This window comes from Hordeum vulgare, chromosome 1H (genome assembly GCF_904849725.1).
Source record: "Hordeum vulgare subsp. vulgare chromosome 1H, MorexV3_pseudomolecules_assembly, whole genome shotgun sequence".
NCBI lineage: Eukaryota > Viridiplantae > Streptophyta > Magnoliopsida > Poales > Poaceae > Hordeum > Hordeum vulgare.
In genome coordinates this window covers 483,737,472-483,809,560 of record NC_058518.1, presented here as the reverse complement: position 1 = coordinate 483,809,560, position 72,089 = coordinate 483,737,472, and the positions used below count along the sequence as shown (strand labels likewise).

Below are 72,089 nucleotides of genomic sequence, written 5' to 3'. Positions count from 1 at the left end.
GTGGGAGTTAATCTTCCAAATGAGATAGTGATGGTTCTCCAAAGTCACTGCCACCAAGCTGTGAGAGCTTCGTGATGAACTATAATATATCAAGGATAGATACAATGATCCTTGAGCGATTCGCGATGTTTGACACTGCGAAAGTAGAAATCAAGAAGGAGCATCAATAGTTGATGGTTTGTAAAACCACTAAGTTTCAAGAAAGGCAAGGGCTAGAAGGGATACTTCGTGAAACGGCAAAACAGTTGCTGCACTAATGAAGAGACCCAAGATTAAACCCAAACCCAAGACTAAGTGCTTCTGTAATGAGGGGAACAGTCACTGAGGCGGAGCAACTCTAGATACTTGGTAGATAAGAAGGCTGTCAAAAGTCGAAAGAAGTATATTTGATATACATGATGTTGATGTATACTTTACTGGTACTCCTAGTAGCATGAGGGTATTGGATACCGGTTCGGTTGCTAAGTGATTAGTAACACGAAATGAAAGCTACGGTATAAACGGAGACTAGCTAAAGGAGAGGTGATGATACGTGTTGGAAGTGTTTCCAAGGTTGATATGATCAAACGTCGCACGCTCGCTCTACCATCAGGATTGGTGTTAAACCTAAATAATTGTTATTTGGTGCTTGCGTTAAGCATGAACATGATTGGATCGTGTTTATTGCAATACGATTATTCATTTAAAGAGAATAATGGTTACTCTATTTTCTTGAATAATCACCTTCAATGGTTTATTGAATCTCGATCGTAGTGTTACACATGTTCATGATATTGGTGCCAAAAGATACGAGGTAATGTTGATAGTACCACTTACTTGTGGCACTGCCGCTTGAGTCATGTTGGTATAAATTGCATGAAGAGGCTCCATGCTGATGGATCTTTATAATCACTTGATTTTGAATCACTAGTGACATGCAAATCATACCACATGAGCAAGGCCTTGTTTTCATTGAGATGAAATAAGATAGTAACTTGTTGGAAGTGATACATTTTGATGTATGCAGTCCAATGGGTGCTGAGGCACGCAGTGGATATCATTATGTTCTTACTTCAATGACGATTTGAGTAGATACTAGAGTATTTTCTTAATGAATCACAAGTCTGAAATATTGAAAAGTTCAATTCTGTTTCGGAGTGAAGTTCGTCGTAACAAGAGGATAAACTGTCTACGATATGATCATAGAAGTGAATATCCGAGTTACGAGTTTTGGTACGCAGTTAAGACAATGTGGAAATTGTTTCGCAGTTCATGCCACCTAGAACATCATAGTGTGATGATGTGTCTGAACGTCATGGCCACACACTATTTGGTATGGTGCATGCTATGATGTCTCTTATCGAATTACCACTATCGTTTATGGGTTAAGCATTAGAGACAACCGCATTCACTTTAAATAGGGCACCACGTTTTTCCGTTGAGATGACACAGTATAGACTGAGGTTTAGAGAAATCTAAACTGTCGTTTCTTGAAGGTTTGGGGTTTTGACACTTATGTGAAAAAGTTTCAGTCTGATAAGCTCGAACCCAAAGCGGATAAATGCATCTACATAGGATATCCAAAACAGTTGGGTACATCTCCTATCTCAGATCCGAAAGCAAAGTGTTTGTTTCTAGAAACGGATCCTTTCTCGAGGAAAGGTTTCTCTCGAAAGAATTGAGTGGGAGGGTGGTAGAACTTGATGAGGTTATTGAACCATCACTTCGACCAGTGTGTAGCAGGGCACAGGAAGTTGTTCCTGTGGCGCCTACACCAATTGAAGTGAAAGCTGATGATGGTGATCATCGAGCATCGGATCAAGTTACTACAAGCCTCGTAGGTTGACAAGGTCGCGTACTACTACAGAGTGGTACGGTAACCCTGTCTTGGAGGTCATGTTGTTGAGCAACAGTGAACCTACGAGTTATGGAGAAAGCAATGGTGGGCCCAGATTCCGACAAATGGCTGGAAGCCATGAAATCCGAGAGAGGATCCATGTATGAAAACAAAGTGTAGACTTTGGAAGAACTACTTGATGGTCGTAGGACTATTGAGTAAAGATGGATCTTTAAAAGGAAGACAGACGATGATGGTGATAAGTCACTGTTAAGAAAAGCTCGACTTGTCGCAAAGATGTTTCTGACAAGATCAAACAGTTGACTATGATGAGACTTTCTCACTCGTAGCGATGCTAAAAGTCTGTTAGAATTATGTTAGTAGTTGATGCATTATTTATGAAATATTGCACATAGGATGTCAAAACATGGTTTCCTCGACGGTTTCCTTGAGAAAACATTGTATGTGATACAACCAGGAGGTTTTGTCGATCCTAAAGATACTAGCAAGTATGCAAGCTCCAGCGATCCTTCAATGGACTGGTGCAAGCATCTCGGAGTTGGAATATCCACTTTGATGAGATGATCAAGGATTTTGGGTTTGTACAAGGTTTATGAGAAACTTGTATTTCCAAAGAAGTGAGTGGGAGAACTATAGAATTTCTGATAAGTATATGTGGTTGACATATTGTGGATCAGAAGTAATGTAGAATTTTTGTAAAGCATACAAGGTTGTTTGAAAGGAGTTTTCAAAGGAATACCTGGATTGAGCTACTTGAACGTTGAGCATCAAAGATCTATGGAGATAGATCAAAAGCGCTTAATGGAAGTTTCAACAAGATGCATGCCTTGACAAGTTTTGAAGGAGTTCAAAATAGATCAGCAAAGAAGGAGTTCTTGGTTGCGTTGTAAGGTGTGAATTTGAGTAAGACTCAAAACCCGACCACGGCAGAATAAAGAGAATAGACGAAGGTCTTCTTCTATGCCTTAGCCGTAGACTCTAAAGTATGCCATGCTGAGTACCGCACCTGATGTGTGCCTTGCAGCAAGTCTGTTGAGAGGTACAGAGAGTGATCCATGATTGAATCACTAGCAGCGGTCAAAATTTATCCTTAGTAACTGATGGACTAAGGAATTTTTCTCGATTATGGAGGTGGTTAAAGAGTTCGTCGTAAAGGGTTACGTCGATGTAAGCTTTGACACTAACCCGAATAACTATGAGTAGTGAAACAGATTCGTATAGTAGAGTACATATTTGGAGTATTTACGAATAGCACATAGTAGCAGCATCTATAAGATGACATAAAGATTTGTAAAGAACACACGGATCTGAAAATTTCAGAACCGTTGACTAAAACCTCTCTCATGAGCAAGACGTGATCAGACCCCATAACTATATGGGTGTTGGATTCGTTGGAATCACATGGTGATGTGAACTAGATTATTGACTCTAGTGCAAGTGGGAGACTGTTGGAAATATGCCCTAGAGGCAATAATAAATTAGTTATTATTATATTTCTTTGTTCATGATAATCGTTTATTATCCATGCTATAATTGTATTGATTGGAAACACAATACTTGTGTGGATACATAGACAAAACACTGTCCCTAGTAAGCCTCTAGTTGACTAGCTCGTTTATCAAAGATGGCCAAGGTTTCCTGGCCATAGGCAAGTGTTGTTACTTGATAACGGGATCACATCATTAGGAGAATCATGTGATGGACTAGACCCAAACTAATAGACGTAGCATGTTGATCGTGTCATTTTGTTGCTACTGTTTTCTGCGTGTCAAGTATTTGTTCCTATGACCATAAGACCATATAACTCACTGACACCAGAGGAATACTTTGTGTGTATCAAACGTCGCAACGTAACTGGGTGACTATAAAGATGCTCTACAGGTATCTCCGAAGGTGTTAGTTGAGTTAGTATGGATCAAGACTGGGATTTGTCACTCCGTGTGACGTAGAGGTATCTCGGGGCCCACTCGGTAATACAACATCACACACAAGCCTTGCAAGCAAAGTGACTTAGTGTAAGTTGCGGGATCTTGTATTATGGAACGAGTAAAGAGACTTGCCGGTAAACGAGATTGAAATAGGTATGCGAATACTGATGATCGAATCTCGGGCAAGTAACATACCGAAGGACAAAGGGAATGATATACGGGATTATATGAATCCTTGGCACTGAGGTTCAAACGATAAGATCTTCGTAGAATATGTAGGATCCAATATGGGCATCCAGGTCCCGCTATTGGATATTGACCGAGGAGTCTCTCGGGTCATGTCTACATAGTTCTCGAACCCGCAGGGTCTGCAAACTTAAGGTTTAGCGTTGTTTTATGCGTATTTGAGTTGTATGGTTGGTTACGGAATGTTGTTCGGAGTCCCGGATGAGATCACGGACGTCACGAGGGTTTCCGGAATGGTCCGGAAACAAAGATTGATATATAGGATGACCACATTTGATTACCGGAAGGTTTTCGGAGTTACCGGGAATGACGAATGGGTTCCGGGTGTTCACCGGGGGGGGGGGGGGGGGGAACCCACCCCGGGGAAGCCCATAGGCCTTGGGGGTGGCGCACCAGCCCTTAGTGGGCTGGTGGGACAGCCCAAGAAGGCCCTATGCGCCATAGGAAGAAAATCAAAGAGAAAGGAAAAAAAGGAGGAGGTGGGAAAGGGAAGATGGACTACACCTTCCAAACCAAGTTGGGTTCGGTTTGGAAGGGGAGACCTTCCCCCCTTGGCTCGGCCGAAGCCCTTGAGGGTCCTTGGACCCCAAGGCAAGGCTTCCCCTCTTCCCCCTATATATACGGAGGTTTTAGGGCTGATTTGGGACGACTTTTCCACGGCAGCCCGACCACATACCTCCACGGTTTTTCCTCTAGATCGCGTTTCTGCGGAGCTCGGGCGGAGCCCTGCTGAGATAAGATCACCACCAACCTCCGGAGCGCCGTCATGCTGCCGGAGAACTCTTCTACCTCTACGTCTCTCTTGCTCGATCAAGAAGGCCGAGATCATCGTCGAGTTGTACGTGTGCTGAACGCGGAGGTGCCGTCCGTTCGGCACTAGATCATGGGACTGATCGCGGGACGGTTCGCGGGGCGGATCGAGGGACGTGATGACGCTCCACTACATCAACCGCGTTCACTAACGCTTCTGCTGTACGGTCTACAAGGGTACGTAGATCGAACATCCCCTCTCGTAGATGGACATCATCATGATAGGTTTTCGTGCGTGTAGGAAAATATTTGTTTCCCATGCGACGTTCCCCAACAGTTCTGGAAGTGCACAAGTTTAGTTGTAGCTTTTTTAAAGTCAAAGTATTGATCTCTGAGGAGCACATGAATCAGCCTTTGTCTCTTGCAGAGTTTAAATAGCAATGTGTGCAAGTTACATTAAATTTAAAGAAAAATGGAAACGGATACAAAATAATGAGTGGTTGTACGAGCAGATATATATGTAAGCTCGAAATATTAGAGAAGAGTAGCGTGAGACGTGAGTAGTGAATATTGGAATAAATATGACTAAAGCGTTCTCAAGGAGACCGGATTCCACACTAGTATGTATATAACGCGACCCATGCCTAGGTATAATTCCATGTGAGATTCCAAAGTCACATTATATGTTTCTATTTGTCGATGGAATCAAGTATACATACGTGCATACATGTAGCAGCCCTGTACACTCGACAAGAGTGATACTATGCTATTTTTGAATAAGTTCAATATCCTTAGTGTTTTTTTAATTTTTACTGAGAGAGGAGGGGAAAGCCCCTCAACCACCTGAATATACTCAATTGAATTTGCGTGGAAGTCACGCGGCTTCATACAAGATAGGTTCAAGTGAATCAGAGTACATAGAGAAAAGAAGAGAAGAGACATAACCGCGCATGCGCGCGCGCACACATCCAGCTGAACCTCTGGAACACCCGCCGAGGAAACGGAACAGAAAAAGCCATTTCAATGATCCAATGGCGGACCCTCCACTACCCACCGACCGCCATCACAAAGCTCATCAGCACAACCAGCAAGGAGGAGGACCTCAACTTACATCTTCATCTGACCAAGCAAGGAGAAGAGCCTTGAACGTTGGTCGTATGGTCGCCACCTGTCGTGGGTATAAGCCTGACAGTAGATGTGTAGGGTACGAATGAGATGGGCAGAGTCCTAGCTGCGGCGAGGTTGTATGAGTTCGGGCCCCTCTGCGGTGGAGGTAACAACCCTACGTCTCAGAGCTCTCGGAGCTGGTTGTCGAGTGTAATACGGAATACAATGATTTGCTAACCCCTTTACCAGTGGGGGAGGGCGGCTTATATAGAGTGCGCTGCCCTCTACAACGGTTCTGATTCAGGGGCGGAGTAGTGGCGATTGAATGCGTACGTTACAGGTAACGTAGGCTCTAAATGCTAATAAATGCACCCGGAAACGTACGACAGTTTCCCTCCAGAGAGGTTACGATGTACCGAGTGTATCCAACCGGTTAGCCCGGCGCCCTCCGAATGCTAGTCTCCGACTGGATGATTCAGGGCCTGTTGCCGACTGGATCATGGGGACTCCTTAATTCAGTCGGGGCAGACTTAGGGTCCTGTCCTTTGTGTGGGGTAGTCCTTGGGTAGGACCTGTACGGCAGGCCTATGACCCTACCCTAGGACTATGACCCCATCATTAGTCCCCGAATGGATTGGGGTTGAAACGACGAAGCGGTGCTTGAAGTTCGGATCCGACTGGATTAGATTCGGCTTGGGCGTTACTTGCCTCTATCCATTTTACCTTTTCTGACCAACGATCCGAGTGGAAGTGCTTGCGAAACCGACTATCAGGAGCCGAGTTTTCCGCGGCATCTTTTGACGCGACCGGTCAACTGAAAGTGGCGGATTTTCCGGGATCTCAAATTTGGGGTTCCACGCGCTCAACGGGGACGACGTCAGCGCACTCGAGTAGCGCCCGACGCCTCGATTCTCGCGCCTTCAAGTCCTCCACTGATATCGCCGCGGCCGGTCGGGCGGATAAGGTTTCGGGGCCACCCGCCAGTGACCCAGTCGGAACCCTATTTAAATTTGAGCGGCGAGGCTTCTTCGTTACGCTCGCCGAATCTTTCGCTCTCGCCTGCTCCGTCTTCCTCGCCACCCCCTGCGCTCCTACGCTCCTTCCTTCTCCTCCCTCTCGAGGGTTCGCCATCGCCTCCATGACCAAGGGTCAGACCAGCAAGATGGAGGCGAGGAAGAAGAAGAACAAGGTGGCGGCGCCTGCTCAGCGGTGGCAACGGCCGCTGCCGGCGGGGTGGATCCAGGGAGACTTCCTTCCCTCTACGGTGACGGAGGGAGATCTGCTGGAGATGGTGGAGCACGGAATGCTCGTGCATAAGTCCTGGAGACTGCCGGTGGACGACGAGGTCGAGCCAGCGCCTCGGGAGGGGGAGTGCGTCCTGCTCCTCAGCCATGTTCACAGAGGTTTTTCTTTGCCCCCGCATCCCTTCTTTAAAGGCATCATGAATCACTTCGGGGCTCAACTTCACCACTTTCCTTCGAATGCCATCGCCCATCTTTCTGCCTTTATTGTTTTGTGCGAGTGTTTCATCGGTTGTTCCCCCCATTGGGGTTTCTTCAAACACATCTTCTCCGCCCGATCCCAGACTATCAAATGACTTAGCCAGTCGGATGATAAGACTCACCTCCTCCAGCTCTGCGGAGGTTTAGGATTCCAGAAGAAGAGTCAGAGTAGCTATCCTGCTCTCCAGTTGAGTGAGTCGGTTAGGAACTGGCAGTCGACGTGGTTCTACTGCCAGGACATCGCCTGTCCGAATGCGTCGACTGGGCTGCCTCCTTTTAGTCTAGACCGGCCCGCCCCGCCTAAGCAGCTCGCGCTCTCGAAGGCCGAGAAGAACGGCATCCAGCCTTTGGTTGAGGCACTCGTGGATGTCGTCAGGAGGGGGGTCACCGGTATAGACCTGCTGGAAGTCTTCCTTGGTCGGCGGATCCAGCCTCTGCAGGCTCGCGACCATGCTATGTGGCATTACACGGGGCCCGAAGATTCCACTCGGACCAACGTGGTGGGCGTGACCGAGGAGAGGGTAACCTCATGGGTGCTCCAAATCACGGGTCCCTATGAGAATCCCAAAGGAGCTCGCCGAGTGAAGCCTTACATCGCGGATCATCCCCCACCGAATCAGGTGAGTGGCACTAGTCGAGTGCATTGAACTGTCTTAATTCCAGTCGTTTGCTTATATCTCCGTGTGATGCCTAATGTTTCCGACTGAACTTTATGCAGGCGTGGACCAACTGGTTCTCCCCCGTCTCGAATGGGAATCCGGAGGAGGAAGAGGAGGAAGGCAGCCAGGAGGGCAACGTGGAGAGCGCCGAATACGTCTCCAACAGCAAGGAATCGGAGGAGGAGGTCAGCGAGGAAGAGGAAGAAGATGAGGAGAAAGACTCGCCACCTCCACGACCAGAGCATCGGACCAAGTGCCGACACGAGCCCGCCGTCCCTTCAGCTCCTCTGTGTCGTCGAGTGCTCCGCCTACTGCTCCGGTGGTCCCGAGTGTTCGAGGCACCAAGAGGGCCAGGGACGCCGCCGCTGAGCCCGCGGGCCAGTCTTCCAGGGCGCCCAAGCCGAGTGGGCCTAAGCCTCGGAAGGCTCTGCCGCGAATGAGGGTTGCTATCCCTGTCACCTCCACGTAAGTGTATCTAGCTTTCGGCTCTTTCTGTTATCCGAGTGAGCTCCTGATTACAGGTCGAATGGGTTTCACTCGACAGGGTCGCTACCTCTGCCACCTCTCCGGCCCGCCAAGGGGACGACCCCATGGACACGGACAACGTCGTTTCGTCCCAGCCAGGTGTGTTGTAGGAGAGTCGGGGATTTTATCCCATCGCGTCTCCAGTTCTATCATAGGGCTTGTTTCTTTCTTTTTCTGAGACGTCATGTCATTCGACTTGTCAGGGGCGATTTGCCTGGACGAGGACGACCAGGGGAGAGCCGACCCCGCCGTGGAGCCTGTTCTTGAGGCTGCTCCTCCTGCTGTCGCTCCCGCCGCCGACGTCCCGCCGACTGAAATGCCGCCACCGACGTCCCACCGACTGAAATGCCGCCACCGACTGAACCAGTGCTGGTGGGGGAGGAGCCGACTGGGGCGGACCTTGGGATGCCTCAGGAACCTCCGACGATTCCAGGTTCGTCGAGTGCTGAATTCAGCATCCGGCGTCTTCCGGAGGAGCAGGTGGGAGCGGCCAAGGGGGCCATGGTGCAGGCAGAGCTGATGGCTGGAGAAGCCAAGAGGGCTTATGACTCCGTTGTGGCCTTGTACCATCGGAGCTTGGAGCTGCGCGATGATATCCGAGTAAGTGGTCTAGTAAGTATTTACTTTTCCCCTCTAGCCCACTGAGTGTTATTGAATATCAGCTGTTGTTTGCAATGGGTTCACTCTGAGTGAACCCAGTGGGTGTAGTCCCCGAGACTTCTGTCGAGTGCTTGCACCGACAGTTGTCTTTATACACTTTTCCTTGAGTTTGGTTGTGTCTGTAAATAGGATTACCGAGTGCGAGTAATTGTTGCAGTCGGAGTGCACTTACGGTAAGAGTCCCCGAGAGTAAGTTGTACTCAGGTCGGGTAGTATTGGCCTCGGAGGCGTAGGTGATAACATGCATTTCAATAGGGCAGGCCTGCTTGAGGTGCATGCCAGTGGGGTCACTCTTAGTGAACCCACTGGGTGTAGTCCCCAAGACCACTGTCGACTGCTTGCGTCGGCAGGGGTCTGAAGAACTTAGACTCTTAACTGTTGAACTTTCTGATTGTCCCTTGTTTCTTGTTGGCCGAAAACTTGTGAAATGGGGACGGCCTATGAGGCTCTCAAGGCGGAGAGGAATCAGTTCGCTGGTGAACTTGATGCGGCCATGCTTGCAATGGTCGGCATGAAGGAAGCTCTGGCGGAACGGGAGAAGTCATTGGAGCAGGCGCATGAAGTGAACAAGGTGTTGACTGAGGAGGTGGAAAGGATGGGGAAGCAGAGGACCGCGCTGATGAGTCAGATGGACGTGCTGAACAAACGATGCAGAGCACAAGAGAAATATGTGAGCGACTGGGCTCGGCAGATGATGACGCGTCTGGCTGGTAAGTCCTTATTTTTCCGAGTGGTTGTGCTATGCGCGTAGCACTCGGCGCTTATTGTCTGTTTGTCCTATTGTCGCAGATTTTTGCTTTGACGCCGAAGCTGAAGCGGCTGACGTGGAGCGTTCGATTCTTGAGAACGTTCCACTCGGCGACGACGCCAATCGGGATCTGCTCCGTGCGCACATCCGTGTGGGCAAAGTTGGTCCTTTCATCGGTCGACTGAGAGAAGTCGTCGGCTGAATCGACAAGGAGCTTTGGCCAGAAGATGAGTCGCGGCAGGAGATGGAGAACCTGATGAGTCGACTCGCGGAGATTCCCAACAGAGTGCAGTCGTGGAAGAAATCTGCAGCTCGTTGCGGTGCAGATGTTGCTCTGTCCCTGGTCCGAGTCCATTGCAAGGAGGCGCGTGAGGAAAAACTGAAGACGCTGAAGGTCGCCAACACGAAGAAGCTTCGATTCGAAGACTTCATGGAGACGTTCCTTGAGAGTGCTACCCGCATCGCCGACGGAATCGACTTGGACACTTTCGTGGAGCCCTCCAGTCCTGGTGCCGGCCCAGCTGACGCGTAAGAAACTTTATCCTCGGTATGCCGAGTGTTTATCTGTAAGGTACTTTGGCCACTTCTGTTGGCCGTCACACTTTTAAATCGGTGCGGGTAAACTTGATCCAGCATCCTTAAGCGATGTCCTATCTCTCGCAGGAGTCGGGGCTTCAATCCTTGCAAACTAAGCCCGTTTGCCCGCTCTGCTTGTCCATTGGACTGAGGATGTGCTACGGAAGCAAAATCCACTCGGATGCCCTGGCTGGTACAGAACCCTTTGAATCTGTCCGAGTCAAAGTTTGTCCCGTTGTCCGTAATTATGCTGTGAGGTACACCGAATCTGAAGATGATGTCCCTGACAAACTTCACGGCTGTCGAAGCGTCGAGCTTCTTGATGGGCTTTGCTTCGATCCATTCCGTGAACTTGTCGACTGCCACCAACAGATGTGTGTATCCACCTTGGCCTGTCTTGAACGGGCCGACTGTATGTAATCCCCACACTGCAAACGGCCACACAAGAGGGATCGTCTTCAACGCAGACGTTGGCTTGTGGGACTTGTTGGAGTAGAACTGGCAGCCCTCACATCGATCAACCATATCCTTAGCCATCTCGTTAGCCTGCAGCCAAAAGAAGCCAGCCCTGAATGCCTTGGCTACGATTGCTCTCGAAGAGGCGTGATGACCGCGGGTCCCCGAGTGAATATCCTCCAGAATCAGCTGCCCCTCCTCTGGGGAGATGCATCGTTGAAGAACGCCTGAGATACTCTCCTTGTACAATTGGCCTTCAATGACAGTGAATGACTTCGATCTGCGGACTATCTGCCTGGCTTGGACTTTGTCTTCTGGAAGTTCTTGCCTCAAGATATATGCCATGATCGGCACAGTCCAATCGGGAATGACAGCTAGAATCTCCATGACCAGATCAACCACAGCAGGTACATCGACTTCAGTCGGATCTGTTGTGCTCTTGGGTTGTATCGGTTCCTCTGTGAAAGGATCTTCTTTGACTGAGGGGAGGTGGAGGTGCTCGAGGCAGACGTCACTCGGGACTGGTCTCCGAGTGGATCCGAGTTTTGCTAACTCATCAGCTGCTTGGTTCTTCAGTCTTGGAACATGGTGGAGCTCTAAACCTTCAAACTTCTTCTCCAGCTTCCTCACTGCATTGCAGTATGTGGTCATGGTGGGGTTCCTGACGTCCCACTCTTTCATCACTTGATTGACCACCAAATCCGAATCGCCGTAGACCATCAAGCGACGAACGCCGAGTGAGATGGCCATGCGCAATCCGTAGAGGAGCTTCATATTCTGCCTCGTTGTTGGAGGAATCAAAGTGTATCTGCAACACATACTTGATCTTGTCGCCCTTTGGTGATAGGATCACAACACCAGCGTCGGAGCCATTCAACATCTTAGACCCATCGAAGAACATTGTCCAATGAGCCGAGTAGATGTGGGTCGGTTGTTGTTGTTCTACCCATTCTGCTATAAAGTCAGCCAGGGCTTGAGACTTAATAGCTTTCTTGGCCTCGAACTTGATGTCACAGTACAGCATCTCCATTGCCCACTTCGCCACTCGGCCTGATGCGTCTCGATTGTGGAGAATTTCCGACAACGGAGCATCAGAAATGACAGATACCGAGTGGTCTTGGAAATAATGAGCCACCTTCTTCGCAGTCATATAGATCCCATAGATAAGTTTTTGATAATGGGGATACCTCTGCTTGGAAGGGGTCAGGACTTCGGAGACGTAGTACACTGGCCGCTGAACTTTGTATGCTTTGCCTTCTTCTTCTCGCTCGACTGTAAGAACAGTACTGACAACTTGATTTGTAGCCGCGATATATGGAAGAAGGGGCTCTTTACTAAGCGGAGCAGTAAGAACCGGCTGGGTGGAAAGTAGGACTTTGAGGTCATCGAATGCGACTTGGGCTTCGTCTGTCCACTCGAAGGTATCTGATTTCTTCATGAGTCGGTACAGAGGAAGTGCTTTTTCGCCGAGTCGACTGATGAACCTGCTTAAAGCCGCTAGGCAATCTATGAGCCGTTGAACATCGTGTATTCCGACCGGCCTCTCCATTCGGACGATGGTCCCGATCTTTTCGGGGTTGACGTCGATCCCTCGTTCGGAAACGAAGAAACCGAGTAACTTTCCGCTGGGAACACCGAATGAACATTTGGCTGGGTTGAGCTTGATATCGTACCTACGAAGGTTGGCGAATGTTTCTGCCAAGTCAGTCAGCAGGTCGGAACCTTTGCGTGACTTGACTACGATATCATCCATATATGCCTCCACATTGCGACCGATTTGGTCGAGGAGACATTTTTGGATCATGCGCATAAAGGTAGCTCCTGCATTCTTCAGACCGAAAGGCATAGTGATGTAGCAGAAGCACCCGAATGGGGTGATGAAGGCTGTCTTTAACTCATCGGGACCATACAGACGGATCTGATGATAGCCCGAGTAGGCATCGAGAAACGACAGACGCTCGCAACCCGCAGTCGAATCGACAATTTGATCTATGCGGGGTAGCGGAAAATGGTCTTTCGGGCAGACCTTATTGAGATGCTTGAAGTCGATGCACATTCGGAGCGACTTGTCCTTCTTGGGCATCATGACGACATTGGCGAGCCACTCGGAGTGGTGAACCTCGCGAATGAAGTTGGCTGCCAGCAGCTTGGCCACCTCTTCCCCGATTGCCTTCCTCTTGTGCGCGGCGGACCGGCGCAGACGTTCTCGGACAGGCCGAGCCGCGGAATCCACGTGCAGTCGGTGCTCAGCCAACTCCCTGGGTACACCTGGCATGTCGGAGGGTTTCCATGCGAAGATGTCCCAGTTCTCACGGAGGAATTGGGTGAGCTCGGCTTCCTATGTAGGACCGAGGGTGGTGGAGATGTTCGTCGGGGCAGCAGTGGCGTCCGTCGGGTGGATGCTGACCTTCTTCGTCTCTCCCGCCGACTGAAATGCAGACTCTGAAGTCGGCTTTTTCGAGCGCATCAGGTCGGCGGGGTCGACTGTTTTCTTGTACTCGTCCAGCTCGAGGACGGCCATCTGCTGGTCGGCGATTCTTGATCCCTGCTGCAGACACTCTTCAGCCCGCTGCCGATTGCCTGTGATGGCGATCACGCCTTTTGGGCCTGGCATCTTCAGCTTCAGGTACATGTAACACGGACGGGCCATGAAGTGCGCATATGTGGGGCGACCCAGAATTGCATGATAAGCGCTCTGGAAGTCAACCACTTCGAACGTCAGCCTCTCCTTGCGGAAGTTCTTGTCGGATCCGAAAACGACGTCCAACGCGATCTGGCCGAGTGATTTGGCCTTCCGTCCAGGAACGACTCCGTGGAACTGCATGCTGCTCTCGCTGAGTCTGGACATCGGGATGCCCATCCCCTTGAGGGTGTCGGCGTACATGATGTTCAAGCCGCTGCCGCCATCCATGAGGACTTTGCGCAGTCGGACTCCTTCTACCACCGGGTCGACGACCAGGGCCTGTCTTCCCGGTGTGGGTACATGTGCCGGGTGATCCGACTGGTCGAAGGTGATCGCAGTCTGGGACCATTTGAGGAACTTGGGGTTGGAAGGGGTGGCCATGTTCACCTCTCTGTTCACCAGCTTCAGTCGGCTCTTGCTCTCGACGTCAGCAAAGATCATCAGGGTTGCATGGACTTGGGGGAACGGATCCTCCTTATCCCCCTCATCTTGTTCAGGATCCTTCTCACTCGGTCGTCCCTCGCTGAACCCCTGGATCAGGAGACGACACTGTCGAGTGGTATGCTTTGCGTATATGGGGTTGCCCTCTTCGTCCATCTTCGTGTGAACCGGACAAGGCTGGTCCAGGATGGGATTGTTGAATGGCTTCTTCTTGGGGGTAAACTGCGCCTTCCCTTTGCCCTTGAACTTGGCATTGGTCACGGCTGCAGCTTCTGCTTGCGGTGTGGGCAGAGCTTTCTGTTTCTGCTTCCGAGTGTTACCTCCGTCAACATCGCCGACTGTCTTGTGCTTGTCGCTCCGGGTGCGGTCTTCTTCTTCGCCGTTTGCATAGCGAGCCGCTATCTCCATCATCTTGCTCATGGAGATGTCGCCCGTTCGACCGAACTTTAGGTACAACTCTCTGTACCGTACGCCTGCCTTGAAAGCGCAGACTGCTTGATGCTCGGTGACGTTCTCCACCGTGTGGTAGAGAGTTGTCCAGCGCTGGATGAAGTCGCGCAGGGGCTCATTCGGCTTCTGGACACAGTGCTGGAGCTCCACCAGGCCTGCAAGGCGTTTGCACGTTCCTTCGAAGGTCCTGATGAATACTCGGGCCAGATCTGCCCAACTGTAAATGCTCGAGGGGGCCAACTGGTTTAGCCACGCTCGCGCCAAGCCATCGAGCATCAGAGGGAGGTGCTTCATAGCGACATGGTCGTCCCCTCCTCCAATCTAGACTGCCACTCGGTAGTCATCCACCATGTTTCCGGCTTGGACTCTCCTGTAAACTTACTGATTCCCGCCGCCAATCGGAAGTTGGGCGGGATGTCGGCCGAGCGGATGGCTCGACTATAACACTCGGGACCAGACACGATGGCCCTGCTTCCACTCGGACGGTCCATATGGCGACCATCGCGGTGGGCTTGACCTCTGTCGACTCTTCGCTGGGCGATACGTCCTCTTCGTCGGGTCTTGGGTCGTAAGTGTCGCCGACTGAACGCCGATCATCATGATGTCGGGACCCATAGGGCCCACCCCGCGGAGGGGTGTGTGAGCGGCGGCGATCCTCATGGATCACGGAACGGCTGCCTCCATTGTGGCGCTGATGGGATCCAAGGCTGTGAACCGACCGATGCGTGTTCGCGTCGACGGAGCTGTTATAGATCCGGTTGTGCGACTGGGAGACTGCCGAATTCTGCTGCTGCGCCGTATGCAACAGGGCTCGGATCTGCTCGATCCCTCTGCCAGCTTCTGAATCAGTCGGCTGGAGGGAATCGGCTATTTTGGCAGCTGCAGCCAAGTTGAGGAGAGGTGTGCGGAACAGCTCCACGTTGCTCCGCCGAGTGTGCCGACTAGCAGAACGGCGAGGTGGACGACGTGCGCCGGACGTTTCGCCAATCTCGCGCTCGTTCCGGCCAGCCTGACGGGGATCTTCGTGGGAGTTGGCCATGTGAACTTCTGCTGCAGGCCCGCGGCTCGCGTACTCGGAAGGAAACTCAGTCGGAACTGAGCCCGAGTGCTGGGAACGCGGGGCAACCACAACAGACTCCAGAACTGCCACTTGAGAAGACGCGATCTGACGCGCTCGGGCATGCTGCACCCAACGTTGGAGACACGGACGGCGGGACCGCTTGTTGCGGCGCATGATGGAGGTGCAGGTCGACAACGGAGCCGATTGTTGGAGAAGAAGAACGCCGCGGGCGCCGGCACGGAAGTGTGTGGCCCCGCGACGGGGAAGCGCCTCGACGTCGAGAGGTGCCTTCCGAAGCCACGCCGAATCGTCGACGGTGAAGGAGAGAGCGCCGAAGAAGATCTGGTGACCCATGCTCGAATCTCCACCGGACGACATGATGAAAGGAAGTAGACGCAAACTCGCCGAAAGTCGCTTAGACGCCTGCCCCACGGTGGGCGCCAACTGTCGTGGGTATAAGCCTGACAGTAGATGTGTAGGGTACGAATGAGATGGGCAGAGTCCTAGCTGCGGCGAGGTTGTATGAGTTCGGGCCCCTCTGCGGTGGAGGTAACAGCCCTACGTCTCAGAGCTCTCGGAGCTGGTTGTCGAGTGTAATACGGAATACAAGGATTTGCTAACCCCTTTACCAGTGGGGGAGGGCGGCTTATATAGAGTGCGCTGCCCTCCACAACGGTTCTGATTCAGGGGCGGAGTAGTGGCGATTGAATGCGTACGTTACAGGTAACGTAGGCTCTAAATGCTAATAAATGCACCCAGAAACGTACGTCAGTTTCCCTCCAGAGAGGTTACGATGTACCGAGTGTATCCAGCCGGTTAGCCCGGCGCCCTCCGAATGCTAGTCTCCGACTGGATGATTCAGGGCCTGTTGCCGACTGGATGATGGGGACTCCTTAATTCAGTCGGGGCAAACTTAGGGTCCTGTCCTTTGTGTGGGGTAGTCCTTGGGTAGGACCTGTACGGCAGGCCTATGACCTTACCCTAGGACTATGACCCCATCACCACCCAACAAAACCCCGCGGGGGTACAGGTGTTAGATCGGAACGAGGAGATCCATTGAGTAGGATAACACCCCCGCTAACCTGGCTTCAGATAAAAATTAGACCCATTCTGACGCCTGGCTAACCAAGATCTTGCACACAAAGCACCACTTCCCCACCAACAAAGCACACACCGCCATTGACCCCAAGTTGGTCGCACCACAACCCACCGGCCTCCATCACAAAACACATCAGGACAACGAGCAAGGAGGATGACCGCAACTTACATATTCATCTGACCAAGCAAGAAGAAGAGCCTTGAACATTGGTCGTCTGGTCGCTGATACGTCCCAAATGTATCTATAATTTCTGCTTGGTCCATGATCTTTTGGATGACATTGTTATATATTTTGCTACACTAACCTATTAATTCAGTGCACCCAGTGTCAGTTTCTGTTTGCTGATGTCTATTTTGCACGGGCTTTTACTCAATTTTCCGAAGCCCGAAAAATTCCAGGAAAAATATATAAAAAATCAGCGAAACACAAGCTTTCAGATCACCGAAGATGGGTCAGAGGAGGGGCAGGGGCCGTCCAGGCGACCTGCTGGCGCGACCATTCCCTAGGTCGCGCCAGGAGGCCGCCTGGGTGGGCCCCACCTCCTCCGGTGCCCTCATTTGGCCTCTATTTAGTCCTCCAGAGGAAACACTTCCACAACTTTCAGAATCGCGAATTTCTCCATCATTCCGCCGCCGCAGCGCTCCCGAGATCGGGAGCGTCAGGAGACCTCTTCCCGGCACCCTGTCGGAGGGAGGATTGACTTCCAGAAGCTTCTCCACCGCCATGGACGCTTCCCGGACGTGTCGTGAGTAGTCCTCCTTGGACCATGGGTCCATGGCCAGTAGCTATGCGATGTCTTCTCTCCAATCTTGTGTTTCAATGGTTAGTCATTGTGAGCTGCCCTACATGATCAAGGCATCTATGTAATTCTCTTGCTATTGCTATGCTCGGTTTGTTGGGATCCGATGGATTATGAGATTATGTTCAGACTGTTATGAGTTATATATTTGATTATCCTTTTATATTATGTTCCTTAGTGATTCATGCTTGTTCTCCGTTGTTATTTATTGCTTTGGCCGAGTAGTAGATTGTAACTTCAAGAGGGAACGTTATGCATGATTGTGGGTTCATGCCCCTCGATGTCTAGCTTGAGTGATAGAAACATGAGACTAGGGGATGTGTTGTTACCACTAGGGAGAAAACAACGGTGCTTGTGACCACGGTTGCAAGGACTGTTTACCTTACGCATAGTTCATTAATGCAGTTGTCCGTTGCTTTGAGTTTACACTTTGTGTGGGGCTCGCAACTTAATACCGGAAAGATGTTCTGGATAGATATCTCAAGGTGGATGATTAGTAAGTAGATGTTGATGAATAAACGGTCTACTTGTCTTGGCGTACTGCCCATTACTACTGAACCTCTAACTATCAAGTAGCATAATTAGCATTGTGGTGCGTTCATAATTCTGTCAATTGCCCAACTGTGATTTGTTTACCCAAGCATAGTTGTTTATCGTCTTTTGGGAGAGAGACATCACTAGTGAACATCATGTGACTCCGGTCCATATCATCATCATTGTTTACACCTCCACCATTTACCACATTTATTTACTTTTTCGTTGCAATCACTATCACTTTTCCCGCTTGTGTTTTGATCCTTTACAACCTACAAGGCCGGAGAGATTGACAACCTCTTTGTACTCGTTGGGAGCAAATTTCTTTGTGTGTGTAGGTCCACGTCTTCTCTAGCGCCAGGGTGGAATACACCTACTTGTTGATCTTAGGAGTCCTCCTGGTTCGATAAACCTCATAGTCTCCGTGTGAGGGAAAACTTGTCGCTGACTACATCTCAACCTTCCACTTGGGGCAACGAACGAGGTGCGAGAAGTATATACATCATCTCGTCATCAATCACCACCCAACAACACCCCGTAGACAGGCGGCGTCACATGGAAACGAGGTGATCCATTGAGTCGGATATAGCCCCGCTAACCCAGCTTCGGATGAAAATGAGATCCAAGTCTGACGCATGGCTGAGCCGAGATCTCGCAAAGATGGAACCACCTCCTCGAAAACAAAGCACACACCGCCATCGACCCAAGATGGCCACACCACCACCACCATCAAACCCGTAGCGAGCAGCCACCATAGAGACCAACCCGAGCCGAACCCAGATGATGCCTTCAAGAAGGGACGCAAAAAAAAATGCACCGCCATCATCCGTCCGAGACCAACTTGGAATATGGGATTCCTCGGAGTCTCGAAGGGGTAGCCACCATGACATTGCCGCCTCCAAGGAGGTTCGTGACGCCCGCAGGCGTCATCATCGCCGGCTCCGACAGGGCTAGGACTTTTGCCGAGTGAGCAGACCACCTCCAACATAGCATCGATTTTGATCCGTGAAGCACAGCTCACTGCACAACCACATAGAAGGGCCACTGCAGCCCTGCCGCCACACATGACCAAATCCGGGCCATCGCAGGCTAGATCAGGCAGGTTTCAATCTGTCGTGCCGCTCCCCACCGGATCCGAGCCAACACTAGGCCGGCAACCCGTGGGGGAAGGGCGAGCACGACCACCCAACGCCTCACAAGAGCAACCTCCATCGGACCCCACCGTGCCGAACCAGCAGCCACCACCGACGCCGCTAGGCGCCAATGCAGCAGGGAGACGTCATTTTGGCGGAAGGCTAGCGGGAGGGATCCGCAATCGCGTCCACCTCACCGTCCCTAACCACCACAGCAGAAACGACACACGCCGGAGAAACGCCGCGATGTACGCTACTGCACATAGCACCCTAGAATTGCGATTTCTCTGCATGGTGAATGACGGCCCGCCGCCGCCATATTTGCCGAGCTTTGCCCGGGCAGGAGCTGCTGATGATGGGGGGAGGGGGGTTTGCCGCCCTCGGGAGGACGACACAATGGCCTGTTCTGCTTCCCTCTAGGCAGGAATCTCCTCAGTGTGGTGTGACATAGTACTATGATAGGAAGGCCTTTGGTGAGGCTAGGCAGTCGCAGGCGTCGAGACATGTACGACACCTCGGGAGCCTCTCCTAAACTCCTGGTCGAGGTCGACCCGACTCGTACACAACTCCTCACACTTGACTCTAAAGTGGCTTGAGGCCATTGAAAGGCCCAAGAGCATTAGTTACATCCCTTGAGTTTATTCAAGTTAAAGGGAATGAGTTACATGTCCATGTGGGACTCATCTAGAGGGGAGTGTCTTGGCAAATGACCAAGGCTGACGAACATCAGTCGAAGTTGCTTCGCGAGAAAGAAACAAGTGATACAAACCTGCAAAAGTATATTGGCTACAAAATCAGAAACACAAAACATCACACAACATACTTTCCAAATAGAGGAAATGTTGTCTCGGTATTAAGTGATGCTCAACTAAAAGTATCTTCGAAGTATTTCTAATATTGCATTTCACAAGATTCATAAAAAAGGTGGGAGTATTAGTTTCCAGAATTGATTTTAAAAAGGCAGATGCTAAGGTTAATAAGTGTTGGTTTCTTTTAGACCCTCAGGACAAAAGGATTTTCACCTCTTTCTGGTGTAAGTGCATGGAATTATCTATATTATGCCGAAGTGCTTTGTATCATGATAACTTAGGAATATATTTATAAACAAAGAATGATCTCTGTAAGGGGATCCTCTATCCTATATTCTTTTAGAATTCAATAGGTCAACAACTTTGATTGAGAATTAGGGAGTCTAATTCATACGATGGTGCCTCATCTTGTGGATGACTGATTCATGTAGTCTGGAATAAGCTGATTAAATCATTTTATTTGTGGATAAAAAAAACAAAGAATATAGTGCTTATGAACTAAAACCAAGACAAGTAATTCGAAACGAAGGGAGTAGTGCTTATTTGAGCAACTAACGGTTTGAGAAAGTATATAAGAGTGATACTATATATTGTACCAACGGACAAGAATGATCGTTGGAGGTCAATCGACTAGAGGGGTGAATAGGGTATTATCAAGTTTCATTCATTTTTTTTTATATAATCATGCAAGAATGAAGCTTACAACTCTGCCAAGTACTCCCTCTGTTTTGATGAATAAGGCGTATTTCATTTCGCTAAGACAAGAGTTGGACCAACAATTTGTTTTTCAATACTTGATTTATGTGATACAAAATCACAATCATAACAAAGTACTTTTAAATATGAACCTAGTGACACAAATTTCATGCATACAACCTTATAATTTTGGAGTAATAATTTGTGATATGCATATCTTAACGAAACAAAATACATCTTAGTTTTACAAATGAAGGTAACACTAAAAGAAATTGTGCTAAGCTATAATCAAGTTGATTTTGTTTTTGCTTTTTTAATAAAGAAGTTCCCCTCGCCCCTTCATCTTATTATGATTTATGAGACAGACACAAAATAGAAAAGGTCATCCATAGCCTGAAGCAAAAAACTTGCTAGAAGTTTAGTACAGGATAAAAGTACCTTCACACGATCATAGTTCACAAAGCACAAAAGATGGAATGACTACTGAAACAAAAAGAGGCCGCACCTAGCGACACTACTCTACGGCAGAAGGCAAAATCATGTCCACGTGATGCGGAGAAGCTCTCCACGGTGCTTGTCCAACGCGATGATGAATTGCCGAAATACCGTATTCTGTGTGACGTCTCAGAGCACCACCCGTTGACGAAGAAAACATCAAAGTTTCACAAGAACTTTTCGAGTTGATTTATCATCGTGTGCTTTTTGTTGCATGACTTGTATGATCGTTGATTTTTGCATCAAGTTGACATATACTAGCACAACATATATAATAATATACCCCACCCCAATAAGATATAGTAGAATAATACTAGATTATTGAATATATATATTTTATAAATACCTGAACTAAATCCAAAGAACACAGAATATGGCATCCATCTGCCCATGTGAGCACCGGTTCTGGTGGCGCGTACGGCATGGTGTCGGGAAAGCCCGGTGGTCACCGGTCTTGACGCACCGACTCCACCGTCATGACGGTCGAACCGGCTGCTCATGTTACATGGTGTTTGGCCTTGTGCCGTGTGGACTGACTCAACAGAGAAACTGATAAGCACGAGCCTGGCAGTTCTCATCAGTCTAGAACTAGAACACATGCATCGCGGAGCATGGTGTGGGGGTAGGAAAGGTACGTGCCGACCTCGCCGACACGCCATCCAGAAGCGCACGACGAGCCCCAGTGCGCGGCGAGAGGACACCGGCCGGAGAGGAGTGGTGGCTCCATCTCCACCTGGCCAAGCAATCTCTCGACGGGACGCTTACTTGACTCGCTATCACTCGTCGGCCCTCGACTCCGCTGGACTTTTTGACGGTGCGGCAGCACTTTCTGTCGACGATCCATTGGACTAGTATACGTCTGCAGTGACGCCGCGCTTCCTTTCCGCGTCGACCAGAGCCTTTCCCCCGTCCGAGTCACGGCCACGCCACGCGCTCTTACTTACCGTTTGTGTCCCCTAATTTTCGGCCGGAATTGCCGACCCACCGGATTCGTAATTGTCCTTGGAATTCGTCGATCAATCCCGTCGTAATGGGGCGCAGAAATATGAGCGGAGGAACAGAGGAGCGGCGCGAAGCAGGACACTGTTTGTGCAAGGAACGAAGTCGATCGATTTATGTTGCAAAACACTAGTACTGTTTGTACTTAGTAACAATAACAATTTACATGACACCGGTTGGTGAGAAGCGAAACACTCCTCCAGTGACTCATGATCCCTAACTGAATCGTTAGAGGCTTCTGCCGCATTGAGGAAGCCGTTATCGCCGTTGTGCTCCACGTCTGAGGTACTGGCGAGAACGCGGGACCCTGCGCCGCTTCCTTCTTCATTTCTGATCGCCTCGTCGTCCAGGCCGGTGGTCGCCTCAACTGCCACGGGTGCTTCGGTTGGCGCGGAGAGGACGTCGATCCATCCCTCGTCGGAGTCCCAGTCCGGGAGCGCCGACGCAGGGCAGGCCAATGCCATGATCCTCATCTCGGCCGTGCTGTCGTGCTCTGCCTCCTCGGTGTCGGATTCCGACTCCCAGAATGCCGCGTCCAGGGTGCTCTTGGGCGACACCCACTTGCTCTCCACGGCTTGCGGCTTCCCGTCGACGACGGCGGAGGCCAAGAACGCGTGCTCCAGGAGCTGAGCCGCCGTGCACCGCTTGCCGGCCTGCCTGACCAAGCAACCACGCAGGAAGTCCTTGGCCTCGGCGGACAGCCATTGGGGCACCTCGGGAACGGCCTCCGTGTACCCGATCCGGTGCAGCGCGGCGAGCGCGTTGCCGTCCATGCCGGTCCACGGAGCGCGGCCGGTGGCCATCTCGACCACCGTGCATCCGAGCGCCCACACGTCGGCCGCGGGGCCCTGCTCCTCGCCGCGCGCCACCTCCGGCGCCATGAAGGCCGGCGTGCCGCCTATGATCGGTGCGCCCGCGGCGGCCTCCCTCGCGCACCCGAAATCCGCAAGCTTGGCGCGGCCGTCGGCGCCGATCACGACGTTCCTCGCCTTGACGTCCCCGTGCACCATCCCGGCGCTGTGGAGGTACGCGAGTCCGCTCGCGATGTCGGCCGCGTACCCACGGATGGCAAGTTCGTCGAGGCCCCCGTTGCTCGCCACTCGGTCCGCCAGCGAGCCGCCGGGGGCGAACTCGAGGAAGAGCTGGTAGGAACCATCGCGGTCGCCGCGCCCGCCGATGCAGGAGACAACGCGCGGGGACCGTAGGCCGGCCATCACGCGCTGCTCCCTCCTCAGCGCCGCCGCGCACGCCGTGCTCGCCGACTTGACCGCGAAGAGCTCGCCGGAGGCGTCGTCCGCGGCCAGGAACACCTCGGCCCCCGACGCGCCGCGGCCGAGCGTGCGCACGCGCGTCCATTGCTTGCTCACGGCCATCGTCGCCTTCTCCTCTGCGTTGGGGATTGGGATTTTCGTGGTTTGTTGGCTTGGCACTCTGATCTCGAGCTTGCTTGCGGGCAGCTGAATCGTCGATGGGTTATTTTTTGGCGGGTGGCGATGCATATATAGGAGGTGGAGGGAGGAAAAGTTTAGAACATGGAGGTGTTTGGCGTGTGCGGGATTGGTAAACGAATCCGGAAGCGAAAAGGCGTGGGAAGCAAGGTGTTTGGGTTCTCGGCACGCGCTCGCGGCGGCGGCGTCGTCCCGTGGCGAGTGGGAACGCGCGGTCTGTGCTGTACTCGACCTGACCAAGTTTCGCGCTCCGCCTCTTCTGGCCCGGCCCCGCGTGAAATACAATAATCCCGTGCCCGAGAAGGAAAGGCACTAAACCGTGTCAAATCTCTCGCGTCCTGGCCCGGGTCAAGACCTCCTCTCGGATTCGATCTAACCTAATGGCGCCAGTACTTTTATGTTTGAGGACATGTGTGAAACAGAGCATAGTGCTGGGTCGACCGACGTGTGTAAACGAACGGACGTTCAAAGTCAGCGGGTGCACCTGCCACTTCGGTCTCCACGGTAGGTCGTTTGCCACTGTGGCATGCCAAGTCCACGGCCGTAGCACTGTACATTTTTTACGGTGCGCCTGCCCCCAACATCCATGATCCATCCATCTAGAACCAAGACCGACGGAAATACTCCTGAACGCGGCAGCAACGGTCATCTCTAAAAGAATGTAAAGCGACGTCCAGACCCCATGTTCTCTTCAGCACGAAGGAAGAATTCACGGCCGGTCACAGGCGCGGTCCCTCGAATTACACAGCTGGTCACGATTCACCGGGAAACCGAGGGAAAGTTCCCTTCCATCACCGGGAAAGGAAGCTCGTCGCCGTCGTGGACGGACGGTCTTGAGCGCGGGCAGCTCATCGACGGTACCGGAGAGAAGATTCCGAGCAAAATATCACGCGCGCGTCTACTCGTCAACGGCATCATATGCGCCGTTCCCCACGTAGGGATACGAATGGCCTGAAATCGGAAGGATATTCGGTTCGCCGTGCGTATGGAGGCACGTCCTCGACGCCGGCCGGCTCGGCTGCTGCGCCGCACACGCGACGTCGAGGACGACGGCTGCTGCACGTACCGCTACGGGCGGCTGCGAAAATCGCATCGGCCATGCCGCGCGGTGTCCAGCCACGTCGAGACGGCTCGGCTTTGGACAAGTGGCGTTCGCGAGGATAGGGATTTGTGAGGAGTTTGCTCCTGGCCCATGCCCGATGCGGCGACCGAAAGCCGAGCGTGGCGTTGCGGACGCGCCTAATTTTGCCCTTTTGCGGCGCGGCAAGGCAGAAATGAGGAGAGTTTTTTTTGAAAAGGAGGTTAAACCTCCGGCCTCTGCATCAATCGATGCATGCAGCCATCTTTATTAATTATTCCATAAAGGTCTAACAAGAGTATACATCAATCTATCCAAAGCCATCACTCACATCTACAAACTCGATAACGTGGAGTGCTCTCACTCCACATATCTCACACCGTTGTTGTCGCCAATCCATCCATATAACGTATCGGGAGCAACAGCCGGTGCAGCACACCTAAAACGCACACCTTACGCACACGTTTTACAAGCCGCCATCATCATCGGACCACTGACCCATCTTCAGGAAAGAGATCTGCATCATCCATGCCAGTCCAAACATCCGTCGACGCCACCACGGCGTCCAACGGCGCCATCGCCCTGCGCTCATACGTCCACATGCGAAGACTCCGGTAGATCTGTCGTGTGTAGCACCTGCCAACCAGGCATGACTCAGCGTAGCACCTGTTGGCCAGGCATGACTTGACAGCTCCACCGAAATTCCGTGCAAGACGAAGCCGCTCCACCTCCTGCCTCAGTGTGCCAGCGCTGCTCCACAAACGATGCTCCCAAGAGAGAAACGGCACCGCAGTACCGCCATCGTCCGATCTGGAAGACCAGATCCTAGGGTTTCCCCCGAAGCAGTGCCCACCACCAGCAACTGTTCAGGACCCACACAGTGCCCACCACCACTCAGCCCTCTAGGCGACGCCTTCAGGAAGGTCACGACGTCAAGGACGCCGCCGCCGCCCACCGGAGTTAGGGTTTTCACCCGAGAGGCAAGGAAGGGGAGCAGAGGAGCAGATGTATACCGACGTCTTCAAAAAGAATAACGACGCCCTTGAGCGTCGTCGTCGGCGCGGCCGGCCTGGGCCAACCAAGGGGTTTCCCCCAATCCAAATCTCCTCCACCGGCTTCACCCGCAGGTAGGGCCCCGGCAACCACGCCGGCACCGCCAAGAATCTGCAGGAGAGAGGCCCATATCAGGGCCGGAGGACAGCGGCCAGATCTGGCGCCGCCGGCCACCATAGCAGCCACGTGACGGCTGACCAGGCAGCGGCCGACGAAGGGGAGCAGCACACCTCCACAACGACGCTTCCAAGAAAGATAGCGGCACCCGCGGGCGTCGCCGTCGCGGCTCCGATGATGACCAGAGCAAGGATTTCTCCCGGAGCTGTGCTGAACATCCACCGCCATCGACCCGCTGAGCATTGCCGCCACGCACCACCACGACCCCCAGGCAGGGTCACGGGTCACCGCACCGCACGCTCTAGCCACCGCAGTCGCGCCTAGCCGACGCTCTCTGCCACCGCAGCCGCGCCCGGCCGGTCCCTACCACCATGGTCGCGCGCCCCGCACAAGATCCAGCCATGGCAGCCCCGGATCCGTCGTCAGGCGCCGTCGGTGGGCGAGATCTTGCCGGATCCCGCAGCCGTAGACGCGGGGCGCCGCCGCCAGAGCCCGAGGGCCGACGCGAGTGGCCCCGCCGCCGCCATCTCCGGCGCGCGCGCGGCTTCGCCGGCGTCCCCTCTGGCAGCGGCGAAGCGGGGAGTGGACGGAGAGGGGGGCCGGTGGTGGCGCGGAAGGGTTGGCCGGTGACGACGCGGGGAGGGGGCGGAGATGGGGGCCGGTGGCAGCGCGAGACGACGCCCCCGAGTTGGTTTCTGTCGTCTGGACGGATCCTAAAAAATGGGAGAGATTTTCACTTCCCGGCCTCTGCACCAACAAGGGATGCATACGGCCATTTTAGTATGCATCACCTGTCAATTCTAGGAATTGAACTCGGGTCGTTGGGCTGCACAACCGCATGCCCAACCACTGAGCCAAGGCTCTCTTTGAGAGTACTACTCTCTTTGTTTCTAAATATAAGACCTTTTAAAAATTACACTATGAATTAGATACGGATGTACATAGACATATTTAAAAGTGCATGTTCACTCATTCTGCTCCATATGTAGTCTTCTAGTGGAATCTCTAAAAGCTTTTATATTTATGAACAAAGGGAGTACTACGCAAATGCACCAATTAATGCAGAGGCCCGGGATAATTTTTCCTTTTTTAAAAGAAAAATCATCCTCGCGCAATTCCGATGCGTTCCTTTGCTTCGTTGACAAGTCGGCGTCACCGATACCTCCTCCTCCGCCAGTCATCACTGCCAACGCCGGAGGCCTCAGGTCTAGTGCGTGGCGCCACCTGATTGTTTGGTTCCTCCTTACTACACTTCATTTGGACATTTTTTTTATTTTGACCTAAATGCCTAACAAAATTCAGATTTGTCCTAACTTTTTTCTCTTCCAATCTAGCCTTTTTACGTGTACACAGAAGACGCGAGGGACCATGTCGTCTGGTAGGGGTCCGCTCGTCCCTCACCCCTTCGTTGACCGGCTGACGTGGCAAAAGGCCAGACGCGAGGGACCCTGACGTCTGGTCGTCAGACCCAGACACCGCGCACCCTGGTGTTTAGCCCGGGTAACTTCCACAGCGCTCGGGTCCGTCCCACCCGACCATCTTCTTCCTCCAACTCCACCAGAACTCATCTCTCTCGCCCCCTCTTCCCTCTCACCCCCCTCCCCCCCCTCTTATCTACTCCCTCCTCCACCAAACTAATGAATTAAGCACATCAATAACAATTTTTGGTTGCCTAAAATCAATCCATTATGCCTACATCATATCAACGCCAAATTATTAAATAAAATCTACAACACATCATATACTAACATATTCAACAAAATGCCCCAAAGGCCAAAAAATATACCAACATATTGAACAAATCATCTATATAATCTAACAACTACACAAAAATTCCTAAATCTAAGAAATCATTTACTAATCTTACATCACCCATTCTTCACAAATACTCTCAAAATAAGATGTTAAAACAAAAAAAAAGTTAGAGGAATTGGGAGAGATTACGTCAAGGATGCTTGGGGGTTTTGGATCCACACACTTTGGTGAAGGAGGGAGTAGATCAGGGGAGGGTGTTTGAGGGGGAAGAGGGGCGAGAGAGGGCAAGATGCGTTTCTGGTGGCGGAGGAAGAAGATTGACCAGGTGAGGCGGGCCCGAGCGGCCGAGTCACTTAACTGGACAAGATGCCAGGGTGCGCGGCGTTTGGGTCTGGCGACCAGGCACCAGGTCCCTGGCGTCTGGCCCTTTACCACGTCAGTCGGTCAACGAAGGGGGAGGATCGAGAGGGCCCGTATCAGACGTCATGGTCCCCGACGTTTCCCGTACAACCCAGACGTCAGGGATGTCGGTGATGGGGTCATAGTCCTAGGGTAGGGTCATAGGCCTGTCCTACATGTCCTACCCAAGGACTACCCCACACAAGGGACAGGACCTTAAGTATGCCCGACTGAATTAAGGTGCCCCCATCATCGAGTCGGTAACAGGCCCAGAATCATCCAGTCGGAGACTAACATTCGGAGGACACCGGGCCTACCGACTGGATACACTCGGTGCGCCGTAACCTCTCTGGAGGGAAACTGCCGTACGTTTCCGGGTGCGTTTACTAGCATTTAGAGCAGACGTTACCTGTAACGTGCGCATTCAATCACCACTACTCCACCCTTGAATCAGAACCGTTGTGGAGGGCAGCGCACTCTATATAAAACCGCCCTCCCCCACTGGTAAAAGGGTTAGAAAAACATTGTACTCCATATTACACTCGGTAACAAGCTCCGAGAGCACTGAGACGTAGGGCTATTACCTCCACCGTAGAGGGGCCTGAACTCATACAACCTCGCCGTAGCTAGGACTCTGCCCATCTCATTCGTACCCTACACATCTACTGTCAGGCTTATACCCACGACAGTTGGCGCCCACCGTGGAGCAGGCGTCTAAGCAACTTCCGGCGAGTTTGCGACTACTTCCTTTCGTCATGTCGTCTAGTGGAGATTCAAGCATGGGTCGCCAGATCCTCTTCGGCGTTCTCTCCTTCACCATCGACGACTCGGCGTGGCTTCGGGAGGCACCTCTCGACGTCGAGGCGCTTCCCCGTCGCGGGGCCACGCACTTCCGTGCCGGCGCTCGCGGCGTTCTTCTTCTCCAACAATCGGCTCTATTGCCGGCTTGCACCTTCATCGCACGCCGCAACAAGCGATCTCGCAGTCCGCGTCTACAGCGTTGGGTGCAGCATGCCTGAGCGCGTCAGTTCGCGTCCTCTCAAGTAGCGGTTCTGGAGTCTGTTGTGGTTGCCCCGCGTTCCCAGTGCTCGGGCTCGGTTCCGACTGAGCTCCCTTCCGAGTACGCGGGTCATGGGCCTGCAGCAGAAGTATACATGGCCAATTCCCATGAAGATCCCCGTCAAGCTGGCCGGGGCGAGCACGAGATCGGCGAGGCATCTGGTGCACGTCGTCCACCTCGTCGTTCTACCAGTCGGCACACTCGGCGGAGCAACGTGGAGGTGTTCCGTACACCTCTCCTCAACTTGGCTGCGGCTGCTCAGATTGCCGACTCCCTCCAGCCGACTGATTCAGAGGCAGGAAGGGGAATCGAGCAGATCCGAGCTCTGTTGCGCACGGCGCAGCAACAGAATGCGGCAGTCTCCCAGTCACACAATCGGATCCACAACAGTTCCGTCCATGCAAACACGCATCGATCGGTTCACAGTCCTGGTTCTCATCAGTATCGCCGCCGTTCACGCACCCCTCCGCGGTGTGGGCCCTATGGGTCCCGACATCATGATGATCGGCATTCGGTCGGCGACACTTACGACCCAAGACCCGACGCAAGGGGGCGAATCGCCCAACGAAGAGTCGACAGGGGTCGAGCCTACCGCGATGGTCGCGATATGGACCGTCCGAGTGAAAGCAGGACCATCGTGTCCGGCCCCGAGTGTTTTAGTCGAGCCATCCGCTCGGCTGATATCCCGCCCAACTTCCGATTGGCAGCGGGAATCGGTAAATTCTCAGGAGAGTCCAAGCCCGAAACATGGCTAGACGCCTACCGAGGGGCGGTCCAGATCGGGGGAGGAGACGACCATGTCGCTATGAAGCACCTCCCTCTGATGCTCGACGGCTCGGCTCGAGCCTGGCTGAACCAGTTGGCCCCCTCAAACATTTACAGTTGGGCAGATCTAGCCCGAGTGTTCATCAGAACCTTAGAAGGGACGTGCAAGCGCCTTGCAGGCCTTATGGAGCTTCAGCACTGTGTCCAGAAACCGAATGAGCCCTTGCGCGACTTCATCCAGCGATGGAAAACTCTCTATCACACGGTGGAGAACGTCACCAGCATCAAGCAGTCTGGGCCTTCAAGGCAGGCGTGCGGTACAGAGAACTGTACTTGAAGTTCGGTCGAATGGGCGACATCTCCATGAGCAAGATGATGGAGATAGCAACTCGCTACGCAAATGGCGAAGAAGAGGACTGCATCCGGAGCGGCAAACACAAGACAGTCGGCGATGCCGACGGAGGTAACACTCGGAAGCAGAAACAAAAGGTTCCGCCCACACCGCAAGCAGAAGCTGCAGCTGTAACCAGCGCCAAGTTCAAGGGCAAAGGGAAAGCGCAGTTCACCCCCAAGAAGAAGCCTTTCAACAATCCCATCCTGGACCAGTCTTGTCCGATTCACACGAAGATGGACGAGGAAGGCAACCCCATATACACGAAGCACACCACTCGGCAGTGCCGTCTCCTGATCCAGGGGTTCAGCGAAGGGCAGCTGAGTGAGAAGAATCCCGAACAAGATGAGGAGGACAAGGAGGATCCGTTCCCCCAAGTCCATGCAACCCTCATGATTTTTGCTGACGTCGAAAGCAAGAGTCGACTGAAGTTGGTGAACAGAGAAGTCAACATGGCCGTTTCGACTGCCCCCAAGTTTCTCAAATGGTCTCAGACTGCGATCACCTTCGACCAGTCGGATCATCCAACACTTGTCCCCACCCCAGGAAGGCAGGCTCTGGTCGTCGACCCGGTGGTGGAAGGAGTCCGACTGCGCAAAGTCCTCATGGACGGCGGCAGCGGACTGAATATTATGTACCCGACACTCTCAAGGGGATGGGCATTCCGATGTCCAGACTCAGCGAGAGCAATATGCAGTTCCACGGAGTCGTCCCAGGACGGAAGGCCAAATCACTCGGCCAGATCGCATTGGAAGTCATCTTCGGCTCTGACAAGAACTTTCGCAAGGAGAAGCTCACGTTTGAGGTGGTGGATTTCCAGAGCGCTTACCATGCAATTCTGGGCCGCCCGGCATACGTGAGTTTCATGGCACGCCCGTGCTATGTGTACTTGAAGTTGAAAATGCCCGGTCCAAAAGGCGTTATCACCATCACCGGCAACCGCCAGCGAGCCGAGGAGTGTCTGCAAGAGGGATCAAGAATCGCCGACCAGCAGATGGCGGTACTCGAGCTCGAAGAGTACAAGAAGACAGTCGACCCTGCCGACTTAATGCGCTCAAAGAAGCCAGCTTCTGAGTCCGCGTTCCAGTCGGCGGGAGAGACTAAGAAGGTCAGCATCCACCCGACGGACGAGTCTGCCGCCCCGACGAACATCTCCACCACCCCAGATCCTAAATAGGAAGCCGAGCTCACCCAATTCCTCCGTGAGAACTGGGACATCTTCGCATGGAAGCCATCTGACATGCCGGGTGTACCTAGGGAGTTGGCTGAGCACCGACTGCATGTGGATCCTGCTGCTCGACCCGTCCGAGAGCGCTTGCGCCGGTCCGCCGCGCACAAGAGGAAGGCAATCGGAGAAGAGGTGGCTAAGCTGCTAGCTGCCAAATTCATTCGCGAGCTTCACCACTCCGAGTGGCTCGCCAATGTGGTCATGGTGCCCAAGAAGGACAAGTCACTCCGAATGTGCATTGACTTCAAGCACCTCAATAAGGTCTGCCCGAAAGACCATTTTCCGCTCCCCCGCATAGATCAAATTGTCGATTCGACTGCGGGGTGCGAGCGTTTGTCATTTCTTGATGCCTACTCGGGTTATCATCAGATCCGTCTGTATGGTCCCGATGAGTTGAAAACAGCTTTCATCACCCCGTTTGGGTGCTTCTGCTACATCACTATGCCTTTCGGTCTGAAGAATGCAGGAGCTACCTTTATGCGCATGATCCAAAAATGTCTCCTCGACCAGATCGGTCGCAATGTGGAGGCATACATGGATGATATCGTAGTCAAGTCACGCAAAGGTTCCGACCTGCTGACTGACTTGGCAGAAACATTCGCCAACCTTCGTAGGTACGATATCAAGCTAAACCCAGCCAAATGTTCATTCGGTGTTCCCAGCGGAAAGTTACTCGGTTTCTTCGTTTCCGAACGAGGGATCGATGTTAACCCCGAAAAGATCGGGACCATCGTCCGAATGGAGAGGCCGGTCAGAATACACGATGTTCAACGACTCACAGGTTGCCTAGCAGCTTTGAGCAGGTTCATCAGTCGACTCGGTGAAAAAGCACTTCCTCTGTACCGACTCATGAAGAAATCAGATACCTTCGAGTGGACAGACGAAGCCCAAGTCGCATTCGACGACCTCAAAGTCCTACTTTCCACCCAGCCGGTTCTTACTGCTCCGCTCAGTAAAGAGCCCCTTCTTCTATATATCGCGGCTACAAATCAAGTCGTCAGTACTGTTCTTACAGTCGAGCGAGAAGAAGAAGGCAAAGCATACAAAGTTCAGCGGCCAGTGTACTACGTCTCTGAAGTCCTGACACCTTCCAAGCAGAGGTATCCCCATTATCAAAAGCTTATCTATGGGATCTATATGACTGCAAAGAAGGTGGCTCATTATTTCCAAGACCACTCGGTATCTGTCGTCTCTGATGCTCCGTTGTCGGAAATTCTCCACAATCGGGACGCATCAGGCCGAGTGGCAAAGTGGGCGATGGAGATGCTGTACTGCGACATCAAGTTCGAGGCCAGGAAAGCTATTTAATCTCAAGCCCTGGCTGACTTTATAGCAGAATGGGTAGAACAGCAGCAACCGACTCACATCTACTCGGCTCATTGGACAATGTTCTTCGATGGGTCTAAGATGTTGAATGGATCCGGCGCTGGTGTTGTGATCATATTGCCAAAGGGTGACAAGCTCAAGTATGTGCTTCAGATACACTTCGATTCCTCTAACAATGAGGCAGAGTACGAAGCTCTTCTCTACGGATTGCGCATGACCATCTCACTCGGCGTCCGTCGCCTGATGGTCTACGGCGATTCAGACTTGGTGGTCAACCAAGTGATGAAAGAGTGGGACGTCAGGAACCCCACCATGACCACATACTACAATGCAGTGAGGAAGCTGGAGAAGAAGTTTGAAGGTCTAGAACTTCATCATGTTCAAAGACTGAAGAACCAAGCAGCGGACGAGTTGGCGAAACTCGGATCCACTCGGAGACCCGTCCCGAGTGATGTCTGCCTCGAGCACCTCCATCTTCCTTCAGTCAAAGAAGATCCCTTCACGGAAGAACCAGTACAACCCAAGAGCGCAACAGATCCGACTGAAGTCGATGTGCCTGCTGTGGTTGATCTGGTCACAGAGATTCTGGTAATCATTCCAGATTGGACTGTGCCGATTATGTCATATATCCTGAGACAAGAACTTCCAGAAGATGAAGTCCAAGCCCGGCAAATAGTTCGCAGGTCGAAGGCATTCACTGTCATTGACGGTAAATTGTACAAGGAGAGTGTTTCAGGCGTCCTCCAACGTTGCATTTCCCTAGAGGAAGGACAGTTGATCCTAGAGGATATCCACTCGGGAACCTGTGTCCATCACGCTTCTTCGAGGGCAATCGTCGCCAAGGCGTTCAGAGCTGGATTCTTCTGGTTGCAGGCTAACGAGATGGCCAAAGCTATGGTCGATCGATGCGAAGGCTGTCAGTTCTACTCCAATAAGTCCCACAAGCCAACATCTGCACTAAAGATAATCCCACTTGTGTGGCCATTTGCAGTTTGGGGATTAGAAACAGTCGGACCATTCAAGACAGGCCAAGGAGGCTACACACATCTGTTGGTGGCAGTCGACAAGTTTACAAAATGGATAGAAGTCAAACCCATCAAGAAACTCGACGCCTCCACAGCCGTGAAGTTTGTTAGAGACATCATCTCCAGATTCGGAGTGCCTCACAGCATAATCACGGACAATGGAACAAACTTCGACTCGGACAGATTCAAAGGTTTCTGTGCGAGTCAAGGTATGCGAGTGGATTTTGCTTCCGTAGCACATCCGCAATCCAATGGACAAGCTGAGCGTGCGAATGGACTTATCCTTCAAGGTTTGAAGCCTGGACTCTTGCGAGAGGTAGGACATGCTGCTGGTGCATGGGTAACCGAGTTACCTTCAGTACTTTGGGGTCTCCGCACCACTCCGAACAGATCAATAGGGCGATCACCGTTCTTCCTCGTCTATGGAGCAGAAGCGGTCCTTCCGAGTGACCTGCTTCACAATGCCCCGCGAGTCGAACTCTTCTTGGAAGCCGAAGCAGAACAAGCAAGGCAAGATGGAGTCGATCTTCTAGAGGAGGAGCGCGAGATGGCACTTACTCGCTCAACAATTTACTAGCAATATATGCGATGTTTTCATGCACGACATGTCAGGAGCCGCACGTTCCAAGCTGGCGATTTGGTGCTCCGAGTGGATCAGCAAAGACCACACAAGTTGGCTCCGGCCTGGGAAGGGCCTTTCATCATTTCCAAGGTGCTGAACAACGAGGCATACAGACTCTACAACATTCAGAAGGAGACCGACGAGCCACGCGCGTGGAACGGAGACCTCCTCAAGCGTTTTTATACGTGATCGCCGACTGAAGCAGTGTAACGAACAAGTTTTGACGAAATAATATACAGCAGATTCAGTTTCTTTTGCAGATTCAGAGTTCTTCCGCGGTTGCAGACTACGATCACACACACAAAAAAACTTAGCTGTGATCAAGAATCACCTAAGTAATGCCTTCCTCCGAGTGTGCACTTCACGTCGCACTCGGGGACTTAGCTGCGATCCTGAATCGCCTAAGTAATAACTTCCTCCGAGTGTGCATAACACGTCACACTCGGGGACTTAGCTGCGATCCTGAATCGCCTAAGTAATAACTTCCTCCGAGTGTGCACTATACGTTGCACTCGGGGACTTAGCTGCGATCCTGAATCGCAAGTAATAACTTCCTTCGAGTGTGCACTATACGTCGCACTCGGGGACTTAGCTGCGATCCTGCATCGCCTAAGTACTAATCTCTCCTTCGAGTGTGTACTATACGTCGCACTCGGGGACTTAGCTGCGATCCTGAATCGCGTAAGTAATAACTTCCTCCGAGTGTGCACTATACGTCGCACTCGGGGACTTAGCTGCGATCCTGAATTGCCTAAGTAATAACTTCCTTCGAGTGTGCACTATACGTCGCACTCGGAGACTTAGCTGCGATCCTGCATCGCCTAAGTACTAATCTCCTTCGAGTGTGTACTATACGTCGCACTCGGGGACTTAGCTGCGATCCTGAATCGCCTAAGTAATAACTTCGTCCAAGTGTGCACTATACGTCGCACTCGGGGACTTAGTTGTGATCACGAATCGCCTAAGTACTACCCTCCTCCGAGTGTGTACTATACGTCGCACTCGGAGACTTAGTTGCGATCCTGCATCGCCTAAGTACTAATCTCTCCTTCGAGTGTGTACTATACGTCGCACTCGGGGACTTAGCTGCGATCCTGAATCGCCTAAGTAATAACTTCCTCCAAGTGTGCACTATACGTCGCACTCGGGGACTTAGTTGCGATCCTGAATCACCTAAGTAATAACTTCCTTCGAGTGTGCACTATACGTCGCACTCGAGACTTAGCTGCGATCCTGCATCGCCTAAGTACTAATCTCCTTCGAGTGTGCACTATACGTCGCACTCGGGAACTTAGCTGCGATCCTGAATCACCTAAGTAATAACTTCCTCCGAGTGTGCACTATACGTCGCACTCGGGGACTTAGTTGTGATCACGAATCGCCTAAGTACTACCCTCCTCCGAGTGTGTACTATACGTCGCACTCGGAGACTTAGTTGCGATCCTGCATCGCCTAAGTACTAATCTCTCCTTCGAGTGTGTACTATACGTCGCACTCGGGGACTTAGGTGCGATCCTGAATCGCCTAAGTAATAACTTCCTCCGAGTGTGCACTATACGTCGCACTCGGGGACTTAGTTGTGATCACGAATCACCTAAGTACTACCCTCCTCCGAGTGTGTACTATACGTCACACTCGGAGACTTAGCTGCGATCCCGAATCGCCTAAGTAATAACTTCCTCCGAGTGTGCACTTCACGTCGCACTCGGGGACTTAGCTGCGATCCCGAATCGCCTAAGTAATAACCTCCTCCGAGTGTGCACTATACATCGCACTCGGAGACTTAGCTGCGACCCTGAATCGCCTAAGTAATAACTTCCTTCGAGTGTGTACTATCCATAGCACTCGGGGACTTAGTTGTGATCAAGAATCATCTAAGTACTAACCTCCTCCGAGTGTGCACTATACGTCATACTCGGGAACTTAGCTTTGATCATGAATCAACTAAACCTTAATATTCTCCGAGTACTCACTAAGTGTTGAACTCGAAACAACATTCAAGCAAAAGACTAAATGTTTTCATTGCGACTCCAACAGTCTAGAAACAATAATTGACTCGGTGCGGATCAAGCTTACCCGCACCGATTTAAAAGTATGATGACCAACAGAAGTGGCCAGAGTATCTTACAGGCAAACACTCGGCATACCGAGGATAAAATTTGATCATGCGTCAGCTGGGCCCGCGTCAGGACTGGAGGGCTCCACAAAAGTATCCAGGTCGATTCCATCAGCAATGCGGGTAGCAGTCTCCAGGAAGGTCTCCATGAAGTCTTCGAATTGAAGCTTCTTCATGTTGGCGACCTTCAATGCTTTCAGCTTATCTTCCCGCACCTCCTCGCAATAGACTCGGACCAAGGACAGCGCCACATCAGCACCGCAACGCGCTGCCGATTTCTTCCAAGATTGCACTTGGCTCGGAACCTCCTCCAGTCGGCCCGTCAGGGTCTCCATCCCCTCCCGCGACTCGTCTTCCGGTCAAAGTTCCTTGTTAATTCGGCCGACGACTTCTCTCAGTCGGCTGATGAACGGACCCACTTTGCTTACGCGGATATGAGCCCGGAGCAGATCCCGATTGGCGTCCTCGCCGAGTGGAATTTTGTCCTTAATAGACCGCTCCACAGCCGCCGCTTCAGCTTCAGGGTCTCTGCAAAAGTCTGCAACAAACAAGCAAGTACACAATGAAAACCGAGTGTATGGCACACGATACAGCCACTCGATAAAGCATAAGACTTACCAGCCAGACGAGTCATCATTTGCGCAGCCCAGTCGGTGACATACTTCTCTTGAGCTATGCATTGTTTGTTCAGGACGCCCATCTGATTGTGCAATTCGGTCCTCTGTTTCCCCATCCTCTGCACCTCTGCCGTCAACACCCTGTTTGCCTCCAGAGCCTCTTCCAAGGACTTTTCTCGCACTTCCAGAGCGTCCTTCATACCAGCCATGGCAAGCATTGCAGCTTCCAGTTCACCAGCATATTGGTTCCTCTACCCTCTCAGGGCTTCATAAGCAGTTCCCATTTCACAAGTTTTCTGCACCAAGCAACAAAGGGTAGTCAGCAAGTTTATCAGTTCACACACTAAGTTCTTCAGACCCCTGCCGACGCAAGCAGTCGACATCGGTCTCGGGGACTACACCCAGTGGGTTCACTGAGTGTGACCCCACTGGCATGCACCTCAAGCAGGTCTGCCCTATTGAGGTGCACGTTTTCACCTACGCCTCCGAGGCTAATACTACTCGACCTGCGTGCAGTTTACTCTAGGGGACTCTTACCGCAAGAGTGCTCCGACTATAGTAAGTACTCGCACTCGGAAATCTTGTCTACAGACATGACAAGACTAAAGACCAAATGTATAAAGACAACTGTCGGTGCAAGCACTCGACAGAAGTCTCGGGGACTACACCCACTGGGTTCACTCGGAGTGAACCCATTGCAAACAATAGACAACACCCAGTGGGTTACAGAAGAAAAGTAAGTACTTACTAGACTACTTACTCGGATGTCGTCGCACAGCTCCAAGCTCCGCTGGTACAAAGCCGCAGCGGAGTCATAAACCCTCTTGGCCTCTCCGGCCATCAGCTCCGCCTGGACCATGGCCCCCTTGGCCGCTCCCACCTGCTCCTCTGGGACACACGGAATGCTGAATCCAGCATTCGACGAACCGGGAATCATGGGAAGATCCTGGTTCATCCCAAGGTTCGCCCCAGTCGGTTCCTCACCCACCGGCACCGGTTCAGTCGGCGGAGGCACTTCGTTCGGTGGAGCGTCGGCGGCAGGGGCGGCAGCAGGAGGAGCAGCCTCAGGGACAGGCTCCACGACAGGCTCCACGGCCGGGTCGGCTCTCCCCCCTGACAAGCCGAGTAACACGGCGCCTCAGAAAAAGAAAGGGATGGCGCAGTCTGCAGGAATAAAATACCCGACTCTCCCACAACATACCTGGCTGAGACGAAACGACGTTGTCCGTGTCCATGGGGTCGTCCCCTTGGCGGGCCGGCAAGGTCGTAGAAGTGGCAACCCTGTCGAGTGAAGACCATTCGACTTGTAAAGCAGGAGTTCACTCAGTCAACAGAAAGAGCCGAAAACTAGATTCACTTACGTGGAGGTGACGGGGATGGCCATCCTCATCCGCGGCAGAGCCTTCCGAGGTTTGGGCCCACTCGGCTTGGGCACCCTAGAGGACTGGCCTGGAGGTTCAGCGGCTGCGTCGCTGGCTCTTTTGGTGCCTCGAACACTCGGTACCGCCGGGGCGGCAGGCGGAGCACTCGACGGCGCAGGGGGAGCTGAAGGAACGGCATGCTCTTGCCGACGCTTACTCCGATGCTCTGGCCGCGGAGGTGGCGAGTCTAGCTCTTCATCCTCTTCCTCTTCCTCGCTTTCTTCCTCCTCTGACTCCCCGCTGTCGGAGACGTATTCGGCGCTCTCCACGCTCCCCTCCTGGCTGCCTTCTTCCTCTTCCTCCTCCGGATTCCCGTTCGAGACGGGGGAGAACCAGTTGGTCCACGCCTGCATGAATTTCAGTCGGAAACGTTAAACATCACACGGAGATATAAATGAACTACTGAAATCAAGACAGTTCAACGCACTCGGCTAATGCTACTCACCTGATTCGGTGGAGGGTTGTCCGCGCTGTAAGGCGTCACTCGGCGGGCTCCTTTGGGATTCTCACAGGGATCCGTGATTTGGAGCACCCCTGAGGTCACCTTCTCCTCGAGAATGCCCTCCACGTTGGTCCGAGTGGAGTCCTCGGGCCCTGTGTAGTGCCACATAGCGTGGTGGCGGGCTTGCAGAGGCTGGATTCGCCGACCGATGAAGACTTCCAGTAGGTCAATCCCAGTGACCCCCCTCCTGACAACATCCATGAGTGCCTCGACCAAAGGCTGGATGTCGTTCTTCTCAGCTTTTGAGAGGGCGAGTTGCTTGGGCGGAGCAGGACAGTCTAGACTAAATGGAGGCAACCCAGTCGACGCGTTCGGACAGGCTATATCCTCGCAGTAGAACCACGTTGACTGCCAGTTCCTAACCGACTCGCTCAACTGCAGAGCAGGGTAGCTGCTCCGACTCTTCTTTTGGAACCCTAAACCCCCGCAGAGCTGGAGGAGATGCGTCTTGTCATCCGACTGACTAAGACGTTTTATGGTTTGGGAGCGGGCGGAGAAGATGTGTTTGAATAAACCCCAATGGGGAGGACAACCAATAAAGCACTCGCACAAAACAATGAAGGCAGAAAGGTGGGCGATGGCATTCGGAGGGAAGTGATGGAGTTGAGCACCAGAATGATTCATGATACCTTTGAAGAAAGGATGTGGGGGCAGAGAGAAACCTCGGTGAACATGGCTGAGGAGCAAGACGCGCTCCCCCTCCCGTGGCGCCGGCTCGACCTCGTCGTCCGCCGGCAGCCTCCAGGACTTATGCACGAGCTGGTCGTGCTCTACCAGCTCCAGCAGGTCCCCCTCCGTCACTGTGGAGGGGAGAAAGTCTCCCTGGATCCATCCCGCCGGCAATGGCCGCTGCCGCCGCTGAGCAACCGCCGCCTTGTTCTTCTTCTTCCTTGCCTCCATCTTGCTGGTCTGACCTTTGGTCATGGCGGCGAGGGCGAGCTCTCGAGAAGGAGGAGAAGAGAAGGGTGTATGAGCGCAGGAGGTGGCGAGGAAGACGGGGCAAGCAAGAGCAGAGGATTCGGCGAGCGTAACCGAAGGGTCTCGTCGACCAGAGTTAAATAGAGCACCGACTGGGTCGCTGGCGAGCGGGCCCGAAATCTTATCTGCCCAACCAGCCGCGGCGATATCGGCGGAGGAGTTGAAGGCGCGAGGATCGAGGAGTCAGGCGCTACTCGAGCGCGCTGCCGTCGCCCCCGCTAAGCGCGCGGAACCCGAAATTTGAGATCCCGGAAAATCCGCCACTGTCAGTTGACCGGTCGCGTCAAAAGATGCCGCGAAAGCACTCGGTTCCCGACAGTCTTTTTCGCAAAACACATCCACTCGGACCATTGGTCAGGAGAGATAAAATGGATAGAGGCAAGCAACGCCCAAGCCGAACCTAGTCCAGTCGAATCTGAACTTCGAGCACCGCTTTGACGTTTCAACCCCAATCCATTCGGGGACTAATGATGGGGTCATAGTCCTAGGGTAGGGTCATAGGCCTGTCCTACAGGTCCTACCCAAGGACTACCCCACACAAGGGACAGGACCTTAAGTATGCCCGACTGAATTAAGGTGCCCCTATCATCCAGTCGGTAACAGGTCCAGAATCATCTAGTCGGAGACTAACATTCGGAGGACACCGGGCCTACCGACTGGATACACTCAGTGCGCCGTAACCTCTCTGGAGGAAAACTGCCGTACGTTTCCGGGTGCATTTACTAGCATTTAGAGCAGACGTTACCTGTAACGTACGCATTCAATCGCCACTACTCCACCCTTGAATCAGAACCGTTGTGGAGGGCAGCGCACTCTATATAAGCCGCCCTCCCCCACTGGTAAAAGGGTTAGAAAAACATTATACTCTATATTACACTCGGTAACAAGCTCCGAGAGCACTGAGACGTAGGGCTATTACCTCCACCGTAGAGGGGCCTGAACTCATACAACCTCGCCGTAGCTAGGACTCTGCCCATCTCATTCGTACCCTACACATCTACTGTCAGGCTTATACCCACGACAGTCGGCGTCATGTAAATAGATTAGATTAAAAATAATAATTAAAGTTAGATCAGATCTGAATTTTGTTAGGCTTAATACTAAAAAATTGTCCACTCCACACCACGTCGCAGCCGAGTAACCCTAGATGCATGGCTTGGCTCCCCATTTTCCTCCATACGAAAGAAGAAAGAAGCCCACACCACACAGGTTATAATGGTGAACTCGAAATAATAGTAGATTGTTTCCTCAGTTCACAGATCTCGCTGACAAGAGAAAAGGAACAACAACGTTCTTCCGACGTAAGTCAACCTCCAAATGTGCTACACAAGTCACACAGCCACACAAGTCAGCCCTCACTGTCCTTTTACTTTACTCAACTCCATCGTCAACCAATGATTGCAGAAATACATTAGCACTACAATTACCTTACCTTACCTCCAAAAGAAAGGCCAATACCCCAAATTCCAGTGCCAAATCTTTTGCCTCTTCCTTAAAGAAAAGTGCACCGATTCCACTTCCAGTGCCGACCGTCAAGAGATGCACACAAGTCCGCCACATTCACTATTGTTTAACTCAACCCCTGCAGTGTTCCAGTGCCGACTGCAGTCCGCCACTATTTAACTCCAAATTCGATTTGTTGATGATAATCTTTCTTTCCGGCGCCTGTTGCTGTCAAGCCAAAAGGCAAAGGATTCTTGCTTTTTTCATGGAAAAGGCCCCAACTCTGAAGCAGGCGGCGGCCCTTTGACCTCGCCGAACGCCGGGAGCAGTGCGCGCGGTATGATGATACGGTCCGTGCCGATCGAAACGATATCCGGCGGCAGATATGAAAGCGACTTGGACATGATCACACGAACTCGATGTGCATCAGTGCATGAGCCGTCTGCTGTTGCCGATAAGTTTGAGCTACATGAGGCGGCCAAGCCAGCTTTTACTTGAAAGTGACGCCGCGTTGGATGCAACGCAACTATTGCCTGCGTGCGTGCAAAATGTATTCAGCTACTCCTAGTTTATTTGGAGCCAGGTACGTCGAACCTTCAGAATCAGAAGGAGAATTGTTCCGTCCTCTCCAGCAGTTCTATGAAGATGGACGTGAATCCTAACCGCTTGCAAAAGTGGAACGCTTTCAACTCAAACCTGTTGCTTGCCAATGGTGCGCAGTCGGGAGAAAAGGTCTGCGTGATTCGCTTTTCTTTGCTTTGTGTTCCAGCCAACATAGTCAACGTCCAAATTAATCTTCCGATAGGAAAGGGAGTCAGCGTCCTCTCAAAAAATGGGCAGGTACCGAAAAAGGGGGCCTGAACTTTGATCTCGAGGCAGCTAGCGTACAACGTTGACATTAAACTTGGAGCTCGGCGAGTAGTTTAACCCGGGAAGAGGTTGACCAACTGAAGAGAGGAGGCCTTTAAGGACTAGTTATTACTCCATCCGTTTTTAAATATTTGTCTTTATACAGATTTCACTACGTGCTACATACGAGATGTATGTAGACGTAATTTAAAATATAAATTCACTCTTTTTGTTTTGTATCTGGTCTATACTTAAAATTTTAGAAAAACAAATATTTAAAAACAAAGGGAGTAGTAGTATATTTAATTTCATGGAGTACCAGACATCTTTTGAGGAGTAGATCATCTGATGTGATAGAAATACACTAGAGGTATGGCCGGACGTGGAGTTTCTACACCCAGGAGCAAATGGTATTGATGTGAACAGTAAATTCAAATAAAAGTAAAAAAGACATTCAAAATATTCTAAAAAATGTAGCATACTTTGACAAATGTCTATAGTGCATCCAAAATTTCATCGCAAAATCACATTGGTGGACGGCGTGGTAAAACATATTGATGCTTTAAAAATGTTACTTACAAAAGCATTTTGGAGCTCTGATTTTTTTTTTTGCACAACTTTCACCAATGTGATTTCGTAATGAAATTTTGTATGCACAACCAATCCTTTATCAATAGGTACAACGGCAATCAGCGTCCTTCAATTCATGCTAGTCGTTGAGAACTCAGCATGTCGTCGTATTCTGGCGAACTCCGAACCGTTGTTCCGAGTCAAGTAGCAAAGCTAAGGGTAGGACGAATTATCAAAAATGGAGCATTGCCCTGCTTTCGTGTCGAGAAGCAGAGTAGCAGATGACTTTCCCGAGGTCACAGACGTCACCCAAAAAAGCTCATTCCTTTTGAATTAATTTTGAATAGTTCTTATCTTTAAATATTTATAAAAGTATGTCACACAAAAAATTTAGAATTTTTTAAATTTATTTCCTATTTTTTACATTTTTACTGTTCACACGATGAGCATTTGCTCCTGTGCATAGAAAGGTACTTTCTGGTATGGCCGGCCTTTTTTGGAAACAAATAGAGGATTGGCCTTTTGGCTGACTCCGCCAAAGCTCACCCAAATGTGAAATCTCTAGATGATTCTTTTCATTCACATTAGGAGGACGTTTGGCATCCCCGTTCAATCCTTCTAACACCCACCGTAGAATAGTGCGTGCCCGCTCTCTCGCCCCCACTTGTGGGTGTTCCTCTCTTTCCTTGCCGCATGATCGTTTCCTCCATCTCTCTTCCCTCGCCCATGTTAGCGCGACACACTAGTTGTCGTTAGTTCTCTCCTCACTTCATCGCCGACCAGTTGTCGATGTTTCTAAACTTCTATCATAATGTGTATCTCTCTTAAAGCTACAATGCAGGCCTGTCATGGGGCATGTGCGAGTGGTGCAATCGAACGGCCCCCAAAAATTGCCCCCCCCCCCCCCCCCCCCCACACACACACACATCGGGTGACAAAACTGCTAGAAAAACAATGTGCATACATCCCACGACCATGCGTGCTCATGTTCGTTTTAGATCCCAATATAGTGCTCGTAGCCTCCTAAGTTTCTTATCCCTCCATTCACGCCGCCATCAGGTGGACAAGGGCGCCTGGGGTTCCGCTTACCGCTCCCAGCCGTACCCCGTGTGGTTCCATCAACGATTGGTCAACGGCAGACATGACTGTTGTAGACGCAGGGCTACTATAGAGAGGCTACGAATAGACTCATAGCAGTTTACAACGACGTGAATCGATTTGTAGGAGCAAGTACAATAAGGTACAGTCAGCAGGCTGTAAGGATTAAAATACTATATTTTTACTGAGTTTGATGAGAGAGAAGAGGAGAGAAAAGAAAAGCGGGTTCTTCGTGAAGAGTCAGCTCTAGCACGTGCTCCTAGGTGTTTTGTGAGAATGAAATGTGGACCATATATGATAAAAATAGTACTCTTTTATAATCTATTGTACTTGTTAGCTATAAGATGAGCTATAAGATGGCTTATTGCCAGCAGTTGGCTATACTATTAACCATGCTCTAAGGCTGATCATATGGGAAGTATCATATACTAGTATCATGCATATGGTATTATTGTATGATACTACTTCCATAATGTATAGTACTCCTTTCATTTTTATATACAAGACCACAAGTCCATATCACACGTAGTAAGGCAAAAGTCAAGGTCGTCTAAGTCAATATTGCTAAGACAATTTGTCTTCTTGTTTGTCGTGTAAATTAATGTGTATTTTTTCTGCCATACACGTGCATGCAAGGGTAATTAATGTCTTACTCTTGCATGCATGCAAGGTAATTAATGTCCTTCTTTGTTAGAACTACGAGGCAAACGTCACCAATATTGCATCTGTTGGTGTAAGGACTTCATCAATTTAAAGCCAGACAATAGCCTCCTTTTTTTTAAAAAAAAGCAATAGAAAAGCTCCTAGCTACTGAGTTTCGTGTAAAAAGAAAATAAACAAATAGGCACGAGCCGTTAGATTTTTTTTTAAAAGATCCAGCAGCTGGCTAGCTTGTAATGATTCATAGCAGGATGCGGATGGGAATACAAAATGTGGCATTTGATCAGAAGATTAAGGAATTAAAAAGAAGACTAAAAGGAAGATAGAACAACCATGCAAAATTTTCACGACGGGTCTTCAAAGGGGTGCTCCAAAAAAACTGGTCCTGCTTGACGCCAAAACTCAAAAGTTCTTGTGATGGATGTGATGATGTTTGTTAGTGCTACTACCTTATTTCTGAAAATGCATTTATTTCTCTCCTTCTAAAACTCGGATTGAATCAGGATGATCATGGTTTTGATGGCCTTTTTATAAGTCTAGAAGCACGCTTGAAAGAACGAAGAGCATGGTGCACACATAAGAGTCAGATGCTCCGACACGCAGCACACACGCGATAGAGAAGTGCACGACGAGTCGGCGAGTGCGTCGGGCGGCGGCGAGGGGACGCGGGCGGAGGAGGGCGCTCGTGGCTGGCTGGATGGATCCCCACCTGGCGAAGCAATTTCTGGACGCGACGTTCACTTGTCCAAAAGGCCTCGCTTTCACCGGTCGGCCCGTCAGCTCTGGTGGACCCACGTAACCTAATATATAGTTTTTGACTTGTTGTGCGATGTAGCATAGCAAGGGGTACTTTCTTTCTTTGTCTAAAAAAAGAGTAATTTTTTTTTCTAGAGGTCGTTTCAATTTCTATTCTAGTGCGTGTGCTGCTGTGACGCTGCGCTTTCCGTGTCGTTACTACTTACTTTTCACGGTGGAAGCTCCTGTGTGCGGCGTGGCCGGCAAGCTTGCAAATTCACGCCAGATTTCCTCCATCAGAGTCGTCAGAGTCATGGCCACGCCACGTGGTACTGGTTTGCACCGGCGAAGTAGCATGTCAATTTCATCCGCGCCCGATCGAACGTGTCGCAATGAGGGTAGAGGTGGAAGCATGAGCGGACAAACAAACTACAGAGTGCTTGTGCAAGAACGAAATCTTTTGCATTGCTGATTCTGTTGCAAAAACACGATTTACACGATAATATTTGGTGAGAAGCTAAATCACCCAAACACCGATGCCTACGACTGTGCCTGACTGAATCAGAGTACCCTTCTACCGCACTGACGACACCGCTGCGCTCCTGGTCCACGATAATGCCGAGAACGCCGGGCTCTGCGCCGCTGGGTTCTTCATTTGTGATCGCCTCGTCGTCCATGTCTGTCGTCTCGTCGGCCGCTGCCTCGGGTGCCACGGTTGGCGCGGAGAGCACATCGATCCATCCCTCGTCGGAGTCCCAGTCCGGGAGCGCCGACGCAGGGCAGGCCAATGCCCTGATCCTCACCTCGGCCGTGCTGTCGTGCTCCGCCTCCTCACTGTCGGACTCTGACTCCCAAAATGCTGCGTCCAGGGTGCTCTTTGGCGACACCCACTTGCTCGCCACGGCTTGCGGCTTCGCCTCGACGATGGCGGAGGCCAAGAACGGGTGCTCCAGCAGCTGCGCCGCGGTGCACCGGCCGCTGGCCTGCCTGACAAGGCAGCTGGCCAAGAAGTCCTTCCCGTCGGCGGACAACCATTCGGGAACCTCGGGCATGGCCTCCGTATACCCGATCCGGTGCAGCGCCGCGAGCGCGTTGCCGTCCATGCCGCTCCACGGCGCGTGTCCAGTGGCCATCTCAACAACCATACAGCCGAGCGCCCAGACATCTGCCGCGGGGCCCTGCTCCTCGCCCCGCGCCACCTCCGGCGCCATGAACGCCGGGGTGCCGCCGATGATTGGCACGTCAGCGCCCGACTTCCTCGAGCACCCGAAATCCGCGAGCTTGGCGCGGCCGTCGGCGCCGATGACGACGTTCCTCGACTTGACGTCCCCGTGGACCATCCCGGCTGCGTGCAGGTACGCAAGCCCGGCCGCCACGTCGAGCGCGTAGCCACGGACGGAGCGCTCGTCGAGCCTCCCGTTGCTCGCCACCTGCTCAGCCAGCGAGCCGCCGGGGGCAAACTCGAGGAAGAGCTGGTAAGAGCCGTCGCCGGCGCCACGGCCGCCGATGCAAGATACGATGCGCGGGGAGCTGAGGGTAGCCATCACGCACCGCTCCTTCCTGAGCGCCGCCGCGCAGGCCGCCCCCGCGGCGGACTTGACCGCGAAGAGCTCCCCGGAGGCGTCGTCCGCGGCGAGGAAGACCTCGGCCCCCGACGCGCCGCGGCCGAGCGTGCGCACGCGCGTCCATTGCTTGCCCACGGTGGACATGGCCATCTTCTCTTCTTTCCTTTCTTCTGTGTTGCGAATTGGGACTCTGATGATCTCGAGCTTGCTTGTGGCCTGCTGAATTTCTGATGGGTTCTTTTTTTGGCAGGCGTGCGTATATATAGGAAGTGGAGGGAGGGGGAGAAAGGAAGGCTTTGTACTTTGTGGTGAAGAAAAGTTGGGGCGATTGCGAGTTTAGAACATGGAAGGCATTTGGCGTGTGCGTGCGGGGATTGGGAAATCCAGAGCCGAAAAGGCGTGGGAAGCAAGCTCCTTCGGGTCTCGGGAAAGGTTGACCTGACTAAGCTTAGCGCTCCGTCAATTCTGACTACCGGCGTCAAATAATCTTGTTTAGGAGCAGGGAAAAGGCAAAAACCGTGTCGAATCTCTCGCGTTTTGAGCTCAGCCGAGGATTCTTGGAAGGTACTACGTACTCGCCAGTATAGCACTTGTCAAAGCCTTGGTCGGTCGTTGCGAGACGAACTGTTTGAAATGGAGCATTCTGCTGGGTTGGTTGCCCACGTCCCTGGTGTAAACGAATCGGCCGTCGAGGTCAGCGGCTGCAGCAGAACGGAGTTGGCCACGGTTGGTACTTGGGCACTGTGGTTGGCCAAGTCCACCACCAGCATCCATCTAAAACCGATGCACTGCCGGAAACACTCCTCCTCAACGCGGCGGCAGCAGCAAATTCGTTTCTGAACTGAATACAAAGGAGAGAGAATTCACGGCTGGTACGTAGCCTGGTACGGTTCGCGAACGCTTCACTATCAATTACAGCGAAAGCTCAACACCGGAGAGAACATTCCCAGCAAGTAAATATCTCCCGGGCGTCTCCTCTGCTGGACATGTTCGCTGGCTCGCCGCAGCACACGCGATGCAATGCCCTCCGCACGCCGCCATGATCTATACGTAGTACCGGTACTCTACGTTGAGCAGCCGCCGAGAATCGCGTCGGCATGGTGATGCGGCGACCGAAAGCGTGGTCTTGCGGCGCGGGGCCGCCCGCCGAGACCGAAAGGCTGCATACGCCGGTACGCAGATCGATCGTCGCTTGACGTGAGCCGGACGGACGGGTTGCTTTGCTTCCTTCCTTGGCCACCACATTTGAAGCTGTGGGCACAGAAGAGCAGCAGCAGAGCACGTCGCCGCCGCTCGTTCCTCCTTGCCGTCGCCGTCGCCACCGCCGGGGGGCCCTCATCGTGCGTGCCGCCCTGGATTGATTGATGTATTCCATTTCACTTCACTTCACCGTCGAGCCAAGTAAAGCTTGCTGCCTTGGCCGTCCGTTTTTCCTCGGCTCAGCAAGAAAGCAGCGCACACCAGTGACACCACATGGGCTATGATGGTGCACTTGAAAATCAAGAATTCTTTCGCCACGGGCTGTGGCTGCGCTGTTGAGTCAGAAACAAACGCAGACGCGTCAGTTCAGATCTGGCTGACTGACTGGCGACGCGAAAAGGAGCGGCAGCGTTGTTCCGACGGCTGCTTGTGCATATGAACTCGACGTCCCAAAGTGCACCACAAGTAACACGTACGGCCACAGAAGTCAGCCTTCACTGTACGTGTACTGCTTTAACTTAACTCAGCCGTCAACCAATGATTACATAAACAGATTAGCGCTAATTACCTTGCCACCTACTCCTACTTAAAAAAACGCAATGCTCGCCCCGTCCTCCAAAATAAATACTAAATGGGGTAATAGACATGCATGTTTGATTGTTTCCCACTGCCGACCACCAAGAGATGCACACAAGTCAGCCTTCACCGTAGTAGTAGTAGGGCTCCTTTGAGCGGAGGATTTTCATAGGAATTCTATAAGATAAGATTTTTGTAGTATTTTATTTTCTTTGAAGCCTTCTGATTCATATGAGGCTGCGTTTGGATTGTCGGTGAAATCTTATAAATGTAAATAATTACAACTGTATATTATCGGTGTTCAGTAATATACAACCGGCAATATTTTCCGCTTGTAAAATTCCATGTATGGGCTCCCGCACCGGCCTCCACTCCTGCTTCGTCGCCTACCTCCAGCCCTTCTGCCCCCACCTGCCCTGCCCGTTGCGAACCCTGCCCAAGCCGCCGCAGAAAAGGGCGACCAAGCAGGCCAAGCAGATGCAGCACCGTCGAAGAGGGCACCGCACCGTGCAACCGCACCGAGCCGACCGCCGCGCGCTGCAAGGCGGGGAGGAGATCCATGGGGAGCAGCGGGGGCAGCAGCGACTACTTCATGCGCCAGCTGAGCTCCAACGACAGCGGTAGCGCGCCGGCGCCGATCCCGCGTCAGCTGGAGGAGTGGGAGTGCGGAGGCGGGGCACTGCCACCGGCAGGAGGGGGTTGAGGAGGTGGTCGAGGAAGAAGGCGCAGGCGAGAGGCCACCGACGCGGCGGCAGCGGCGGGTTCTGCGGCGCCGGAGGATGTCGCGGTGGCCGGGAGGAAGCGGGTGATGGTGGTGGTGGACCAGAGCTCCGGGGCCAAGCACGCCATGATGTGGGCGCTCACCCACGTCGCCAACCGGGGGGGGGGGGGTTCCTCACGCTGCTCCACGTCCTGTTGCGCGGCAGCGGCGGCCGCGGGAGGGACGCCCCCGCGCTCGTCAACTCCCTCGGCTCCCTCTGCGGGGCGTCGTTTTATTTGCGTGGCTTCTGTTGGTCCGTAAGTTGTACAGATATAAACGGGGCCAAAACCAGCAGAAAACCGATGGATGGAAATCGGGTGTAAAAATAATACGATGATCTAAGCACGCAATCGAAAAACGAAATAGGATCTTTATTTTACATCCGGATTCAGTGCAAATACGACGAACCAAGCGCGGCCTGAATGACTTTCTATTTCTACACGAGATTGGTTCCTATACTTCGCATTTTAAAAGAAAATAAACATGATAGTAGACTCGTAGTTTAAGTTGATCCCTTTGTCAACTAGTAATGATTTTATATTCATCGCAAAGAAAAAACTAACGGTTGTACATGTAAACTATCACTAATTACTTTACTACTACTCCAAGTGCCGACTGCCGGACGCCAAGTACTAACACTAATTAATTCAGCTTTTCGTTTCGTCAATGCTAATCTTCTTTCTGGCGACTCTTGCAGGCAAGCCAAAAGACGAGGAGACTTTGCTTTCCGTTGGAAAAGGCCCTGACTCTAGCTAGCTGAAGCAGGTGGCGGCCCTTTGACCTTCTCGAACACCGGTTGTTGTGCAGTGGACGAGCGACCAACGGTGTGATGCGCGAGATCGAGAGGATCTTAAGCAGATGTAAAAGCGACGGACACGAACTCAATCTTCAACAGATGCAAAAAATGGGGTAAGTTTGAGTTAGATGATGCTGTGAAGCCTACCCTTTGCTTCAAGTGGCATTGCATGCGTTGGGTGCAACATCCAGCAACTATTTTGCCTGCATGCGCACAGCTTTCAGTTAATCCATTTCGAGCTCGGTACATCGAATCTTCAGAAAGAGTAAGATAATTGTTCTGCGCACTTGAACAGCAGGGACGCAGACTCTAGGTCAAACCCATGTTGCTTGCCAATTGTGCGCATTTGAAAGAAAAGTTCTGGGCTTTGCTTTGCTTTGTGTTTCAGGAAATGTAGTCCACTCCAAACTAATAATCTTTAGGGATGGGAAGTCAACGGCCTCTCACAAAACGGGGAGATACAGAAAAAGGGGACGTGAACTTTGATCTCGAGGTAGCTAGCTAGCGGTTGACATTTAACTTGGGGAGTAGTTTCATCTGGAAAGAGATTGACCAATTGAAGACACGGGCCCTGTAGTAAGTAGTTGAATATATTTGATGGACTACCCAACTTCTTTCAGCTCAGATAGATATAACTGGGTAAGCGTCAGTGTGATTGGGTCGATCGTTTTTCTTTTTTTCGAAAAGAGATGGGTCTCCTCCCAGCCTCAACTTTTATCAAAGTCAAGGCAAAGCCATACCAGAGTTATGCAAAATAGTTCCTTGTGGACAACCTGGGTAGCAGCCACAGATCAAACCAAGGTCTTATCCAATCTAGCCCTATTATAACTTTTTTGAATCATTACATGACAAGAGAGGGGCATGCAGGATAAGGAGGACTAGCAACAAAATCACCTCCTCTTTGCCAAAATCTACCAACACTACTAGACAATCCTAAGCAACTCCCCTCTTTGATGATCCAAAAGTCTTAAACATTGGAGCAAAGCACCCTAAGCGTCTGAGCATAGTATTTTTCATTGCGTGATCAAGGAACCCATCAAATCCATGATACAACGCATGTTCCGCCACGTCCTTCCCTGAAAAACAAAATAATTCCGAAGCATCCAAAGCCCCACAAGTTTTTTTTCGATTGTATGCTAATTGCGTATCGTAGCTTTATAGAAGAGAGCAAGAAGTATACAAGAGTTTGGGTCTGCAACCCTGCCAACTGGAGGATCACAGAAGAACATCATTCGTAATCCTAGAAACAAACTTGACTACACACAAAATATGGCTACTCCTCTACTCCCTGCCAAGGTCCAGTCTCTAAGATCATCAGAAATCCGTAGGACCAACCCTGCAGATGATGTCACCTGTTGGCTCCGTCCGAAGATCCTCGCATTCCTCTGCTTCCAGAGACTCCAACACACCAGCGTCACAAGTGAAGTGAAGGCCTTCCTGTGTAAGCTCGGAATTCTCTTTCTCGATGAGCACCACCATTGTTCGAGGCGATCATGTTGAGAGGGCAGCAGCTCCGGCTGTAGCCTGGCTCTCAAAAAACACTCTCACCAAACTTGCCATGCGTACACGCACCAAAGAAAGATGTGGTCCACCGCATCCTCCTCTTGGTCGCAGAAATAGATGTGGTACTTTCCTCCTGGAGCCCATGCTGCAACCTACGGTTGGATGTCCATACCCTGTACTGGACATCGAGCCACATAGTTTAGATATAATGTTAGTAGAAGAAGATATACTGCTAGTAGCCTTTTGAGGCTTCTTTCTCTTCCAAAGTTTAGATAGGTCAGCAAAAGATCATGGTATAGTAATACCACACACCTCAAATATAACAAACCATATTTCTTTGGCAACAATGCAATCAATGAGCAAATGTTGAATGGATTCAAATTCATTGCAAAACACACAGGTCAAGTCATCTACATGTCTTTGTTTAGCTAGATTATCCTTAGTCAAGCATTTATTGTAATATCCTAGCGAGAGAAAGACATGGATGTTGGGAGGAAGTTTGATTTCCCAAATGCAGTCTTTAATATCAGAAGATATTCCATCAAAGTTGATCATTTTATAAAATGATCTTACAGTATATTTACCAGATCATTCTAGAGTCCAAACAGAAGCATCCATATCAGTGGAGGGATTAAAGGATTTAACCAAATCAGTTAGTTTGAACCAACTATCCATTAACCTCTTATCTACACATCTCCTAAAAGTCAAACAGAGTTGATCCCCATCGTAATCCTGAGCAAGAGAGGCCTCTTGTTGTTGATGTATCTCAAAAAGGCCCGCAAAAAGTGTTTTCAGAGAGCAATCTCCAATCCAAAAAAGTCGCTGGCTGGGTCGATCATTTTTGTTTTGATGGGATGAGAATGCAGTGGAGGTATGGCCTTTTGGCCGAGTCCACTAGAGACTCGTCCAAATCCGGACTCTTGAGATGATTCATATTCCTTCCATTGTCATAAGCTGCTCGCAAGTTGGGGTGTTGGATAAGCAGTTAGTTGACCACTAAGAACCTTAGCGTCAAGTAACCAACTAATAGAATTGTCAGATTAACACTTCTACATCTTATTTCTAATGATAGCAGTTTTACTTTCTCGTTTCAGATAACACTTTTCATCTGACTGTCGACAAGCCATACAACTAGAAAATTAGCAGCACACAGCTATTCAAAATTTTGGTAGGGGATAGTTCTTCGCTATTCAAAATATCCTTATTTTGGCGCGACGACCTCGACAAGGAAAGAAACACATCTCGTCATTTTGCAAGAATGAATATCGTTACAAGTACATGTACTGAAAAGATGAGTATAAGTAGTTGGCTTACACTCGCCATAAGCTACATCAAGATCACATCAACACAACAATATACAATCATCATGAAGAAGAGCAGGGTCCGACTACGTACAAAAACAAACGATAAAAAACGACGTCCATCCTTGCTATCCCAGGCTGCTGGCCTAGAGCCCAACCTAGACCGATGAAGAAGAAGAAGAAGAAAATTCCAAAAGCACAATCATCGCGCTCACATCTTAATATCACTTTACTTGTACCTGCAACTGGTGTTGTAGTAATCTGTGAGCCACAGGGACTCAGCAATCTCATTTCCAAAGGTATCAAGACTAGCAAAGCTTAATGGGTGAGGTATGGTTAAGTGGTGAGGCTGTAGCAAGCGACTAAGCATTTATTTGAGGTGGCTAACTTACGAGTACAAGAATAAGAGGGGGATGATCTACGCATAGCGAACATGAACTATTAATGTTCAAATGAATGTTCCTGAACACCTACTTACGTCATACATAACCCCACCATGTCCTCGATCGAAGAAGGAGCTAACGAAAGAGACAGTCACAGTACGTACTCAGTAGGCATATTTTAATTAAGCTTACTTCAAGTTATGTAGAACCGGATGTTAAACAAAGTTTCCAAGTTTGCCACATAACCACGGGCACGAATTTCTGAAAGATTTAACCTTACAAGGGTGCTCCAACTAGTCCATCACAAACTATCACACGCTGCGACGGAATAACCTCGATCAGGGAAAACCCGTGATCTCCTCGGGTTCCTGTTGGAAAACCTCAACCTTGAGATAGCCCAAAGTATCCTCGGAATCCCTCGCACAAGACGCTCGAGAAAGGTAAAAAAATTCGGGCAAGGCCGCCCGACGTGCCAACGACCATGATAGGGGCCGCGTATCTCGTTTTCAGGGCACAATTGGATGAGCGCAGCTTACAATGGCCTGATAGAAATCACCTGAGTTGCCCCGGGTTGGCCCCACACACGACTCTGTTTAGGACCAACACCATCAGCACTGGCCCTTCGTATATTATGTTGAATTACTCCTCGGGTTCATGACGCCCTATGTTTTTCAGTATTAACAGAAGTATTATGTTGGGAAAATATAGTACCAATGTTGGGCCTTGCCACACGAGTTTTATCCCAAAACAAGAATCTAGGGGGTCCCCATAACAACCCCAAGCATGTTAGGAGCGCTCATTTATGGAACATAACACCGGTAGCCGAAACTAAGGGCAGTAAAGGTGGAACAAAACACCAGGCTAGAAGGCCAAGCCTTCGACCTTTTACCAAGTATATAGGTGCATTAAATTAATTAGCAATAATATGGTGATATAACAAGGAATCCATGGTTTCACATGGAAACGACTGCACCTGCAATTAACAACGCTATCAAACGACTGAGCAAGCGGTAACCTAGCCAAACAAGGTTTGCTGGGTAGTGGAAAGATTAGAGGTTTCATGGCAATGTTGGGAGGCTGATATTTAACAGGTGGTAGGCAGTGAGACATAGCGATAGAAACGAAACAACTAGCATGGCAATGATAGTAATGGTATATAGGGAAATGATCATCTTGCCTGTGATCCCGCTTGGAAGAAGAACGACTCCGTGAAGCAGATGAACCGATATAGTCGAACGGATCCTCACATTCCGACAAGCTTACGGAACTCTATCGAGATGAGAAAACAAGAATCAACACACGATATTCACCACGGCACATGCACGATAGGATGCACCACCTAATATGATGCATGTCCATTTACATATAGAGTTCATTGCAAACGGAACTACGGTTTAAAAGATATGATTACCGCAAGATATGATGCCATGAATGCAATATGTATGCAAAAGGCAGCCACAAACATTCCAAACCAAGACGGCAACAACATAAAATGAAACTACATGAGAATCTAAGCAAGTTTCATATATGACACGTTCCAAACGGAGCAACGATTCAACAATTACAAGCAAAACAAGAAATAACTACATCTGCCAAAAACAGCAACATGTCATTTTATACAACTTAAAACAACAAGCTACATAATTCTAAAATGCTCAAACAAGGCATGAGGCAGTAGTGGTCAAGATGCACAATAACCCTCTACTAAATACAACTAGCATGGAAGCATATATCACTAGGAAAATAACTCACAAAATGACAAGTAGCACATAGTTTCAAACTTGGTGAAAATAGCAGTTTTGACAATGCAGTTTTCAACCAGAAGGCATATTGGCAGTAGTAAAACTATATGCTATAGGGCATAGAATGGCATGAAATTTTTATAGCATGATAGAGAATTTTAAGCACTACAAATAACTCCATTGCACCAACCCCAAAGGAGTTGTATATCACTAGAAAATATCATGTCAAGACAACAACAAAATATTACAGATTACAAGCATAAATATTTCAGCATCTCAAGTCAGCACTATTTTTTAGCATGTTGGCAACAAGCAAACAACACCTAAACATGAATTTCTACAACAACCAAAATTACCAGGAGCTAGCATACATGTCCAAGGGCATAACTCAAGTTGACAAGTCATTTATATCATGCACGGAATAATTCACACAAAAATAAAGAAAAGGGCAACATGGCCAAATATCATGCATGCTAACTTACTTAGTAAACAAAACTAAATGCACAGATAAATTCTACAGATTTTTCTAACCGAAAACATATATAATATATGGGGTTCTAAATAAAACTAGTGGCACCACATATATGCGAGAATATGTCTTAAACCGGTCTTTAGCAAACTATTTATGCCACCCACATGCAAACAACAAGAAACATATATATAATATGCATGGAAAGGTGTTACAAACAACATGAACATTTTACATATCGGGTTTGATCAATTCGGATGCACGCCTAAATATCTACGGAATAAATCACCTAAACATAACAACACACAAAGCTATGCAAATAGCAGGCCAATCAATTTTAAATATGCATGCAAGTTGGAAAATATTAATCTACGCAAAATTCTACATGACATGCATATATGACTTGTTGCGATCCGATGCATGGTTAAAAAGATACATGCGTTTTAAAATCATGCAATTTTCTGACAATGAATTAAATCGGAGGACCTAAAAAAAATACTAAACGGGCAGAATCTGCTACTGCGGGCGTAAACAGAGCACGAGTACAACAACACTAAATAGCGCCCATGGCGTGGAATAGGACAGGGGCGGTCACCGAGGGCCTTCGGGCCGACCTGGTGGGACGAGGTGGCTGGGCCCAGGTGGTGGGACGAGGCCGGCTAGTGTAGTCAACGGGGCCGCGTCGGCCCGGGATCTTGCACGGAAGCTGGTCCCAGAGCGAGGGCGTTCTCGGGCGTCGTCCTCCTGCTCGATCCGGCCTGGTTCGAGCGAGGCAGGGCTGGCCATGGCGAGGTGGGCAAGCGACGGATCCGACGAGGGCGGCCTCAGTTCCGACTAGCTTCGGCGGGGCTGAGGCTTCGGTGGCTGGTGGCCTCACCCGCAAGGCACAAGCGCCATGGAGTTAGATAGAGAAGCATGGAGAGTAAGAGGAGATGCGCGGGGGCGAGCTCTGGCCTGGGGTGTCCGGCGAGGTTGCTCCGACCGCGGCAGTCAGCGGCGCTCCGGCGACGCGGGGCTGCTGCAGGGTGCGTCGACGGGAGCTCGCGAGCTCTCGCATGTGAGGCAGGGCACGGACCGACGACGATTCCAGATGGACCCGGGAGGGCCATCTGCGGGCTTGGCGGCTGGGAGAAGAGAGGGGGTGGGAGATGACGGCTGGGTGCGGATTTCGAGGCAAAGCTAAGGTTAGGCCCAATTTAGGCAGGGGGAGGTCGTTAAATAGGATTGGGGGCTAGGTCAGGGGGATTTTTGCATCGATTTCAACCGCACGATCATGATCGAACGACCTCAGTTGCAAGCTTAGGCTAGGTGAGTTTAGTGTCTGTGTAGAGGGGGTGTTGGGCTAAGAAGAGAGTGAGATTTGCGGCCAGGCACAAAATTTTACAACATCGAAAAACGTCAGACGATAAACCGACACTACTGGAATCAGAGAATTTGCCATCTGCTGCTTCTTTGTCGTCTGCTGCCTGATGGCAAAGATACTCTTTGCCATCAGCTACCCAAAACCTGACGGCAAAGAGCACGCTGATGGCAAAGAGTGTCTTTGCCATCTGCTGCCTCTTTGCCGTCTGCCAGCTGACGACAAAGCACATGCAGGCAGACGGCAAAGAACCCACCCCACACCGCCCTCTAACCCATAACGGTCCACCTCTTTGCCGTCAGCCTGTTACCCCTTTGCAGTCGGGGGCAGACGGCAAAGCGCCCACTAGACCTAACGTCGTCAACCCCCACCCCACCCCCTCTCTCCCCCCCGTAACGGCTCACCACAGCCCCTGACTCTCTCCCTGCACCGCCGCCGGAGCTCGTCCTCCCTCCTCCCCGCGACCTGCCGCCGGAGCTCGCCCCTCCTCCTCCCTGCGACCCCCTCCTCCACCATCATGCCCCTGCTCCACCACCGCCCCCTCCTCTCCGTTCCCCTGCTCCACCACCGCCCCCGACTCTCTCCCTGCACCGCCGCCTGAGCTCGTCCTCCCTCCTCCCTCCTCCCCGCGACCCACCGCCGGAGCTCGCCCCTCCTCCTCCCTGCGACCCCCTCCTCCACCATCGTGCCCCTGCTCCACCAGCGCCCCTCCTCTCCGTTCCCCTGCTCCACCAGCGCCCCCTCTTCCTTGCGACTCCCTGCTCCACCGCCGCCCCCTCCTCTCCGTGCCCCTGGTCCACCTTGTCGCCGACATTTCCCCCGAGGTCCACCTCATCGCTGACGTTCCCCTAGCCCCTTGTAAGTCCTCCGACCCTCCTTTCCTCTCTTTGCCTCTTTGCTAAGGGTAATTTAGTTAAGTTAAGTTACTTAGGTTAATTTAGTTAGGTTATTGTTATTAGGTTCTTGTTGCTATTAGGTTCTTACTTTAAGTTGTTTAGATTAATTTAGTTAAGTTACTTAGGTTAATTTACTTAGGTTAATTTTTATTAGGTTCTTAGGTTAAGTTACTTAGGTTAATTTTTATTAGGTTGCAAATTTTTCTTCAAGTTTCATATAGGCTATTTAAAGAAAAAACAGAATTGATTAACACTAGTTCCAAATATTGCGAAGAAAAAAGACTCTTGCATTTTGCTTCAAGTTCTATATTGTTCTTCCTATTATATGAGAATTTGAAGTGGACATGTCATATGTGGACATGTGATTTGGACACGTGATATTTGGAATAGGGACATGTCATGCCGAAATTTCCCGTGAAAGAAGAAGAAGAGGAGAGGAGGAGGAGAAAAGGAGAGGAGGAGGAGGAGGAGGAGAAGAGGAGAGGAGGAGGAGGAGGATGAGAAGAAGAAGAAGAAGAAAAAAAATACCTTCTCCTTCTTCTCCTCCTTCTTCTCCCCATCCTCCTTCTCCTTCTTCTTGATTTCTTCTTCTTCTTCCCCTCCTCCTCTTTCTTCTCCTCTTTCTTCTCCTCTTTATTATTCTCCTTACCTTATTTTCCCCAACAATGAGATAATTATCCCATTTAGCTATAAAATGACATAATTAGAATATTTGTGTTGATCGGATGGATTTACATGTGATAGTTGTCTCGTCGCTGTGAGGTATGGTGTGCGAAGACCTGCCCGTGCGTTGTACGAGCTCCGCCCCTGCATTCGTGGGTCAGTACAAATTTCATCTCCTCCTCGCCCCTTCATTTACCGTGGCTCGTTTTCCGGATGAAACTTTCTAGATTTAGGTAATTCAATTAATTTATCAGTATATGTGACCAGTATGCGTCTCCCGTTCGAAAGGGCGACATCTATAAATATGCATGTCTTTGCATATTTATAACCGCCATCCTTTCGAATTGTCGAACATTATCCATGGACAGCCCGAGTATGTGTAGATTGGGTTCGTTTTCCCGTATGATGTGCTCTGGATCCGATGCGGAATTTCGTCAGTGCCTCCCCCGTTGTTCTCCGGATGCACATCCTCTGTGTTTATTGCGGAGACGTGTATCAGGAGAACAGCGGGGAGGTGCTGCCAAAATTTTGCGTTGGATCCGGAGCAGAGCATGGGAAAACGAACCCAATCTACACATACTCGAGTGAGATTAGGACCTATCTTTACCTATTAGCGTGTAGGTTGCATGGACGTAATAAAAATGGCGAACCTGATTAACCGATGAATATAAATGCTAAATTATATATAAATATATTTCTTCTGTCTTTAGTAGCTACGCAAGATGAGTGATCGTGCGTGGATGTATACCGGTCACCCTAGTCAGAAAGAGATGACGAAAGAATGGTTTGTAAAAACAAAGGAATTTGTGAAAGCCGCATTCGCAAATGGCCAGGAAAGAAACTATTGCCCCTGTCCTAGATGCGACAACTATAAAAAGACGACAGAGGCTGTAATGATTAAACACCTGCAGAGGAGGGGTTTTAAGCCTAATTATACGGTGTGGACATTTCATGGTGAGTCTATACAACGCACAAGAGCTGAGGTGGTCCGTCGTCGCACGGACGAGCATGGTACCGGGATCGAAGACATGGTGCAAGACTTTGATGGTGCTCGGGATTCGGAAAATGAGATGGAGGAATCTGCAAAGGCCTTTTATGAAATGTTGGAGTCTTCAAAACGTCCTCTCCATGAGCACACTGAGCTCTGTCAGCTGGATGCAATTGCACAAGTAATGGCTCTGAAGGCTTAGTTCAACTTGGGAAGAGAATGCTACGACGCGATGATGACACTATTTGGACGTTTCCTACCCAAAGGCCATGTCATGCCTGCAAACCTGTACCAGTCGGACAAAATACTTAGTGTACTTAAGATGCCCTATGAGAAGATAGATGCATGTGAGAAAGGATATGTCTTATTTAGGAAGGAGTATGCACACTTGGACTATTGTCCCAATTGCGAGTCTTGCAGGTATCTTGTGGTAGACAACGGTATGGGTGAGAAGAGGCACACCAAAATCGCAGTTAGTGTTCTTCGGTATATGCCAATCGTACCAAGACTTCAACGTCTTTTCATGGTCGAAGAGACAGCCAGACAGATGACATGGCACAAATTGGCAAAAGAACCGAACTAGATGCGGATGGGAATAAGATGATGGTACACACATCGGATGGGGAAGCATGGAAACATTTCGATGGATTGCATCAGGATAAAGCGGCAGATCCAAGGAATCCTCGAGTCTGCGCCGCCACGCATGGTTTTAATCCCTTCGGCATGACGGCAACCCAATAGAGTTGTTGGCCTGTATTTGTCATTCCACTCAATCTCCCCCCTGGCAGATTATGCAAAGAAAGAACATATTTCTGACGTTGATAATTCCAGGGCCCAATTATCCGGGGAAGAATATGAATGTGTACCTGCAACCGCTTAAGGATGAATTGGAAGAAGCTTGGGATAATGGGGTCAAGACATACGATGCCGCTAGAAAAGAAAACTTCAAAATGCATGTGTGGTACATGTACTCTATGCATGACTTTTCAGCGTATGCGCTATTCTCTGGATGGTGTGTGCATGGAAGGTTCCCGTGCCCCCAATGCAAGGTAGCTCTTCAGTTTCATTGGTTGCAGGAGGGTCGGAAGTATTCTTCCTTTGACTTGCATAGACAGTTCCTCGATCCTGACCATCAGTTCAGAAAAGACAAGAAGAACTTTACGAAAGGTAAAGTTGTCAAAAACTTGGCACCACCTGCGTTCACAGGCCAACAGATCCTGGATCAGTTAAACGCCCTCGAGCCTGATCCAGAGCGTCCAGGGTATTTCAAGGGGTATAATTCAAAACACGCCTGGACTCACAAGCCATGCTTCTCGGATCTGCCTTACTTCAAAGACCTCCTTCTTCCACACAATATCGACATGATGCACACTGAAAAGAATATCGGAGAGGCCATTTTTGGTACATTGTTCGACATAGATGGGAAGACAAAGGATAATATTAAGGCTAGAGTCGATCAAGAGACACTATGTCATAGACCGTTACAAAACATGCGAGAAGGCAAAGGAAAGCAGAAGTGGTCGAAGCCAAAGGCCTGGTTCAATCTTGGAAGGCCAGCTATGAGGGAAATTATCTTGTGGGTCAAAATGCACTTGATGTTCCTCGATGGGTATGCAACGAATCTAAAGAGGGGAGCGAGTCTTGAAAAATTAAAAATCTTTGGTCTCAAGAGTCATGATTGACACATATGGCTAGAGCGGGTAATGCCGTTGATGTTACGTGGCTTTATTCCTGAGGATGAATGGCTAGTACTGGCGGAGCTGAGCTATTTCTTCCGTGTTCTTTGTGCGAAAGAATTGTCGCCTGGCGTGGTAGAAGACATGGAGGAGTTTGTACCGGAGTTGTTGTGGAAGTTAGAGAAGATCTTTCCACCGGGCTTCTTTAATCTAATGCAACATTTGATTTTACATCTACCGACCGAGGGAAGATTGGGTGGGACCGTGCAAGATCGTTGGTGCTATGCAACTGAGAGGATGTAGAAGACCCTTCGAGCTAAATGTAAAAATAAGCGTATAATTGAAGCATCGATGGCTGAGGCATTCATTACTGAGGAGGTGGCAAACTTTGTGACAGCACACTACGAAGCCAAAAATCATCATTTGCATAATCCGAAGCCTCGGCACAATGATGCAGATCCTAAAAAAAGGGGGGGGGGGTCCAACCTCAGCCTATTCAAAGGGAAGCTCGCACCAGCCGGTGCCACTACAAGGAATATGCTAGCACACGACGCTATTTTTTCGTCGCTACATCGTCACGGTTTTTCATTTACGACGATCGCACGACGAAAAATCAAGCGTCGAAAATGGAGCGTCAGAAATAAACAGCAACGACATTTTGGTCAAAATCGTCGTAACTTTACGACGATTCCTGGATTGTCGTAACCTTTACGACGATCCTAAATCATCGCTGACAATCAAACCCAGTCCTACGTGGCAAAATTACGACGAAATCAAAACGTCATGGCTGAAATCAGCCCAACCCATTTCAATTGATCACATGGGCTCGTTTTATTTTTTTTGGGCTTTTCTTATTGGGCTTCTTTTGGGCCTTGGCCTATTTTCAGCCACTTTAGTTTTTTTTTTCGAATTTTTTTGATCATTCTAATTTGGGCTTGTTTTGGGCCTTGGCCTTTTCATGCCCAAATACATTTGATCCATTTTCAGTTTTGGCCTTTTTTCATTTTTGAATTCAGCAACTTTTTTTTCCAGAACTTGGTTTCATTTCTATTTATTGGGCCTTTTTCAACAAATTATTTGTCCAATATTGAATGCAGCACTATTTCATATTCAAATCAAGAAAACTCCAAGTCGAATTAAAATCATCCATCATATAACATCACATAATACATCTCCCAGGTTTACATAACACAATAGGCAATCAGATACCAGTTTTCACAGCCGAAGGATCAACCCAGAAGAATCTCAAAAGATAATACAGAAATTAGCACTCGCTGTGAAGAAGTCATCCTGCTCTTGCTTCCCCACTCCTAGTTTTGCATCCCTGATACTAGCTTTTATGGGCTCTAGTATACCTGCATCCAAACAAAGTAATGTATTGTTGAGGCAGAAGAACTAGATGGCAATGCTAAATTGTAAAATGTCTTTCGAAGAACAAAATATCATCTCAGGTGAAACTGTAGTGTAAGTTTAAACAAAATATGAGGCAAAAATAAAAGAAAATGTTCAGATGTTCAGTAATATGAAGTAAAAAATATATTGTCGTTACCAAAGTTGGCGAGAAAACTGCTGCAGATTAATCTTCTCTGGGTTCTTTTAGAGTAGAATAAAGCTACAGTATGTGCTGTGAGCCTGTGATGGTGGTAGCATACTTATGTACTTCAGAGCATTAAAAAAGACAGAGACACTCTGACTGGAACTTGCTTTACATTACCACCACCACACGAGATCGCAACTCACCACCGCACTGGACTATAGGACATGCATGAACTATAGGGTATGCGTACACAGCAGCACTACACCAATTAATTTGTAAGCATTGTCTGCTATTGGATTGATAGCCACTATTAACAAGTCAAAATCCCTCCCAGCATAAGTATATAACACGAACCATTACCAAACCGTGTAGCATGCAGTGATAAAAAAAGGCCCAACACAGAGTTGCAAGAGACCAAAATCATCCACAGGATATATCAGTCGTCGTTCATTCACAAAAGAAAAATTGAGATTACGGCAGACAACATCACCACAACCCCAAACCCAACCCAAGAAATTTCCATGGCACGATGGCCAGTATACAATTACCACAGCTCGATGGCTGTGGACGAGAGTAAGCATGCATAGGAAAGGAAGCGAGTGGCTCACCTAGGCCGTAGTCAGAGAAGAAGTATTCACCGGAGGCGTCGGAGGAGGAAGGGGGCTCCAAGGAGAGCAGGAGTGATTTTGCACCAGCTCCCAACTCCGATACGACCTAGCAAATAATAGAAATTGTTGAGCTACATTTGATCAGGTAGCATAGCAAAATAAAAGAAGTGCACATTTTTGAGCTAGGATAGCAAACAACTGACAACCAAACATAGAGCAAGACTGCAATACTTGCTGTTTTTGACAAAACAGAAAGACATTTAAACAGTGAAGAGATGTAGCAGGGAGCCATCACATGCATATATAATATATACTCCCTCCATCGCATAATGTGAGACGTTTTTTGACACTACACTAGTATCAAAAACATCTTACATTATGGGATGGAGGGCATAGGGGATAAATAAATGAGCTAAGAGTCAACATATAACTTGGTAGCAAGTGATTTGGTGCGCTCTCTAAGTAAAGAGCATGAAACTAAGAGTGGACACCAAACTTGTGAGCAATCTTATCCATGAAAATATAAGATCCAACTACTGGCGCCAACACGTCAGCCAACTACCAGCGCCAACACAAAGATACAAGTGTATAACAATGGTAGTTAGAAATTGATCCAGTACCAGGTGCACCATATTCATATATCACCCATCAAACGACAATTGGCCTGAGTATCTATTAAAGCTGAAGTGCCTTTTGGTGACATGAAGAAAGGCAAATAATTTCTCTTGTGTATCTCTAATCAGTACATCCATGGACAGAAGAATCACACAAGTGTCAAGTGTTTGTGACTAGTAGTACCATCCAGACTCTAACAAAGGGATACATACACAGGATCCATCAAGTGAAAAAATCATGGCTGCACCGGTAGGTTAACCAGTTTGCATCCCATCACTGGGAGTCTGGGAGTACCAAACAGCAAATGACAAGAGGAACCACAAATCCTGAATTGGCTAACAGCAAGTGAAAAATGACACATCAGTAGTAACCATAAATCCTGCAAATCCAAGAGGAAGTAGAACCATCCTGTGAATCAGTAACTAGACAAGGAGCACTATAAACCGAGTCTTTGCATGTTAATCACGGCCACAAGCAAAGAATTTGAACACCATCTATTCACCGAAGCAGCCGTAGGTATTTTCTGCTAGCTTACTGCATCTAGCATGCATGAATAGTATTGGTATTGAAAGTAATCTCTGTAGCTTTGTACTGTTGATTGCTTTGTAGTATTGATCCGGACAACGATGCTTTTATTGTACATGATTATGTAAGGGAAGGCAGAGCATGGCACATAGATTAATTATTTAGTTGAATAATTAAAGTATTAAATTTAATTCGCCCCAAAAACTTGAAATTCTACTCTAATCCTGAAAGACCAGAACCAAGGTCAAAGACAGTTGGAGATTATATTCCGTTCTTACTATGTATCATCTTCCAGCATAGAAAATTACTCAAAAGATCTTAACACAGCAACATATGCTCACCTTTCTGATCTGCAGCAGCTTCACCTGAATCGTCTTTGGTCACACCTTCTACCTCAACCACACCATTGACAACATCATGACGCTGTCATTTTGCAGGTGCGAGAAATCAATCAGATGGATAATGGCATACCGCATCAAATATGATACAAGACAGTTTTTATTGTATGAAGCATGCAAAACAGAAACAATTTCTTTATATCCAAGTTTAGCAGTTATTATTATGGTACAAGTGATAGTTAAACACCGGTTACAGGGGTCAAAGTGAAGTTTGGAAACAGGGTAAAACAGAATAAGCACCGGCATTGGTATCAATTGGTGTACCTTTGAGTACAGTGGCTCGTACATCTTCTGATATTTAGCTTCAAGCGCAGCTCTCTCCTCAAAAAACTTTGCCTCAAATTCATCATGCTGGCTCTGCCAGGTGCCAAATAGCAAACAAAGTTAAGAAATCCATCACCAGATACAACTAGATTATTTTGAAGTCCAAACATACTAGCTGTGCTTTCCAAAAATTGCCAGTAGCATTTTATATGGTACCATCCTTCTCTAAAAAGGAAAGGATATTACACTACGATCTAATGAGTAGCAAATCGGTGATAGAGCTGGGCAATATATCAAGTTGTTGGAAACATACACAGTGCGTAGAAACAGGAAAAATCCAAACTTCCAAGTCAAAGACAAGCTGAAGCATGGTCAGTTTGGAAGATATAAATGTCTATGACCTCTCAATCACGCAGTTATCGAGCTGTTATTTATCTAACTTAGTCAAAGTTTAAGCATGCACATACAACAAGAATTAAAAGCTGTTGTCACTTCCATAAAACTGCACAGAACATATATACTAGTGTATCTCAACTTATAAAGCTAAAGCATGTGCATCCTCTGGACATGTAATTTTTTGGACAAGGATGCTAATTTGTTGTATAAGGCATCACAACAATTTACATCCCTTGCCAAATTTCATGACCCATAGAAAAATAGTATGTCAAATTACAAAGCTAAAGCATAGGTAGCCAACGGACATTTATAACTTTGTAAATAAAGAAGTCAATCTGCTATACATGACATCACACGACTTAATCGCATGTCAGTTTCATGACCAAATCAGGAAAAATATATGTACATCTCTTGGATTTCCTATGTGTCCATCAAGGCATCATTTCCCCCAAAAAAACTAAGTACTAACGAAGATAGCCATTGCGCGATGGCCATGAACCCAGAGCGACCACCATATGCGTGACTTAATGGTTCATGGATCAATAGGCATGAGCTCAGATCAAATGGATCAGAGGAAGGAGAGGAGCGTAGAAGCTCACCTTTGTGATTTTGTAGCCGATGCCAAATAGCACCGCTGTCGTCGAACGACGCAGGGAAAACAGAAGACACCGAGGCCAGAGACCATGCATAGCAATGCACACACCTCAACAGCAACCTGATCATAATCAATGGAAAAATTAGAAGTTAGCCAATTCACATTACATCCTCCATATTACCTCTTCTCTAGAAATATGACAGCCAACACATGCTTTATATTTTTTCAAGCATAAAATTCATACTACATGAAAAGACATTGGAAATAGAAACTCCTATAGGAGCAACGTCACCATGATATGCTAGCTACTACAATGCTTCTACTTCAAGTAGTGCAGTTACAATCAGAGACCAATCCCTAACCAGACATGGCCATGGCACGATGACGATGACCATGGCCATGGCACGATGACCATGGAAACACAAATAAGTGGATAAATAATCAATAATCATGCAATGTCAATATGCCCACACATGTGTCACTATGAATGTCTAGGAACAAAGGGGTGTGTAAATGTTAATGGTCTAAGTCCAGCTAATAAGTAAAATTAACTAATTACTGTCTCATGTAATGCAAGCTCACTGTAGTAAAGAAAAATCGCTATCTGAACAGGTTAACATGATCCCTTAAAGCAAACATCTGCGAGCAATTTCATACGAGATGTCTCAAATTGCCATGAAAGAAATGCATTAGTAAAAGCGAGGACAAGATCACTATGACTGCTAGAACACTCTACATAGTATTGTAGCTTCTATTTGTAAACAATTGGTTAGATATTGTTTACAAGAGAGGCTGTAAACATGATCTCCGTACTAATGCTCGATAGTTCCTCATTTGCACGCATCTAGCCTGAGGTATCCTTTCAGATCAAGCACCGAATCGAAGGGATAAACAATGATGATTGCTTTCTCCTGAAAAGTATCCTCCCAAGATTCGGCATCTCAGAAAATAATTAGCATCATATAAGTAAAAATATATCTACATGACAAGACATGGCCGCACGTCTGCACGATACAGAGGTGGTAGGTGCGTGTCCACAATGAGAGACAACAGAGAAAAGGCCTCATGGAATTCATATCAAAGAGTAAAAAAGCTCACCAGCCTTGAGGGATGTGTCGGCCTGGGCGATGTTCGGGGCCATGGCGCACATGAGCGCGATGCCGTGCTCGGCGGCAGCGACGGTGTTGGCCGTGGGCGCGTTGACGACGAGGCAGCCGTGCTCGGTGGCGGCGGTGATATCGATGCTGTCGATCCCGATGCCCACGCGGCCGATGACGCGGAGCCGGCCACCGGAGGCCTCGAAGACATCGCGGCCGACCTTGGTGCCGGATAAATCTTGGCCCGAAGCTTGGCCCGAAGCTCCTCGGGGGAGAGGCCGTAGGAGCAGTCGATGGCGAACTCCTGGACCAACGGCAACCCCACGGCGCCCAGCTTCTCGGCTACGAACACCGTGGGCTTGCCCTCAACGGCCACCGCGGCGGAAGCGGGCGGGGACGCGGTCGACGCGGCGGGGGCCGCGGGCGCGGAGACATAGATGCGGCCGTCGGCGATGTGGGAGACGAGGCGAGGGGTGGATCAGACTGTGGGATGACGAGTGGGTCTAGTAGGGTTTGCATTTGTTTTTCCTTTTTTTGTTTGCATTTAGATGTGTTGAGAGACGTTGGATCTGGTTAGCTTTGACGGCTCAGATCAGATACACTTGAGTGATCCGTGGGATGGGTGGTTCTCCATTCTGATTGGTCATAGATATGTTTCCTTTAAAATGCATTTTAAAACAGCATAAAATTTAAAAAAATGAAAAACTTTCTCATTATATCATTACATGTGACCCAAATATTTCAAAAAACTATTCTCTAAAATGAGATATTATGTATAAAGATTCATACTTTTCAAGTTAAATGACCAAAGTTATGTTAAAATTCATGCCATGGTTTATTCAAATGAAGTAATATTGTGCATAAGGGTGCATCTTGGAATGGCAAAACAATTTTTCCTAAGGAAGTTTTAATTTTTTGGTGGAGTGAGGTTATATGGTGAGTTTCACCCCGTGATAAATTTTCATCAACTATAAAAATTTATAAAATGTAGTTGCTTCACAAAATGAAAATATTACCAGAAACAAAGATTGGATGATGAGCTCACATGGATTGTTAGATGGGGCTAAAATTTTGTGGAGAGCTACTTTTGGGCACATAGAAGATGTGGAAAAAATTGAACTCATCAGGATATTCTTATCTAGTACTTCCTTCACAAAGTTGTTAGCTGAACACAAACTTTGGAAATTTGTTGAGAAAGATTTACTAGGGAAATGGTTATGAAAGTTTTCATGAGGCAATGATTTGGATAGGAAAGAATGCCCAAAAATATGAGGGTGATCAAAGAAATAGAAATAACACTTCCTTCACAAAGTGCTATTCTCAACATAATAGGGAAATAAATATTGCTGAATTATTTTTGAACTATGGAACGAATGGTTTTCACATATTTGAGGAATATATGATCCAATGTATTTATGAGAATTTTTCGAGAATTTTTGGAATGACAGAATAGTAGGTGGCTTCACAAACTAGGATGAGGTGGGATAGAATGGACCCACGAGTGACATGTCAACATAGTTAGGACATGTTACGACATTTTTATAATCGTCGTAAAAGTTATGACGACCCCATCTTATGTGGTTACGACGTTTTTGACTCACATCATCGTAATTTATATGTACATTTGATCTGCTCAAACGGCTTACGACGATCTCGGACGAAATCGTCATAGATTTATGACAAATTCATCAACGATATCTTAAAGAACGTCATGTATGAGCATATTTCTTGTAGTGTGCTTCGAAACCAATAACGTTGGATGTCGAAGAATGGCGGAACATTTCGTTGTATATCTTCAACAACCTAACAGAAGTGCGGCCGTACATCGAGTTAGTTCTCGGCACATTTTCCCGTAACTTCTATGTCATTTGAACTGCTCTTATTCCCGGATATTTCAAACTGCCGTTACGTCGTCAAATTCTTGGATGGAGCAGTGATCGAAAATGATTCCGTCGAAAAGTATGAGCTTCTGTCAAAGACAGGAGGCGGCTATCCCGGTTTCATCTCTTGGTTCAAACAAACGGTAATTATCAATAATGGACCATTTCATTCTTGGTCTAACTTGCGGCTAATGCAACAACCATTTCGTATTAAACTTGTAGGCTAATTCAGAGTCTATGGACGCCGAATTGAGACAAGTCGCTATTGGTTTTGACTATAAGGTCCGTTCATTTGAGAAATACAACATCAACGGGTATCTCTTTCGTACCTTTGACAAAGAGCTATCTATGGCCGACCGGAAATCTACAAATTGTGGTGTCTCTGCTATCGGCGAAGGTGTTATTGAGTATTATGGAAGAGTTGAAGCAATGTATGAACTTCAATTCTATGGTGAAAACCCACCGAACGTCGTAGTCTTCAAATGTTATTGGTTCCAGCCGAAAAAGACTAGAAGGACTCATGAACATATAGGACTAGTCGAAATCAATCCAAACACTCATTTAGATGTTCCCGATGTTTATATTACGGCTCAACAGGCGACCCAAGTTTTCTATTTACTGTGGGCATGCCAAACGGATAAGAATCTGGAAGGTTGGTATGTTGTTTATGAAGTGCCGCCACATGTGAGACCACCTGTCCCAAATGAACAAGATTATAAACCTCACATTAACCCAGACACATATGATGGAGAATTCTTCCAAGAAACACGTCTTTCCAAGAAACATTTCAAGAACCGCCGTGCTTCACGCAAGAACATGGAAGTAGACAGCGACAATGAATCTGACTCCAGCCCTGAGCCAGAACCAGAAGACCTGGAACTCGTAGAGGTTACTGATGCGGATGACCTGTCAATGCTTCAATGATTAAAGGAAGGCCTTTCACAACTTCACACCGTTGAACCCGACGAGCACGTCATTCATGAAGACATGCGTGATAGTGATGATGATGATGCATTTATTGATGATGATTATTAGTTTGTAAGATTCACAACTTAAAGTATATATATTTTAATCTTTATTATTCATGTACATATTATTATTCATGTCAGTTATTAATTTTTTTTATGTTGTACTAATTTCTTTTAATCTTTATCATGGCAGGTCACCAGGTGTGGAAAGATGGTGGGCGCTGGTCCAGATCGCTCGACGGGTTCTTCCGAGGCGCCCCGCACGAGGGGTGGTACTTCCCTTCCACCCCTATCTCTCCGTAGAGCCTTGGCAGACAGTCTGTCGACACCACCCGTGGGTTCTTCTTCGTCGGCGACATTGCCCACTGGGAGAGGTGCTGGTCCGGTAGGGAAGAAGGGGAAGGGTACAGGGAGAGGTGGTGGCCTTGGAAGATCGAGGAGGACTGTTGAGCCGTCCTCGCCACCACCACCAGCTCATTCACCCGAGCATAGGACTAGTATGGTCGACCCGTTTGCGGAGGAGGCTATGGGGACTCCATTCCAGGAGCCTGTTGTTGACGGGCATTCGTCCCATGAGACTCCGGTCCAGGAGCAGCCTCGGGTCGAGGTGCATTCGGCCCAGGAGTAGCCGGAGGAGACTACGGTTCCGGAGGCTTCACCCGACGTGGAGAGGCCCGGATGGGAGACCTGGCCGGATCGTACCGAGTTGCCGGATTGGACCGAGGGTCCGGGTGGATCAGGGGGCGGGGATGGCGGGGATGAGCTTACGGATAGTGAGGGCGATGTGCAGGTGGACGGGGCCACCGTGTACAAGCGTGGTAGTACACGTCTCCCGGTCGCGCCGGCTACCCACGAGCAGAGGCCGGTGATTAAACCTGAAGGAGATAGGTAAGTACATTTACTCTTTTTTTAGCTTTTGCCTTCAAATTTGTTCAAATATCTAATGCGTTGACCTTATCATACTGCAGGGGATGGGTACACCCTCTTGGAGTCCGCAGGCCAAACACCGTCCTTGGTGTGCTTTGCCGGACAAATTTCCCGGGGTTTGTCACGTTGCCTGGTGAGGGTTAGGTTCCTACACTAGGATTTTCCTGGGAGCACTACCAGGCTGCGCAGGCCCCGCCGGAGGAGATTATAGATGGTGTCTTGTGCCACACGAGGGCCGAGATGGTGATCAAGAGCTTTTGGGTAAATTATCCTTTTACAGAATCTAAAATTAACAATATAGCTTATTATTGTACTAATCGGTGTTTTCACGTTTGATTGCAGACCTTCTATAGGTGTGAGGATGGATATGAGGAGGAGGCGGCCAGGGTTCTCGAGGCCGAGTGTAGGCGGTTACTACAGAACTTGCGCCACGAGGCTCGGCCGCAGGCTATTCGAGCTTACTACGCCACGATTTGTATTAAGAAGCAGAAGAAGGATTGCCGCGGAAAGTTTCTGAAGAAGGAGCAATACATGAAGGTAATTACCTATTCTTAAGTCCTTCTACGTAGTTTTCTTGATTCCATTCATAGGCGTAGCGCTGAAAATTCTTTCTAATAACTTATAGGTGCCCCCGAGATGGTGTGCGGATAAGATGGATTGTTGGGAGGCGTTGGTTGATGAGTGGTGCACAGGTAGCTGGGGAGCCGTCCACGATAATGCGAAGGATCGGCGTAGCAAAATGGTTGGTGTGCCACATCATCAAGGCAGCGCCAACTTACTTCATTTTGGACGAAACTGGGTATGTTATTTGCTTCATGATTCATGCAATTCATTCTTGATGCTAATATTTTGTTCCTCTCTTTTAGGCGCATCACAATAAGACGGAGATGCCACACTTGTACGACCTTTATGGCATGGCCCATACTGCCTCGTACAAGAAGGCAAAGGCATTC

At 49.6% G+C, this 72,089-nt stretch overlaps 2 protein-coding genes and 2 pseudogenes across 2 annotated transcripts; 1 reads left to right on the top strand and 3 right to left on the bottom strand.

Annotated features, from left to right (window-relative positions):
* Positions 1-22,194: 22,194 nt before the first annotated feature.
* LOC123416995 (mitogen-activated protein kinase kinase kinase 17-like) lies at positions 22,195-23,825 on the bottom strand. Its single transcript, XM_045106853.1, has one exon. The coding sequence runs from the start codon at positions 23,689-23,691 to the stop codon at positions 22,210-22,212; it is 1,482 nt and encodes a 493-aa protein (XP_044962788.1). The 5' UTR covers positions 23,692-23,825; the 3' UTR covers positions 22,195-22,209.
* A 21,934-nt stretch (positions 23,826-45,759) lies between these two features.
* LOC123401415 (mitogen-activated protein kinase kinase kinase 17-like) lies at positions 45,760-47,314 on the bottom strand. Its single transcript, XM_045095211.1, has one exon. The coding sequence runs from the start codon at positions 47,161-47,163 to the stop codon at positions 45,760-45,762; it is 1,404 nt and encodes a 467-aa protein (XP_044951146.1). The 5' UTR covers positions 47,164-47,314.
* A 2,034-nt stretch (positions 47,315-49,348) lies between these two features.
* LOC123401408 lies at positions 49,349-49,872 on the top strand (annotated as a pseudogene).
* Positions 49,873-67,336: 17,464 nt separating this feature from the next.
* Positions 67,337-67,818, bottom strand: LOC123401401 (annotated as a pseudogene).
* Positions 67,819-72,089: the final 4,271 nt, after the last annotated feature.

Bases quoted from the DNA above. Each gene is read 5' to 3' on its own strand.
- LOC123416995 (XM_045106853.1), bottom strand. From the start codon at position 23,691: ATGCATCGCCACCCGCCAAAAAATAACCCATCGACGATTCAGCTGCCC.
- LOC123401415 (XM_045095211.1), bottom strand. From the start codon at position 47,163: ATGGCCATGTCCACCGTGGGCAAGCAATGGACGCGCGTGCGCACGCTC.